This window comes from Polyodon spathula, chromosome 19 (assembly GCF_017654505.1).
Source record: "Polyodon spathula isolate WHYD16114869_AA chromosome 19, ASM1765450v1, whole genome shotgun sequence".
Lineage (NCBI taxonomy): Eukaryota > Metazoa > Chordata > Actinopteri > Acipenseriformes > Polyodontidae > Polyodon > Polyodon spathula.
Window position 1 is genome coordinate 6,161,778 of NC_054552.1, and position 71,344 is coordinate 6,233,121.

Sequence of the window (71,344 nt, forward strand, 5' to 3'; positions counted from 1 at the left end):
AAAGACGATTTTCAAACGATTCTGCAACAGATAAAATCACAAGAAGACAGCAGCATGTTTCAGACAGAGCCTGAAGCGATGGTAAGGTGGTAATCTACTGCATCCTCCTGGATGGTCAAAACCCTGCACCCTGGCTATTGTAACCAAGCTGCTGTCATTCCAAAAATTTTTATAATAGGTTGCTATTAGGAATTTTCAGTATGCCTTGTTTGCACTTTGCTACAGTATCTGATCTGGTCTTTCCTGCATCAGGAAACCACTGAGGAATACATTTCAATGCAGCACACAACTGTGTTGTTTCATGTTGTTGACTTTTCAGGCAAATCACATGAAGCACCAGATTGATGCCTTCATTACCTCATGTCAAGGACTGGATGTGCCAGATGACACGGCCCATCTTGTCATTATACAGAAAGAGGTGAGCCCCTGCATAGGGCAGTGATAAGACTCTCAACACTGGGAGCACAGAATCAAGGCCCTGCTTCAGACTGCATCTTTATACCCAATCCAGATCCCTAAAAGAATATTGATGGCTCTGTAAAATACTGCGTTTATGCCTTTCTACCATGTCAAGCTAGTTCTGGTGGGAATAACTGCAAATTCACTCTTTTGTACACTATTACTTCGCAAGCTCTGTGCTGTGACTGAAAGTCAGTTACCTGTCACAGTAACATCTGTGAGAATTATCATGCCTTTATTTAAAAAAAAAAAAATGGGTGCATAACCTGTTTCATTTATACCCCAAGGAGCTACAAAAGAAGCTGAGACAAATCATGTTGAACAATATACATCAGCTTGATGGTCTATTTACACTGAAAGAGGACTGGAATAAAGCTTTGGAAAAATTAGAAAGAGTCTACCTCCAGTGTCAACAGCAACATCTCAACACGAAACACCATCTAGCAAATGTGTATGTGAGTTTTACTTGAAGTAATTAAGAACCAACTCCATCCGTTTGTAACTGTAAATAACACACTACATACAGTAGTGACAGAGTAACATATAAATGTGTTCTTAATTAAAAAAATAATCTACATTAATTTATACATTAAAAAATGTCAGTACATGCACGTATTTCACAATTCATCAATTACAATGAAATGCTGACATCTTTAGCAACATTAAAATGAAAACTATATCCAAAGTGTCAGCCTTGGAGGGTTTGTAATGGTAGAATTGCATGTTTCCATGGTACCATAGTTTTAAATGCTTTGCCATATTTTTTACCATGCTATACCATAATTCACTGTGCTTTACTGGAGTTGTCTCTGCTTTATCATGCTTTCAATGTGCTTTACTGCACTTGGACATGCTTAAACTGTAATTTCCTTTCAGGATAAGAGAGCTGGAGCTCCAGAAAGTGCTGAGGGACAAGGCTGAAGAAAGAGTCTCAGAACAGGATCATAGGGCAGCAGAAGTTGAAAAAGGAGCTAAAGAGGCGAAGAAGACGGCAGCTGTCTCCTGGTGGAGAGCAGTGAAAGTGGAGGAGGAGAAGGTTAAAGCCAGAGAAGAGGCAGCTAGGCTGAAGAAGTTGCTCTTGGAAACCGAAGGAAGACTGTTGCAAGCCCAAAGAACAATCGAGGAGATGGAAAGCAAGATGACAGTGGAGGTTAAAGACAGAGAAGAGGCAGCTAGGATCAAGAAAAGGCTCTTGGAAACTGAAGGAAGACTGTTGCAAGCCCAAAGAACAATCAAGGAAATGGAAAGCAAGATGACAGTGGAGGAGGAGAAGGTTAAAGACAGAGAAGAGGCAGCTAGGCTGAAGAAGAGGCTCTTGGAAACCGAAGGAAGACTGTTGCAAGCCCAAAGAACAATCGAGGAGATGAAAAGCAAGTCAGCCCGTTTAGAAGAGATGGTATTGGAATCACAGAAGAGGACCCTAATAGCTGAAACAAGGACCAGAGTGGCAGAAGACAAAATGGCTGCCACCTTGAACATCACTGAGAACAAAGTTAAGGCTGTTGACCAAAGACTAGCTGAGTTACAAGAGGAGAGAATTAAAGGTATCCAAGCTGGGGAACAGAAAGTTATGCAAGCTTTAATGGAAGCAGACAGGTTCAAAATGGAAGTCAGCCAGTTAAATGAATCATCTTCAAACTTGCTGATGAAATCTGCTAAGGAAATGGAGGCAATGAAGAACAGTGTGTCTCGAGCAGCAGAATTGGTCAGCTTGACAGAAAAGAGACTGGCTATTGCTAAGGAGCGGATAGATACGGCAGAGAAAAGGATACAGGTTACTATAGAGAGAGCTGAGAGTGCAGCTATGCATCTCCATTCTGTGGAAAAAGGAACAGCAACAAATGAGGTATTTATTTGAAGGTATCAACCATAAAATGAGTTAAAAATGTTGTGCTTGTATATTAATCACACCATATACCTTGGCTTGTATTTAAAAAAAAAATACACTTACAATCAATTCATTTATTAACCTATACTAAGCTGTTAAATGTAGTGTTTATGGTTTTTATTGACACTGTCTTCCTAGTTAAACCCATATATTGTCCCCAGGCCACTATACAGCAGTTTTAAAGTTTAGTATCTTATTTTATTATATTTTTTTAAGTCACTATAAGGAAAGCAACTTTAATCTAACAGTTAACCCTAGTCTAGTTCCAAAGTAAAGATGGATCCTATACACACAACCCTCCAATTAGTATGTTCTTGCTCTCAGACAGAGATATATTGTACAATGTAATGTTTCTAGCTGTATATTCCGTGGAACCAGAGAATGCCAGCTAAACTGTGGAGAACTTTGTTTATTGCTTTTAAAAAAATGAATGTGTTTGTTTTACTAGTTAACCCTTCCAATACAATGCAGGGTTAAAGCACCAGGGTTAGTTAATCTGACAGAGCTTGTGATCCAACATGTCTAAAAATAGCAGAATATTGTTTATGTAGGATTTCTTAGCAAAAAAACAAACAAAACAAAAAAGGTTATTTTAGTGAGCATTTCTTTCCATTATTGAATGTTTACCTTCTGTGTAAAGGTTGTATGGTTTTCATTTAACTGAATCACAAGATTGAAATTTCCAACTCCATAAATAGGAGCTAACACAAATATTTCTGTAGTCTACAGATTTGGGATCATCTATGGCTTTATGTAACCGCAGTTCTACATGCTTTAAGACAAGTGATCCAGAGAAAGAAGAGAAGATGCCCACTGTTTGCCAAGCTCCTCCAGTTATCAGTGGTAAATTACAATGATGTGTAACAGTGCTATTAAGGTGCAAAATGGCCATCCCACTGTTTCCTGATGTTTCTAAATGTCATGTTTAGGCTGTGGCTTCCTGCCAATACCATTCTTTCAATACCAGTTCCAGTAAGAGCTGAGTTATAGATGCTGTATTTATATCAGGCAAATGTCTTTTTATAAACTTAAGAAATTACTTCAAATGAACTGACATGAAAACTAAACAAAGATCTTGTTATCTAAGGGAAAAGCATAGATCATTAACAGCTTCTTAAAACAGCAGCTTTTTTAAAGGCATTCATAAACAGTACATAGAATGCACAACTTCCTAGTTTATATAAGGAACTGCATTTTAAAAACCCAGAGTGATGCAACATTTGTTAGCCTATACTAGGCTTTTACATTTAGTGTTCATAGATGTCAAACTAAAGCACACTGCTTGAAAACTAAGAAAATGTTCTTTGGTTATTCCTGAGATTAACTGTTGATTTAGCCTTTTAGCATTTTTATTGTATTACATTTTTAATGTGAGGCTGTTTTGATTGAAAAGCATTAGATTACAGCTCCTCGCTAGAGCTTCGCCTTACTCAATAAGATAATTAGCAAGCTGCGCTAAAATCAAATAGTTTATATTGGAGTGTATTTATTATTCATTATGATGTCATTGAACATTGATTTCTGGCAGTTTTTTCTAACACCATGCCTAGATTAAGCTTGCTTCCTGCTACATTGTAAAAAGGAAGTTCATATAACACATTCATATTAATAATAATGAAGGTGACCTAAATATTGTATATATCCCTATTCAGATGTCAGCCCTATATTAAACAGGCCTGAATGTATTTTGGAGGATGTAGCAAGAGCGTTTACCAGTCTCTCTTAAATTGTATCTATGGCTTACCAAGAAACAGACTATTTTCATCACATTCTTGAAATGGGAAGAATGTTTAAATGTACGAGGTATGGGTCTGTTTGTTTCGCACCTAGTCAACCCGTCATTGTTACAGAAACATTCCTGCCTTCCCAAAAAGACAGGTAAATGACAATAAACAGGGGCTACAAGAACACCTCCCATCTGTATAACACACCTCTGCCACCTTAAAACTGTGTTATATGAGCGAGTGCCTCAAGCAGCCATCCTTTGATAGTTAACATTGAAATGTTTTTATTTGTATTAATGAGACCCAGACCATGTGTTGCTAGGCCTTCATGCAAATGGTTACCTGGTTTTTGTTGCCCTTAGTTGTGGAAAAGAGACAACCACAGATTATCATATCTTGCTTAAACCTGTGTGGAAGGTTTATTCTGCCTATAAGATTGCTCCTGTCTCTCTGTGTCATTCTGTCGAGGAGCCTGGTGCTTGTGTTTTTTGATAAGCAGTTTTAGTTTGCATGAACCCTGGAACATGCAAATGAGCTATTTTTGTATTTTTCGGTTTCAATATAAATAGGCAAACTCAGCTTACTAGGAGAAGAGAATTCAGAAGAGACTGGGAGAAGAACAAGTAAGGTAAGAGAAAAAGATAGCTTGTTTAAATGTTTGTTTATAATAAAAAGCTTCTGGTGAGTTCCAAGCCAGGTCTTGAACATAGCTTTCTTTACTGTGACCAGGTCGTTAATCACTGAGCTACAGTACTCATGCAGCCAGATTCATTGCAGTTCCTTTAATAAGTTAAACTTTTCAGATATGCAAAGTTAAAAAGGCAGAAGACAAAAAGATCCTTTTTCAGTTCACACTGACTTAGATGCTCTAATAATACGTAATATGGTAAAGCCATGGTAATAGCACATCAAAGTGTTGGAAAGCATTGTGAAAGCATAGTAAGGAATAAACAGACAAGCAAGGTAAAGCACTCAGAAATATTATAGACCAGGTAAACTCGCTGCATGGAAAAATTGTGTTAAACTACAAAATGACTGCAAAGCAAACTTTTAGAAAGGTCACTGTGATCGAGTTTTATGACGAGCATTCTGAGCAGTCACTGGAAGGATTGGGTGCTGCCTTGCTGATCAGTACAGTGTGACATAAATTGGAGTTACATAATTGATAATTGATATGACAGATGTGTTTATTAGTAGGTGAGTGTTGATTAAGCTTCACTTTTTTACTTGATTTGCTACAATACAGACTATTTTATTTTCATTATAAAGTCAACACCCTATGAAGATTCTGTAAGTCTAACAAACAGCTGCTATAGTATACAACAGTATTTTTATTTAGGTGAAGTTAGTGGCCTTTTGTTTGGATTTTTCTCTTCAGAATAAAAGAAAGGTAATGGCAACAGAATGGAAATTTTAAAATAAATCTGAATTCCTATCAGCATTAAACTGTAGAGAGTATTAAGTGGTTTCAGTTCACTTTTCAGGATGATGCATGATTACATACTTAAGCCTTCTACATTCTTCCTTGCAGGGTTTATTTTCATTAGTTGAGGGGATAATATTTATAATGACTATATCTGTCTCATTCATCAGTGACATTGAATAAATAGCAGATCTGTTGGAGAGCTCAAAAATAGCACAGTCACTTATAAGCTGTTTAACATACCAAGCAAGCCATTTACCTGCATTGTTGGTATTTATAATAAGGAGGGTGGAACTAAAAATAGATGCTTAAAAGGTTTGTCTTAAGTGAAAATATCATAACAATGTATACATTATATATATAAATATATATATATATACACACACACACACACACACACACAATTCCTTTTCACGCAACCTCTTTCTGATGCAGACTGCATGTTCAGCATGACTGTTGACTTAATGGCTAGCAGGTTTTAAGGGAAGGAGTTTCTGTTGCCGCAGTTAAAACTACTTTTGGGGGAATGTAATCATTACAAAGAAAGATTAACTATATAGGGAAGACTGTGCAGTAGAATACAGAATCATATTTTGTCATAAAACTAAACATGATGCTTGGAAACTGTAGCTTTAAATAGAAAGTCAAATCTTTAAATAAGCAACATATTAAGAGCGTTACCAGAACATTTCCCATGAGTTGCACTTAACCCAATCTTGCAAAGAACATGCACATTTGGATGAAAGTTTAACTCTGTGTCTCTTTTATTCTATGGTTATTAACTGACTGATTTAGCTGCACTACTGTACTTTACAAGGCTTACAAGAGACCTGTACAGATACATCATCGATGGTCTTTTTGAATGTATTTTATTAAGAATAGCATGAGCTTTCTTTTTAGGGTAGACTGATCACAAATGTAACTTTACCATTCAACTGAACAGTTTGATGAATATATGATTTATGATAACCACAAGGAAGGTTGTCTACAGTAGACTGCGCTGCCTACGGATATTCCCCTGAGCAAGCAGAGACGTTTTTGTGATTAGTGTTGTCACTCAGCTCCCTTCGACTGGAGCAAAAAGTTCCTTCTCTCCGCTGTTTCTAAGGCGAGCTAGTTCCCTTGCTCTAATCATTTGAAACAGAAGTGGAGAATTCTGAGGTGCTGGTCATTTTAGTGGAAACAGTCATGCTTGTGTTTAGAATTTTGAGCTGCTAGAGAAAGCCTCAGCACAGCCAATAGAGCCAGATGAAGCATTGACCTTAAATGGTAAAAGCTCCTGGGAGTGAAAGGGAGGCTGGCTTCAGAAAAAGACAAGGAATTGCTCAACTTTAGGTAAGAAATCTCAGAATCTGGGAATAGCTGTTTGTTGTAATCTGCTGTTAAGATTCAAGACAATCTGCAAAAGGTACGGTAAAACTCTGCTCTGTTGTGACTTACATAGGACTGGGAACTTGTTTCCTATTAATATAGTAATGTGTTTTCTCCTAGAACCATTGGTGAGATGTGTTTGTTGGATGAGAAACAGTTTTTTTTATCGTGTTCGGATGAAAATGGTGCTGGATTTTAATTTGTAATGGAAATGTGGAAATGATGCAGTGCTAGTTTCTGTACACTACCATGCTCCAGCAGTAATATGCCAAGACAATGTAAGCAAGGTGGTAATATATGGGATTTTAAAGCAGATCTGACGACTGAATGCAGAATGCAGCAATGTTTCTTTTGGACTTACCAGTATTAGGACGCAAAAATGAATAATAGACATCATATATACCTCTACCTATCAATCTGTCTATCTATCTATCTATCTATCTATCTATCTATCTATCTATCTATTATATATCTATTTATATATTTAGGTATTTAAAAAGGTAGAATAATTGATTACAAATCAATTATCAGGACATTTCGGACTCTTAAGTCCTTCATCGGCTGAATACATTGTCCAAAATGTCCTGATAATTGATTTGTAATCAATTATTCTACCTTTTTAAGTACCTAATATATCCTTTTCTTTTTTCTTTTTTCTTATTGATCATTTTGGTACACAGCAGTCTTTCTTTTTCTAAAACTTATATATATGTGTGTGTGTAAATATATATATACACACACACACATATATGCAGTAATAAAATCTTTGCAACTGGAATGTTGACATACCCAGGATTGTGTGGGAGATGTCTTTCTCTCATGCAATGTGATGCGACATTCAAGCAGAAGGATCAACATGTTGCCAGTTTCAAAGTAATTATTTCAAAGTAATTATACACAACAAAATGTTTAGCAGGGAGCTGTTTCTTTGTTTTGCATATAAAGTTTCTAAAAACTTTCACATGGTAAAGTTCTCTAGCACAATTAAATGTTTCAGGCCAAATAACATTTGACCGTAAGACCTCAAAGCGAGAAATCTGTCTTTTCCAAGTTTGTTTTCATTAGATAATGGAGTCAGGCATGCTATACAGCATACATGTACTGTACTTCTAAATACAGTAGACGAGGACACTAAAGTGTTCCTTGTGGACTGTATAATAAACTAAATGTTAGAACAGGTAGTCACATATAAATAGAAGAATTTATAGGCTTCCCTTTCCAAAATAAATCAGTAGTGGGTACATACAGTATGAAACTTTGTTGACTGTCCCTTATAAAAGTTTCCCTTAGTAAAAACTTACCAAAGTCTAATAAAGCATTGTGAAATCATGGTAAAGCGTAGGTAAACATTGTAAAGTCCAGCAAGGTATGGTAATGCATATAAAAAAAACAGCAAACCAGGGTAAATTATGGTAAATGCATTGTATAACTGTTTTACTGCAGGTAAAACTGCAAAATACCATGGTAAACTTTTATAAGGGTTTTTACACAAACTTATAAAAAGTGTTAAGTAAACTGTTAAAAGATTTGTATGTCGGGCACAGATACTGAGCTATATGCAAGGTTTATTAATAGGATTTGGCATAAAACAAAGCACTAATGCTGAATCAGGTAACACATTAGCATGGCTACCAGTGTGCTGTGTAACCCCTGTTGATACACAAGAACAAAATGATCTAAAGTTTCTCCCAGATTTCACATTTGAAAGACATAGAAGGATGCGTGTTTGTGAGCCAGCGTGTGGGCTCACTTACAAATGTGATGAGTCTCCTGGTGCTTGTCAGTGGGGTCGCTGTCAGTGTTCAAGAATTCAGGGGTTTTCATGGGAACTGTGAACCTTGACTGCTAAGCCCAGTCTCTAGATCCTTCCCTTCAAGCACAGCATGCATGACTGATGGCTAATGAGTGGGAGCGGGCAGGTTATTAAGATGTTTCTTGCTGTTTCCATTTGACAGGTATGAGATAGTGAACCTCTATATTTTATATGCAAGATTCACTAAGTTCTTGCTGTAGGCTAATATTCAGTCGTTTTTTAAATGTGATACTGTAGTTTCCAGCCAACTAACTGACGACGCCCTTAAAGTAATGTTGATATCTTCAGTTGTAAAAGTGTTCACAGGTTTCTAAAGCTCTTCCCAAGTTTATGCTTGCTATTTATTGTTCTTCACTGTGTTTTTTTGGTTTACCATTTATTATACCATGCTTTACTACACTTTGCTTTCACCATAGTATGCTAAAAAAAACAACTTGTATTGACACTGGAGTCAAAGTCCAGTCAGTTGTTGCAGTGACTTGCAGAAGGTTTTTCTTACCATATACAGTAAACCCTTATACAAATGTGGGGTAGTCTTAACATATAGAGAGAGCGATTGAGCCCCACAGCGGTTCCATTAAAATAAGTGATCGTAAATCTGGTGCATCTGTAGTTTTATAAGCCTCTCTGTCCAGCCATATCATTTAGGTATCCTGTCATCAAACTGACTCTCTGAATGTTTCTTTCCTAATAAGTTTCAGAGTAGCCCCGGAGCTGTGTTTAAAATAGCCCTCAATGACAAATGGAACATGAGAAATTACAAATGCTGTGTTTTCTTAAGATCCTGCACTGGGCTTTCCCAGCTTGTCAGGAAAAATATGAGTTGTCATGGAAACCCACTGATTGCCCAGCCAGTCTCAATGAAGCAAAGTTATACCAACAAATTAACTCCCTCCGCTACTACCCCTACCCCTCAAAAACAAATCTGCAGCCCTGGACTGGTGCCTTGCAAATGAGGATATTTTACTTGGTCAAACGTAGTAGACTGAAGACTTTTACATTATGTATATTTAATTCAGTACTTTCCTTTCACAATAATATATTGCTTCACATTCACTCGTAATTACCCTACCCTCCAAATAATATATAGACAGCATTATGACACACAGATGTGTGTGTGTGTGTGCGTGTGCGTGTGCGTGTGTGTGTGCGTGTGTGTGTGTCACCCATTTCATTTCCAATCAATTTAAATCAAGTCTACCAATATTTCTACTATTTCAGTCCCAAATTTCAGTTTCAGTTTTAATTTCAGTAAGTTTCAGTTCAGTTTAACTTTTCTTATGCATTGCCATAAATAATCAGTAAAGTTATGAAAAGCTCTCACAGTTGAGAAAGTTGATAAAGATCAAGTTTGATGCTGGTTGTGTATATGGGTTTGATCTGAGGACCTATTCTGTTGCAAGGCAAGGAAATCAATCCCACCATCCAAAAATAACTGAGAATACATAGAGTTTGTTTCTAGTTTTGTACTCTATAGCCACCAGATGCTTTCTCTCTCTCCATCGATATAGCAACTGCATCCACAATGGACAGCTTGCATCTCTAAGAACCTTGCCTTACAGTCTTGCAGCACAGTAGCATACTATAATAAGTAATGGATTGGAAATGACAGGGAGTTCTTGGTCAACTGAGGCTAGCTAAAGATAACCAGGTCTGGGACGTGGGAAGGGTCTGAAGGAGCTGGCAGCTGGGTGAGTCAAGTCAATACAGAGCACCTCTTTATCAGGCTCTCTGTAATCAGACTGCCACTTTATATTGTATGAGCTCTGTGGCTTAGCTCCTATTTTTTTGTTTGTTCGCAGCAAGTATTTAGGATATAATAGGAGCCTGGTGTTGAATCCCATTTTAACAGCTTACCCAATTAGTCATTTGCTAGGCATAAACATGGCAAGACCAGAAGCAGCATGTGGCAATTACTGTAATGGTATTTAAATATGTATATTCTGTCAAAAAGAATGACAGTCTTGCATTTAAGATGCGGAGATCAGCAGTTACCCAACATTGCTAAAGTCTGTTTTTTCATAACGAAGCATGGATATTTAAAGATACCAAATGAAAATCTGTGACCAGTCCAAAACCTCAAGACTGCACAACAGAAAAGTAGCTTTCAACAGTGTAACAATCCCTATTATGGTAGGATTAGAAAAAAGTGCTGATTCCCAAAGAAAACCGTTCATGTGTTGTCTTTTTTCAATAGATCAAGTCGGCTGTGAGGAATATTACACAGCTCAATCACTGGTCTATAAAAATAAGGTTGGATGCCTTGCTGTGCAGAAAATAATTTTGAACATCCTTTGTAAGAACCAGCTGTACAACTGTGGAAAGAAAATATTTATTTTTGTTTGACATTCAACAAAAAATATATTTTTGTATGTTATTTTTTGATGGCAACCATACCAGGTTCAATACTAAGTAAATACTGTATTTCAGTAGCTATTGTTGGCTTTTACATCCATGCCCATGTTTCACTAGACTTGCTTTCATAATTTGTTTGTTTGTAAGTTTAAAAATAAGCTTCTGCATTCCTTATAAGGAAGACGGCACTTGGCAAAGTCTTTTTTTAAAAACCTCAGTGAAATCGACCCGAAATGAATAGAAACCAAATACAGTGAATTGATTTCAGATATGAATGTCAGTTTATTTGCAAGCTACTGCACAGTGGATGGCATACATGTTGTATTTTATCAGCAGGCTTACCTTAAACCAGTTACATTGAGTCTGAACACAATGTCCCGGTTTTATACAGGAGGCTTAGGGAAGGACACTGTGCAGCTTTGTCACAGGGTTTTATATAAAGGTTATTGGATTGTTTGTGTATTGCAGATAAGCTTGAACATCCTATTGCAGCTGGATAAGTCAGGTCAATACAGTGCCTAAAACAGCTGTTCCCCATCATCTTCCCACCACAGCACGACAGCAGAACAGTTTTGAAGCATTCCCCTTTGGTCTGTCTACACTGTACCCCACAAATCCCATTTATGTTTTCTTTATTTAGGCACAAAGCAACATAACTAAGAAGAAAGGCTGCGTAGTCCAGATTCCGAGAGAAGAAAATCAAGGAAATATACAGATTCAGGTCAGTATTGAATGTCTGTGCCATTTGGTGGATGAAGACATTTGACCAGTTAATGGATTTACCAAGGAAAAGGAGAGCCTTGAAGCTTCATAGAGGCCCTGTCATGCAGTAGCATGTGCTCAATGGGACCTCCATTTGTTTTCACTATGGCTTACAACCTTGGGATGACATTACCCACAGGAGGACTCAGAATAGCTCACACTTCACAAGAAAAAAAGAATTTGACAGCTTTTCTTTGTTAGCTTTTTTGGAACACCTGGATAAATCCTGCTACTCAAGTGATGTTGTGACAAAGCTCACTGTGATCTAAGGTGTAACCCTCCTATCCTCTTGCCCTTACTGTTACAACAGCCAGGATTCATTGCTCGGCAGTTTTTTTTTTTCCTGGAGCATCAGTGCGCTGTTCAAGTTTGTCCATGTTTAGTTGGCAAATGTTGAAGCTGAAGTAAATATTAAATCTGAAATCTCTCTTTTAAACAGCGGAAAGAAGATTCCTGGGCTTCATTCCTTAATAAACCTTTACTGCTGCACAGTCCTTTCTTCAGTACTCTTTCTGGGCAGCACTGTGACGACCATTCCACTGCGAGACTACAGACCACTCTGCTAGGTAACGGAAGTGTGTGACAATGTCCTTGCATAGGTGCTTTTGATACTATGAAAGAAGTAATGGTAGCATTCTACATCTTCAAATTTTACATCACTAATAATGTGTGCAATCCAATTCAAAAGACAACTTTTTACTTAGTTTTTCAGATGGATGGAGCAATTTATAAGCCACAGTGACTGATATGTAGACTCAGCTATATATACATTCGGCATGTATACTGCACATTTACTGTGTGAAATGTACAAGAATAACCTTCATACATTTTAACAGGATCAGGTCATTTTCAACCCAAAGCACTGATCAGTTGGTTAGTGAGTAGAGTAAGTGGTCAATGTAAAGTAATAAACCTATCAAAATATATATTTTTTGTTTAATAAAAGTTATTGTTTTTTTTTTCTGCTAGGCCCTACTTACATAGACTCTCTCATCTTTGCGCAACCTCAACAGTCCCTTTTTTTTCAGTGTTCTGTAAGAGCGTGTGCAACTCTGTCTGTCCCTTCATTCCACCAGATGCCTTGACTTTGGAACTTCTGAGGACAAGACAGCAAAGCACAAGCTATTGTTTTAACCCGTTGCCACCATATCAGCACCGGGAAGCATGCCTGAAGTGTGCGAGTCAAAACAGATATGCTAGTGAAGTGAATGAAGAAAATGTAGAAAGGTAGGATTTATTTTTTTTTTTTAAGTGAAGTCTAGAAACTGGACTTCATCTCATGACAGCTATTTAAAAATATAACAAAATATGTGCTTGTGGATTATGAAGAGAGAAGAACTAAAGAAACTGGCAACAGAAGATCATGCACGCCTCTAATGATTTAGAATATTTTGTTTTATTGAAAATATAATATTTGTTTTAAACCTAGTTTAATGATTGAGACTCAGGTTGATGTTATGTACTTAAAACATGTTTTACATGTTTTTGGCTTGGCATGTTTTTATAATCCACATGTATCGTTTGATATTAATCCAGAAAAAACTATTTTGACATTTTGTTATTTATTTATATGTACAGTATTGAGGATTTTCTTCCTTAAGGACATTGAGTAATCTTGTGGTATTTGAAATGCTGTTTGTTATTTCACATGAATGAAGTCATGCATATCTATGTCTTTGATATTTTAAAGGCCAAAGATCATAACCAGTGATGAAAGCATCCAGACAGATCCAGAAGATGATGAAAAAAGTCAGGGCTCAGTGATACTGATACATTGTGCTGCTTCTAACACAGAGAGGGTAAGACTCAATCTACCATAATTACTGAACCATGAATTTAAGAACAACCCTATGTGGCGTTATTTTAATCAGCACCCTATTAGTTCTTAGTGAGTGCTAGCATTCTTTTTTTCTATTCATTAATTCATCAGAGCTCTCCTTGGTGTTTATGGTAATACACACTTACTGTAGTGTACTGAGTACTGTATTTAAGCATCCTTTGTAATGCTTATATGTATTACGCAGTATATCCACCATCACCACAGCACTTTCAACCGCTTTCAGAAACTATTAGACATTTCAAATTCCTTCATGAGCACAGTAGAGAACAGACGCCAGGTAAGTCCCACTGCTGTTCCAGTACTGTTTAGAAGGTAGTATATTAGTGCTGTATCTGAGAGAACCTTGTGAACATTATATTTTCTTAATAAAAGATACTTGCAGGGCTTTTTTTTGGCAAACCTAATGAACAAATAACTCTTCCCTGAGGACATTACATAGTCAGGAGATTGATGTGTTCTCTGATTTTAGTTTGATTTCATTTTTATTTTCTTATTAAACTTAAACCTGGAAAAAGTTGACTTAAATCCAGTCAAACCCATTTATATTGCTAATAATGGTTGCTAATTTGTTTGTAATAACTACCATTTAGTTTTAAACTAATACAAATTAAGGTTTTGTTTAATGAACATTTATTAAAGATGTTTTGATTTTACTGTTTCTCGCTTCTCCTGAGCATTGATTCCAGCTATTTTCTATTATAGAAAAGCAGACACTGATTAGATTATGCATTATATAGTTTTTGTAGTTTTCAGTTGTTCAAAACCAGTTGTCCAAGTTTCCTTTTTCCCTTTTCTAGTAACTTTACTTCACAGTATCATTCATGTCACACTTATTCATATTAAACTTTTAACCTAAGCTTTAGTGCCTCCCATAAAGTTTTATAATGTGCTAAAATTAATTTCTTTGGTATCTGTTTACTGTATTCTTTCACAGGTTTGCCTTTTGTGCACTCAATGTTAATTGTAGACAGCATTCCAAATATTTGGTTTGGTTTGGAAAACTGCTAAATCATTTAACAAACCAAGCATGCATACTCTTGCTACAACTTACAGCAGTAGGCGGTAATAAATGACATAAATGTATTTTATAGCACTGAAAGCTAAACAGACAATGCTTGTGCAGTGTAAGCTATTCAATTGGCCAGTACTTTTAACAAGCTACAGCTGATAAATGGTTTATCCTATTAATTTCTTTGCAGGACTTTCAAGATGATTATAGATTGTTTTCCAGCAGGGGATTAGGACAAGTTTTCTACTTTTTATTCTAAAACTGCAATCTCTGCACAATATTATTAAAAAAATGTACTTACTGAGTGCATTGGCACTGGATATAATGTATATTATTCGTTTAGTGTATGGATAGGGACAGATTGTGTAAGTAACTCTAAACCATAAGCATTTGTTGAAGTATGCATTTTTCAGTAAATGTAATTTAAAAAATCATTCTGCAACAGAATAAGCAGTAACACGTTTTCAAGATAAGATCACCAGTTTTTCGATAGTCCATGGCGTTTGATCCAAAAGAAAAGTGATTGCATTCTGTTTACTGGAGAGGTTGTGAGCTCCACATATGGTCGCCATTAAGTTTTAATTGTTTTTTTTTTTTTGTGGAATGAAGATTCTATTTTAGAAACAGGGTGGTTAAATGTACTTTTTTCACTTTGTGATGTAACTGTAGAAGTGTCTGTGGGAAGCTAATATTATTCAAGCATCAGGAGCAGAGCATAGTTTATTAAAAAGTTAGGGCTTATTATTCAGTAATTTTCAAATGTTTGAAGAGACAAGGAATAATAATGATAATATTTACTAGAAACATAGCAACTCTCAAGAAGTAGCCTTTCTGTTCAGAACCAGTGCAGAAGCACTAGGGGCGCAATACCAGATTCTGAAAGGAAGATAAGACTGGCATGCTTGTGCTTTCATTTCAGTCATCAGAAGATAAGGAGTTCCAGTACCTGCCCCAGGAACTGAGCAAGAGTCTCAGCAAGCTCCCATCTCCAGACCTCGCCAGTCCAGCTCCAGAGCTCGCCAGTCCAGCTCCAGAGCTCGCTAGTCCAGCTCCAGACCTCGCCAATCCAGCTCCAGGCCTCGCCAATCCAGCTCCAGAGCTCGCCAGTCCAGCTCCAGAGCTCAGACCTCGCCAGTCCAGCTCCAGAGCTCGCCAATCCAGTCCAGCTCCAGAGCTCAGAGCTCACCAGTCCAGCTCCAGAGCTCGCCAGTCCAGCTCCAGAGCTCGCCAGTCCAGCTCCAGGCCTCGCCAATCCAGCTCCAGAGCTCGCCAGTCCAGCTCCAGAGCTCACCAGTCCAGCTCCAGAGCTCGCCAATCCAGCTCCAGAGCTCGCCAGTCCAGCTCCAGAGCTCGCCAGTCCAGCTCCAGAGCTCCAGTCCAGCTCCAGCTCCAGTCCAGCTCCAGTCCAGCTCCAGAGCTCGCCTCCAGCTTCAGAGCAGTCCAGCTCCAGAGCTCGCCAGTCCAGCTCCAGAGCTCGCCAGTCCAGCTCCAGAGCTCGCCAATCCAGCTCCAGAACTCACCAGTCCAGCTCCAGAGCTCGCCAATCCAGCTCCAGAGCTCGCCAGTCCAGCTCCAGAGCTCGCCAGTCCAGCTCCAGAGCTCGCCAGTCCATCCAGCTCCAGAGCTCGCCAATCCAGCTCCAGAGCTCGCCAGTCCAGCTCCAGAGCTCGCCAGTCCAGCTTCAGAGCTCGCCAATCCAGCTCCAGAGCTCGCCAGTCCAGCTCCAGAGCTCGCCAGTCCAGCTCCAGAGCTCGCCAATCCAGCTCCAGAGCTCGCCAATCCAGCTCCAGAACTCACCAGTCCAGCTTCAGAGCTCGCCAATCCAGCTCCAGAGCTCGCCAGTCCAGCTCCAGAGCTCACCAGTCCAGCTCCAGACCTCGCCCGTCCAGCCTCTAGGGCCCCTGGACCCAGGTACCCTCCTCCGTTCCAGACCATGCCCACCCTCCCAGAAGAAGATGAGGAAGAAGCAGCAGAGGAGCAGGACAGTTCGCCCCCCTCCCCAGTCAGTGTAACCCTTCACTTACTTTTACTGCGTGTGTAAGAAAAGAATATTTCTTCATTGTGTGAACCAACTTGCTAAAACTCTAAACACCATCATAACCACTCACAAGTCTTCTCTGGGATACCCTAAGCAGTTGCAGTGTAAAATTCCCCACATTGCCTCACCAGATGTGCTTCAGTCTTGCCCTCTCTTGGGGTTGAGGGCCCAGCCTCCATGTCCATTCAATCCTTGTTGTGCTCAATTTAGTTTTTTGGTGTAGACCACGAAGGGTCTGCTGAAGTTGAAACTACCAGATTCATATCACATAAATAGGTAGGTCTTTAGCTTGAGTTTGGGCCTGCTCAGGCCTGAGGTAAAATTCAAGTTCAACGTTTAATAGTCTGTCCTTGTTGCTGCTGTTTTAGGAACATTTGCTAGTCTTGGGAGATCGTTCTAACGGTTCTCTAAATAACAACTCTCAATGCCATCTGCAATCAGGTTTTACGTTGTTTTCCCTTTCAGGTTTGTTCCAAGTTGGTTTCTGATGTATCAAGTTTTACGTATGGGCTGACTCAAATGATTGTGTAATGAGAGTCTATTAAGTGTTTTATGTCCCTTTATAAAGTGGCAATTTTTTAAATAACTATGTTGTGGTTCAAAGCTTTGAAGTGTGCTCTTTGTGTCCATAAATCTCTAATTTAATCAAAAAAAAAAAAATGTAAAGATTTTAACAGTGTGTTTTTATTAGCTCTGGATGGTATCCTTGTATGTGTTTTTTGTCTGTGAGAAAGAATCATTTCACAATTATTGTTTGCCTATGACTACAGCCATGGCAGTTGTAGAGGAACAAAAACAACATTCATTAAAAGCATTTAAGGAATAACAAAGAGAGTAATTATTAAATACAGCACCTTTGTTACTTATTTCCCAGTTCTGTGGCTCATGAAAGGTGAGGGACAAGGCACAGTGCAGAGTACAATGAGAGCTTCCATTCATAGCTTTCCTATTGAGCGCACCTCCGTCCTGACCTGATCACCCACCTTTTTTGGTTAAGCCAGATCATTTTTTTAACATGCTGTACATTTTAATATGCGTCCACTTAATCTACTATAAAAAAAGAAAATACCAGTTTTTACCAAAAAGGAGCCTTGATTTATAACAAGCAGACAACATTAATGAAGGGTTGAGGCTCTGTCAGGTTGAACTGTAAAATCGGAACACCTATTTATGAAGATTTCCAATTCAAATATTTTTGTTTAAGTCTTGTAATGTGAGTTGCCTTGCCTGTACATATCTCAGAAACACTGTTAATGACATTTTTATAACCACTTTAGTAAGCCTTTCTTTGTGTATAATTTCTCTTCTAAGAAAAGCTTTCCCTAGTCATGAGTTCAGCTGTTTTTTTGGAAAGGAGAAGGCTGTGGGATTGACATCAAAAGGCTACAGTCTCTGCCCATGGGAGAAATTATTTCTATAGCAGAATATTCAGCGGATAACATGATGTTGTACCAAGTCAGTGAAGTAAATTGACCTATTCATTTAATCATCCAGCAGAACTGGTAAGAGCATAATTTGTAAGCGCTCCAAAACGTTCATCCCTGATACAATAGTAAGATCCCAGTTCTTTAATAGTACTGCTGTGTATCTTCCGATCGAGTGTTTCAAGATGTAGAAGGTTCTCTGGGGCAAAGAAAGTGCATTAAATACAGAGGGGAGTTAGACTGCATCACAGCAGACGATTACAGAGCAATTCAGTTGAAGCGCAGCTACAGATAATTGTAGAGATTTTGTTTCATTTGCAATACATAGTGCATCGGAACTGCATTTTTAATCTGCAAATGAATCTGCAGTCTACAGTTCATTATTTGGTTTGTTTCCTGCAATGTAGTCCACTTTCACAGCAGCTTTATATGTTCAGTTCATTGTGGTCTCTTTTCCCTACTCAGGCTAAAGGGAATAAATGCTACAGCTCATTCACCTTTGAGAAGTGGTTTATGTGCTGGTTGAAGAGGAAGCGAGTAGAATGAGAACTGTCAAGATTTGGTATTTTCACTAGAGAGCTGTTGTATTCCACCAGGGAATTTGTACCCCAGAGTGAGATTTATATATAGGCATTTAAAGAGTTTCACTTACCCACTGATGTTAGTGCATGTTTATGTCATCCTTTGGAATTTCACTTTGTGTTCCTTTCCCTGAGACAAACCATATGTCGAGGTAAGGCTTGTTAAAAAAAAAAAAAAAAGCCTTGAGTGAGTAAGCTGCAAAAATAAGGGTATGAACTAACAAACTAAAACCTTAATTCAACTTTTATGCAGATTGGATATATGATACGACCTCCAATGATTTAATATGTCATCACAGTTGGAGTACCAATTTATGTTTTGTGCTTTTGCCAGCAGGTTGTAGCTGTTGAAGCCAGAATGGTCAGTGCACCTTCTATTGTCCTTCCTGGGGAAGCTTTCACTGCAGATCAAGAGCCTAATGCACTTTCACAGAGCAGGTATGCAAGTTCACCTGCATTGCTGTCAAAGGGGACTGAAGTCTCATAGGTACTTTTCGTTAACATCTCAGTAAACTCAGATACTGTAAAGCACTCTGTGGTAACATATGTACAGTAATAATACAAAAAGAAACTAGTCAGATGATTCAATAAATTCCTTCTCACTGAAGTTTTTGATAAAGAGTTCCAACCAAAACATTTGTCAAAAAACTGTAATAGGTTCTTTTAGTATTTGTACATATGAGATACTGCATTATTCCTTAGGTTAAACTGTGTTCAGAGAGTACTGCCAGTATATGAGTAGAACACGTATTAGTGGTCTAACCCTGCAGGCTGGAATTACCTTAAAATGGGGGGATATGAATCAGTATTGCATTAAGATGCATTGCTAATGATAGCAGTGTACTTAACTAAATTTCATAAAGTGTTTCCAAAGAATAACAGCTTGGTCAAGCCATGTGCCTTTCTTTTGTTGACGAAGGTTTACGGTCAAGTTAATCTTTTCCAAATATGTGCAATGTTTTAAATTCTATTCACACCTGTCATAAATACATGAATTTTGTATAGTACAGCTGAAAGCTGTGCTAATTGCTGCTTATTTTAGTATTTGTGTATATTCTGTAAAATTCCAGAGCCATGATGTTTGACCTTGTTAGGAATTTTGTATAACAAAATCTTTGGTATTAAAAAGGTGCATTAAACTCCGATAAGGCAGAGAGCGCAGGTATTAACTTGATGGTGGTAATTAGAGACAGAATCTATAGTTCCACTTTCTCTTAAACTGTTGCAAATATCAGATATTTTTGTCACAGCTTCTCTAAGCCAGTTCAAATGCCGTTCACATTTAGAGGTTCTGTAAAAAATATTAAAAAATCAAAGTGTCCCTGTAAAAGGAGCAGAAGTAATGGTACCTTGACCCTAAGGTTGGCTATCATATTGTGATCATGTTACTTAATTTGGTTCATGTGCTTTCCGATGATAAAAGACAAAACAGTATGGCACCCCGGATGCTATGTTGGTGTTTGTGTAGTTGCTACTGCTTGTGCAATCCCTGCTGTGAGGACAACAAATGTAAAGTGTAAAAATAAAACCGTGTCACAGGTAGGGTGTGCACAATGTCATGTGATTGGACCTGTGTATAGATAGATCTTTGGTTTTATTTAAACAGACCCCACAGCCCAAGACATCGGCATCGGAGTTCTTTTTCTTCAGCGAGCTCCCTCACCACAGTTGGTATGAATGCAAACTTTTATTTAAAGTTGACCACACAACCCATAAAATATAAGCAACATTTTGAACAATTCCCTTGTTACTGCAGTACATAAAGTTAACTGGCTCTTGAAAACCTCGGCTTCACTTTTGTATTTGCAGAACTCACATACAGTACAGTTCTGTACATTGTTTGCCTTATTATACCAATGAGTGTTGTACATGTACTGCTTGAAATTTCATGAAGATTACTTTGAGTTAGTTTTGCTATTTAAGAAAGAATAAACTTTAATTCAAGTCTTGATATATGAATAAGGTTTTAAAACCAAAGTAAGAGATTGGTTATCGTGATTAATTAAAATGCTCAACGAGACCCCAGATTATTTGTGTTCTTTTCTACAGTACGTTGTTTAAACTAATTGTGTGGTTATGCTCTTTAGCCTTGGGATGGGAGCAACTGCTTAGATAAATACAATCTTCTATGTATATCCCCATAGACAGCACAGGTCATGTGATTGACCTGGTAAAAGACCAGCTGCCAGATGTTAAGCTCTCAGACAATGACACAAAGAAGAATCTGGAGCTGCTTGAGGAAGCAAAGAAGGTCAGTGAGCGATTCTTCATGCGGAGGGGTCGAAGGTCAACCTGCAGCCTATCAGATTCTCCAACAGGTACAAATCCAAACCTTAAACAACTTTCCAAAACCCTTCTTTCATAAACCCCGATCAGCGCTGATGTTGGCATGTCTAATTTTACCTTGAGATAATCCAAGGTCAGTGCTGATCAAGGTCTGTGGAAACAGGAAACAGTACATCTGGGGATCTTAATGAGTAAACATTCATTTTTTTAAATGTCTCTGATGGTTTTTGGTCTATTCCTATATTGCAACCTTGTCAGCGAGGTAAGTTACTGGTAATCACCTTTTTTCTGGGAACTGTTCTTTCCCCTTCAGTTACTTTACAGATCACTGAGACACATTCCAGCCCCTAATTTATTTTAATTCTTGTTAGTTTTATTTCTGTTGACTTCCTGAGTTATCTTTCATGAAAATCTGGTACATGGAGTGTCTTTGGCTCCAGTTCATTTTGGCTTAAAGCCAACTTTTCTGTTCCTTTGTTGAGTTGGGTGAACTTGGGTGAACGAAAAGTTTCTTTCTTTATGCATGTCATCATCATATTTCAGAGATTTCATATTTTTCAGCATAGAGATATGGCCCCTGAACACTTCATATATCCAATAACCTCAAAATACAAGCTCTGTATGTGACCATTTCATGGAAAGAGAACTGAATTTGTGGTATTTGGGAACCAAGTGGCCCCAAACAAAATGAGTCAAATAAAGTTTGTTATTGGTCAGACTTTTGTTCAAGATGCTATCCTTTTCTAAACTGGAAGTGAATGTCTTATGGAAAGAAATTACTTGCTTTAAAAGCATGAACTGTATTTTATGCCTTTATCATTTTTAGTATAATATATTGATTATCCTTTCGTTTCCATTGCAGGTGTCTCTCCCAGCCTCACTCCAAGGTCCTCTCCAGTGCCTTCACGAAGCAGCTCCCTCACTCAGCCCCCCCAGATTGGTAGGCTCATTCCCTGATAGTGCATCTTGTTTCGAGTAGAGGTCCTGCTTGTAGCATGACTGCATACCAAACTCAACCTCTGTTTTCAGGGTTTTTGACCAGAAAAGTCACAAACGTGTTTCAGGGAAGTCAGGGACGCTTTGTTGAATGGACTTTTAAATGCATCCAAAAATAACTATTTTATTATTATAATTAGGGCTGTATTTTATTTACAGCACATCATGGTCTAATAATAGATATTTCACAATTAAACATAATATTTAAACCAAAAAAATAACATTGCCCTATTCAATACTGATCATTTTTCTCTGCAGTTATAATACAACAAATCTGGCAGGAATACAGCACAGCCTTAATTATAATCGTTTCGTGAATTAAATTAGGTTATACCTCATTCTCTGTATCTTTCATATACGTTTATATTAAAGTGTCATGCTTGTTTTTGCATCTTTAACGTTTGGCGAGCTCACCAGCTCCAAGAGTCAGCAAGTTTGTTTAGTCAACGTTGAGCCAGCACTGTAGGTTAGGAACAATTTTTAGTGGCATTGCTGTGTTAAACGTTGAGTTTAGGTTTGTACCCTTTACGAACTTGGATGAACTTGTCTCATCCCAGAAGCTAGACTGGGCCCTGGTCAGTACTTGGATGGGAGACCAGACAAAGGAAACCAGCTGCACCATGTCGGTATCACACCATACACGCCCCTGTGTGTTCACATAGAAAGCTAGCGTGACAATTTTACAACACTGTCCTTTTGGTTAATGTTGATAATCCACTCTGTATGAAATCCATCTTCATTAAAATGTACCGGTGAGTAAGGAGGATTCTCTAGTGAGAAAAATTGAATTTTAAAGTAAATAATATATTTCAGATTATTAATCATATTAATGTAGGCTAAATCTTACAGGTAATAATTAGTGTATTCAGACATGCTTGTATGTTTTTTTTTCTTTTAACTTTATTTTAAAACGCAGTATATATTTTGTTTTTACTTTCCAGCCTCAGATGGAACTGCAGTTAATTCTGCAGGGTCCTCACCCACGCCTCAGGTACTGACACTCATTTTATGCAAAGCACAGTTGCATTGTGTACAAATAAAAACAGATGGCTCTGAGTCACACTGCCCAGCTGAAGATAAGGGAATTGTTAGGGAATTGGTTAGGGAATTGTTCAGTAAACCAATCAACGTTGTAGGGGATCAGTTTAGTTGACCAGGCTGTTCTTAAATGTTTGGTGTGTAATTTAATATAACAAAATGGTGTCTGCAAAGAGGGAGATATACGTTTAAATGCATTTAATAAGGTCAAAATAAATGTTGTTTTCATTATTTACCATGCATTATTTGATTCTGTGCTATATTTGCATTAAAAAATATGGTTTGCGGAAATGCTTATGTATGTAGTCACTAGAAAGTAGTAAATGGCATTGGAAACTTCTTGATGCCTGAGTACTATAAATCCCACAGTTAATAGGTAGACAGTTCCTATGTGCATTCTGTTTATAGAAAGTTAATATAAGAAATTACATTACGTTTTTTTTTAGTGTACAATAGGGTTAAAATAACATGAAAATACATTGAATTAAACGTCATCTTATAGCCTTCCTCAAATGTATTGTGCTGTATTGCACTGGCGTGCACAGTAATGCTTATGTATTAAAATGGTACCTTTTCTATTTATTTCATTGTAGCATCTGGGTGTTCCCAGTGCTAGAGGACAGACAGACAGTATAGAACTGGATACTGAGGTTAGAGTTTTCTCAATTACATTGGATGTTATAACTGCCCTGCGTGGCTGTGTAGAAACTGTACACCAAAAATGCAGCATGTGTCAAGACTTCTGTTTATCTTCTCCCAAATTATTCCCACAGAGCAGTAATAGAGCAGGGAAACTGAAGGTAAACTACACCTTGGCATTGATTAAATCAAAATATGGCACAACCATATCCATTAAAAATATCTCTTGCTGCACTTTAAATTACATTTTTGAAGCTTTTTTTTTTCCATATACTTGCTATTAAGTTGATTTATTTATTTATTTTTTTCCCAGAGCTCCAGAAAGGGACTGGTGGATCGACAAGTCAACGAGGAACAGAAGATTTCTCAAGGATTGCTTTCACCTCGGCCCGGCTCCCACGGAAACTCCAAAGAAGCGTTGTCAGAACAAAAAAAGAACTGCGATCCCCGACTCAACCCTCCAAACACTGAGAGCAGGAAGCTTTGCTTCGGACTTGTTACAAACACTGGAGAGGAGTCTGCCAGGGTACAGAGATCTGTGGAATACAGTGACTGTCCCTTGGGGAAAGCACAGCCGCAGAAATCTGTTGCCGGCCCTCTAAACCCCGGACAGAAGGCCCCGACTAAAGCCCACAAGGACCCCAAGGGCCCCTGTACAGCAGAACTCAAATCCTTTAGCTCAGGCCTGCCTGTCATGAGAGCTGTGTCTTGGGATGGCATGGAGCAGGCAAGCTTGAGAAACGGAGCCCAGGATTTGCCCACCATGACTGACGAGAGTTTGTATGACAAACCTGGTAGTCCACTGCTAAAATCTACAGGATACAAAGACTTCCCTGTGCAGCCAGTCAAAACGCAGAAACTAGTCAAGCTAAGAGAGGTAAGCATCTAGGGGGCAGTGTTGACACAGAGAATAATTTTTTTCCCTCTCTAGTTTAAACATCGGTGCCACACAGCACAAACCATATAACTGCTTTGACATTGAAATGTCAGGATGCCATTAAGCATGGAAGATCCTACCTACAAAAAAAAAAAAAAAAAAAAAACAATGAATGTTTATCTCCATAGTTCAGATCATTGATATAAGTGGGTTAACATTAAGGGATAAGTAATTGTGGTGTATTTTGAAAAGGTAATTTTTACCAAGGTTTTATATTGAATATTGCAAAAGATTAGTTTTGCTAGCTTTTTGGAAATCTTTCATTTCCATATTATTATAATTATTTGTTAGTGTCTCGCATGTGGACATTAGATCACTAGTTAAAACTAGTCAATGTTAAAGTGAATTTGATTCTCAAAACTTGGAACCAGTTCCTAGTTCTTTCACGGCTTTAAAAAGCATGTGTGTCTTTTCTGCAGCACACTGGAACTGTGCTGTAATACAAATCTTCCTGCAAGTGTAGTAAACATGCTGCTACACCCTCATGATTCTTAAAGCTGATCCCTAGTCAGTTTTTGATGGAACAGTTTGCATGTTCTGAATAGCACAGAGACAATTCTGATGTTTATTTGTAGCTGCAAATCATTTTATGTCATAAAATTGTCAAAATGGACTGACTTCAGTGTTTTAAGCCCAGAGTTTATATTCTGGTAACTTCTAATGTCATCAAACAGTAGGCAGGCACTTTGCGCAGCTGGTAAATATGTTGTATTGTTTGTTTAGGAAAATAAGTTATTGCGAAACCAAACCATGGCTGGACTAAAGTTGCCGGATCTCAGTGAAACAGCTGAACAAGAAAGAGGTAAAACAGTTCATTTGGCATTCGCATTAAACAATACAGAGACAGCATAAAAACATGTTTCTTTCTGTTTTGATAAAGGCATTACCTGAAACATTTGTACTGTAATTATAAAGCATGTGTGAGGAATTAACCAATCGCCACTAAGGATCTGTCACAATTCCAACACATTGTGTTCTGTGTACTGTATTGATGTCATCCCATGCATAGAACACACACACAACACTGTTTTATGTTTAGCAGCAGTTTCTGAGAACAGTCTTTGTTTTTGTGATTTCTAAGAAGTTCACACGTTGTATGTGTGGCGTCTCCTATTGTAAAATAAATAATTTTACAGTTTGAGCAACCCAAACAGCAGGATATGACATCTCTAATAACAGTGAGAGCCACATTATACATAACATATTAACTTATGTTATTCTAAGGACTGGTGTTTTGAGTGTTGTAAGCAAGCAGTTATGTTAAACAGTGATTCATCTGATTATGCACATGCCAGGGTTAGGGTCAATTCCTGTTTTTCAATCCCAATTCCTTTTTAAAATAAGTTCCAGATTCCAATTCCTTCGAAGGAATTGGATGCGATATTTTTAGCAACATAATAATTGTTGTGATTTTTCAACTGCTTTCATTCAAAGCCAATTTAACTGACTAACAATGACTTCTGTTGAAGTTGTGGCCACTGTGAAAAGCTCATTTTAACAGAATACAGTTCATTGCCAGTTTGATTAGTGGTGTGTTGGAATTGATGGGGAATGGGAATTGGAAACCAGGAACTGACCCTAACCCTGGTCCTTCCATGCAGGCACCTCTCCTCTACCTTCCCTTCCTCCGCCTATAGAAGAGGAAGCCAAAGAAAAACCTGATGTCATGCCGAACATTTCTGATGTCATGCTTCGCAAACTCAAAGTCCTCAGATCCCTACCTGGCTGGTATGCAACATTGTAACCATGGGGGGGGCATTCAGATTATTTTTAAAACAAATTGCACTATTACTCCAACGGAAGACGTAGATTGTTTACTGTTCAGAATGTCTTTAAACATATTTTTGTAGATAGTTAAAAAACAAGAACGCATATGATTCAATTCTGAAGGAACAACTTGTCTCCAGTTTTTAATCTTTAACTGAAGAGGCTGTCTACAGACATGTTAGATCTGTGATTGCTTTGTTAAAGAACTCGGTAAAGTATGGGTTTATATCGTTTTAGTTTTTTTAGTTTTTTTATTAAGGGAGGCACTTGAACCTTGGTTTGTAGAAAATTGTGAAAAGAGCAGGTCTCTACAGGATTGTCGATGTACAGTGGCATGCGAAAGTATTGACCGCCCTTGGCATTTTTCCTATTTTGTTGCCTTACAACCTGGAATTAAAATTGATTTTTATTTGGATTTCATGTAATGGACATACACAAAATAGTCCAAATTGGTGAAGTGAAATGAAAAAAATAACTTGTTTAAAAAAAATTCTAAAAAATAAATAACGGAAAAGTGGTGCGTGCATATGTATTCACCCCCTTTGCTATTAAGCCTCTAAATAAGATCTGGTGCAACCAATTACCTTCAGAAGTCACATAATTAGTTAAATAAAGTCCACCTGTGTGCAATCTAAGTGTCACATGATCTGTCACATGATCTCAGTATATATATATACCTGTTCTGAAAGGCCCCAGAGTCTGTAACACCACTAAGCAAGGGGCACCACCAAACAAGCGGCACCACCAAGCAAGCGGCACCATGAAGACCAAGGAGCTCTCCAAACAGGTCAGGGACAAAGTTGTGGAGAAGTACAGATCAGCGTTGGGTTATAAAAAAATATCCGAAACTTTGAACATCCCACGGAGCACCATTAAAGCCATTATTAAAAAATGGAAAGAATATGGCACCACAACAAACCTGGCAAGAGAGGCCCGCCCACCAAAACTCATGGACCAGGCAAGGAGGGCATTAATCAGAGAGGCAACAAAAAGACCAAAGATAACCCTGAAGGAGCTGCAAAGCTCCACAGCGGAGATTGGAGTATCTGTCCATAGGACCACTTTAAGCTGTACACTCCACAGAGCTGGGCTTTACGGAAGAGTGGCCAGAAAAAAGCCATTGCTTAAAGAAAAAAATAAGCAAACACGTTTGGTGTTCGCCAAAAGGCATGTGGGAGACTCCCCAAACATATGGAAGAAGGTACTCTGGTCAGATGAGACTAAAATTGAGCTTTTTGGCCATCAAGGAAAACGCTATGTCTGGCGCAAACCCAACACCTCTCATCACCCCGAGAACACCACCCCCACAGTGAAGCATGGTGGTGGCAGCATCATGCTGTGGGGATGTTTTTCATCGGCAGGGACTGGGAAACTGGTCAGAATTGAAGGCATGATGGATGGCGCTAAATACAGGGAAATTCTTGAGGGAAACCTGTTTCAGTCTTTCAGAGATTTGAGACTGGGACGGAGGTTCACCTTCCAGCAGGACAATGACCCTAAGCATACTGCTAAAGCAACACTTGAGTGGTTTAAGGGGAAACATTTAAATATCTTGGAATGGCCTAGTCAAAGCCCAGACCTCAATCCAATTGAGAATCTGTGGTATGACTTAAAGATTGCTGTACACCAGCGGAACCCATCCAACTTGAAGGAGCTGGAGCAGTTTTGCCTTGAAGAATGGGCAAAAATCCTAGTGGCTAGATGTGCCAAGCTTATAGATACATACCCCAAGAGACTTGCAGCTGTAATTGCTGCAAAAGGTGGCTTTACAAAGTATTGACTTTGGGGGGGTGAATACTTATGCACGCTCAAGTTTTTTGTTTTTTTGTCTTATTTCTTGTTTGTTTCACAATAAAAAATATTTTGCATCTTCAAAGTGGTAGGCATGTTGTGTAAATCAAATGATACAAACCCCCAAAAAATCAATTTTAATTCCAGGTTGTAAGGCAACAAAATAGGAAAAATGCCAAGGGGGGGTCAATACTTTCGCAAGCCACTGTAGGTCTCTTAGCAAAACATAATTGTATCTACAAACACCTTTACAAGATGAATAGTAATAGGAAGGGCATTAATATTATTGTTTCCATTGCAGTGCACCTCCCCTCACTGAAAAAGAAGTTGAGGTTGGTATCAGTATTCCATTTGTCTATCATGTCACTAATGTTTGCTTTATTTTTTTTTAATTGTACCTTGGGACAATGTAGCTGAGAATGAAGTCACATGAGGAAGTCTATAATTCAGGGACTGTGCTTCCTGTAAATGATGTGAAAATGTAAACTGTGTGGATCTGAGTTTAAGAGACACCGTGCAATCCATATCCTCCTTTTCCCTGGAGGAGGTTTATGAACTGACTCTGCTTGTTCAAAGGTCAGCATTTGGCTTTAAATCCTTAGCAGTGTGGCTGGGTTAAACTCTCAGTCTCAAGACAAGTTATCAGAATTCCTTGGAAAAGCTAAATACTAACAACAGAGTGCATTGGATTGGATTCTGTTGATATTGTTTATTTGTTTTAAAGTTAGAAAAGAATGGCATTCAGTCAAACTGACCCAGAAGACAAACGGATACACAGATAGGCAGAGGGAAGCTGACCTGTTGCTCTGTGTTTATAGTACATTTGCGAGGAAAGTTGCTTTGCCAGCTTTCTATTGCATGTTTAAAGCTTTCTGTAGCTGGTTCACATTTCAGAAATGAATGGAAAGGGACAGGAATTCAGAACTTGATCACATTTCTTTTGTTTGTGTGGGATTTTTTTATATACATGTAATCTAAAATACCAATATAGAAGGCAATTCAAGAGCATGGAAACACTAAACTTTCCTTTTCACATTCTACAACCCAGTTCACCCATTCATGCAAGTGTATTAATTATCAAAGATCGCACGTCAGGTCACCTGTTCTGTGGATTATGATAATCTCTCGGTTAAACAGCACTTATTTTCCAACAGAATGCTTTTGTCCAGCTCTCCCTGGCCTTTCGAAACGACAGCTACACTCTAGAAACAAGACTGCGCCAAGCAGAGAGAGAGAGAGCCCAGACTGAGGACAACACTGACAAGGAGCTGGAAGATTTCAAAGGAGTCATTAAGGTGCACTTGAAACCTAGGGTATTCAAATCCACATCATTAATAACCAGAGTGTGAAGTCCACCCTACCAGCCTTGCCATGCCAGCACAGTGAGACCTACCTCCTTCCATGTGCAATGAAAGACTGATAAGTGCTCCATGTTGCATACAGGATAACAAAGGAAATATACTGTGCCGTATATTCCTGTTGATAAAAGGAATCTACTGTAGTTTCTAATTCATTGAAAGTTTTCAAATCATAAATCAGGCATGCTGAATTAACTAACCACCTTTGAGTGCACGGTTGTAGTAGATGTCAGGATTTCTTTTGACATTTTTAATGGAAAAAAAACAGATGAAGTTCTTCATCCCTCATTGTGACTAACATGACAGCAATACTATAATGTCAACAGACATTTAAATGATAAAGACCATGATCTGACACCACCCTGTACTGTAATTGCAGTATTGGAAGACGCACACACTGATCAAAGCTATTTGAACGACTGTTGGAAACAGTATTTTTGTGTTGTTATTTTGAGCACGCTGAGCTCAGACCTGTTCATACCGTTTGCAGGGATCAATCCTGCAATGGCAGAACTGTGAGCAACGGGAATCATATCAGAGGCTGTTGGAGACGATAGCAGTGTTCCATCGTCTAGCATCCCGGCTGTCCAGTCGAGCGGAAATGGTTGGAGCTGTACGGCAGGTAAGCATTCGGAAACTCACCTGTTTATTGCATCACCAGTCAAAGTCTATGTACAGTGCATGTGAGACTTGGTAAATCACATTTTGTTTATGTTTTTTTTTATTTATTTTTTTATCTTCATTTTTTGCATTTCAGGAAAAACGGATGTCAAAAGCTACTGAAGTGATGATGCAGTATGTGGAAAATTTAAAGAGAACATATGAAAAGGATCACGCAGAACTTATTGAGTACAAAAAGCTGGCAAACCAGAATTCAAGTCGTTACGGAGCAAATGACAGTGGAGGTAATATTCTGAAACTACTAAAGGTTTAGGAGTTAATTCATTAAAACATGAGTAAGCCTGCTTAACTTATGTCTAGTTCTTGTACATTAATCAACACAAAAGTAAAATAGTGGTTGTTTATAGTATTTGTGTACTATCTGTGCTTGTTCAAGTTTACATATTAATATGACCGCATGAACCCCCTACTAATGAAAATGTGTTTTTTCACTGATTCTGAGTGAAGCACTAAATAGGTGAGGCATGGGGCTGGAGGGAGTGAAGGGGGTGGCAGGGGTATATATTTAGCTGAATACAGTATAAGTCATTCCCTTGCAAAAAAACCTTTTCCATTTTTGTTTTTAAATTACAGAAGATGGTGTGCCCCGTTCGTCCAGATCTATGTCTTTGACCCTAGGAAAGGTATGGCGTCTCTCAGAACATTCCTGTAAAGCAATACTGTTCTGTTTATTATTTTAGAAATGATTGATATCCTGCCTGTGGTGCAATACATTGTGCTTCTACACAGTTTAGACATGTTTAGACTGTAATAGAGAGAAATCAAGTGACTTGTCAGTGGATGAGCTGGATTATAGTCCATATTGTTTACTGCTTATGTTAATAGCGCTAGTACCATTTGAAAGATTGGGTCTTATTCACAGGACTTTAAATAAGATCAGTTTGATATAACTATAGTCTAGAATAGTTTATGAACATTTGACAGCAAAGGAAAAACAGTTAATTAATATGAAATGAAATGGAACTGTTCATTAATTAAATTCTTCATAGGAAGAGTGAGAATTATTAAGCGCCATCTTCTTTTCCCAGGCCTTGCCACGCAGAAGGGTCAGCGTTGCTGTGGTCCCGAAATTCAACTTGCTGAATATCCCTAACCAGTCCCCCGGGGCCCCGACCAACGCATCATTACCTCCATTGGTGTGTAAGGGAGAGCAGAGAGTTTCTTTAATGTATGGTTTACGCCACTGATTCTGCGGTTCAGGTTAATTCATATTGCTCAGTTCACCTCTTTATGCTGTATTGGAGATGGCCGTGGATATGGAGAATGCTGGAGCCGCTGTGGAGTGCCTTGGGCTACTTACTGACAATAAAATAACAAGGACCTTAAAACCATTAAATATAGAAAATAGCTGGAAAAAATTAGTTTCTTAATAAATATATTTTTCATTGAGAATATTTTGCAATTTTTTTCCTTTGCTTTATATGGAGAAAACATTGCATCCTCATAGGAGGTCCTCGTGCATTTGTGTCTTCCATCTGTCCCCATATAAAGACTAGAAGAGAGTTTCTTAACTGTCCACATGTGAGGTCGCCAGGCATGAAGGGAGTTATGCTGTCAGTATTACATAGTTGCATAGAGGTCATTAGAAATAGTGATATGAGAACTCAGGTTACCTAATTGTGTTTTATGATATAATAAGAAACACCAGATCTCTCAAGTCACCCAAGATTGTGGAATTAAGTCACAGAACTTGCTACTTGTAACCATGGTGATGGATTGTATGTGACAGGTCAATGGGTAAGACTATCCAAAGCTATTTTTAATTTGAAGTTTGGTGTTATAGTTTTAGAAAATGTACTCAAAACGTTGCTTTTGTGTTTTCCAGTGTGAGGTGAACAGTGGGAGAAACAGTGCACCTATAACTGAGAAGTAAGTAGTGTTTAAAAGGATGTGTTATACTGCTTGAAAATGTATATTGTTATATAAATGCATAGGTATAGAAATATGAATAAAACGGGAGTTAAATGTGAGTGAGCACCAATTATTCCCCAGATTATATAATATGGGCAACAGTATTCATTCATAACTGGCAAGGATTTAATACAGTCTTGTCAATGGTAAGCAGATATGCATGTTACTACTGTATGCGTCCAAATTTAGCCACATTTACAAATTGCTTTAGGGGATTAAAATATCAGTATTTTCCAGTCTCCTATATTTGCTTGAGCACTACACTTTCCATTCTAACCAGTCATGCTAAGACTTCATAGAAACACAGTATAGTTTTCTCAAAATGGCTGGGTCAGATCACCCTGAGCAATGGTTTATAGCCAAACAAAATATTGATAAGTTCAGATTTTCTTTCAAGACAAATATTCCGCTGCGACAGGATGTTTGAGTTTGGTAACATGACCTGGAGGAAATTGCTTGAAATATTGTTCATCATTGTATTGTTTTATCTTTGTAAGGATGCCACTGATTTAAGAATTGTATTTCTGTTATGTATAGAACACTACTGTATGCACTGTGGAGATGTGCACTTAACACATTAACTGTAATCATATGAACCTATGATATATAACTCAAAGGGGGAGTTTTTTTTTTTTTTCTAGGGGATGGTTGTACATTTGTACAGGGTATATTTCCGCTTTCATTTGAAGTGCTTTGAACGCACTATTTCAAGAGTATGTATTGTTCTTCCAAATGTTTTCAACAGAACATGACAAGAGCCGGTGGTGGAAAAAATTATTGTACTCTTGCTTGGCATAGCTGCCTAAACATGTGAATGGAACACTAACCCTAATTAAGAGATGTAACTTTCTTTTCCTGTTTTAAACAATATAGTGGAAAAGAAAGTCGGGATCAGGAAAATGTTCCTGCCCCTGCCCTGCCTCCAAGCAACCAGGATGAAATCAGGTCGGAGATAAAAGCCAAGATTGAGGAAGATGCCTACAATAAAGGGTGAGGAGGTTTCTTAATGAACTCTGAACCAAGGCACAGCCAAACACAAATAATGCAACCGTTATATTTTATATCAGCTGTTCTCTGTTTTTTGGCATGTAAATGTGCCTTCATAGTTTTACAATAATACATGGCAAATGCTGAGTCAAATACCTTGCACAGGAAATGAATTGTCAACAGATCCAAAACCAGCATTTCTTAAAAGTACTGAGAAGCTTATGAGTTTTTCTTAGGAGTTTCATAAAATTAGCTTATATACGTTCACACCATCTCTCTTTATGATAATCTATATGAAATTGTTTTTTGTTTTTGATAGGTTTACTTAGTTGCGATACTTCTTGTCCACTGGTTGTAAGCTAGACTCAAAAGACCATAGCTGAACGTGTGTTAAAATCAGTGCTGATGGATAGCTAAATTTTATTAGCTGTTCTGGGAGCCGCTTGTCTAATTTTGATTAAACTGTTCAATGTGTATTGTGGGGTTGATTGGTGTTTTGCAAGGAAGAGATTAATTCCCTGCCCAGGACTACAAAGTCACTATGTGAGAATGTGGCCAGTCAGTTAGTTAATTGATCACTTGCTGCTCTGTCACAGTTACTTGCATACCTTGTTTAGAAATAGACATACATGTTTTATTTAAATGGAGCTTTACAGATTCTTGTCAGGGCTGTATAATTGTAAAATGCTGCAAGTGTATTTTGATTTAAACTCAGGTATCAAGAAGGGTTAAAGAGAAGTAAAGAACTACAGGAAGTGAAGGAAGAGGAGGAGAAATTAGATAAAAGTAAAAAAGAAGCTGAAGAAAAAGAAAAGGAAAAGGAAAAAGAATTGGAAATGGAAACACAAATGGAAAAGGAAATAGAAGATAAAAAGAGCAGGTATGACCTTGAAGTGAATATAGAGTCTTCCCATTCAAAGACATGTTTGGACGATTCTTCAGAAATTTATGAAAAGTACAATAAAATGCACTGATACACTTACAGTATCCCTCTCAGTAAAAAATAATACACACTGGCAACCTTCTTGTATATTCCTTCAACACCCAACTGGTTTTAGCAAACATGTATTTTCATTTTAAAACATGATATCTGCTACTACACTATGCTGAAAAAATCTGTTTTCAAGCCATGTTTCCTGGGTCATTTTACCTGGATGGTGAGATTGTCTCCAACCTATTCACTGGCTTCTTTCCTGTCATTTGTAACCTCAGGTGCTGTTCGGATGACAGGGGCCAGAGCTTCTCCCTAGTTTCATTAGCAATCTACCAATTAAACCTCCCTATTTAAGCCCTGAGACGGACAAATTCTTTATCTTGCATTTTCATTTTCCTCCATGCTCCCCTCCTCCTCCCCTCCTCCTCTGCAACGATCTCCCTCTGTGGGCAAGTGATGTTTACTTCCCCACCATAGGCCCAGCCGAGCTGGCCTCGTACTCAGACAGGAAGGTTCTCAGAGACCCAGAGGGGACCCCTGGCCAAATCTTTCTTAAAAATTTCTCTATTATTCCAAGTTCCCCCTGGGGGTACCATACATGCTCCCAGCCTTGGAGGCCAGTCAGTTCGGTCTCACCTCCATGAGGGCGGCTCTCCACTAGCCAAAGGGAAAGCATGTCATTTTCCTGAAGTCACAAGCACATAATTCCTATTTCAAATACCAGGGCTTACTTCACGCAGCCCTTGCTCGTGTTCCATGAATAACCAGAATACACTGCTGGGGTGAAATGACCGAGGAAGGCAAGGCAAACAAACTGATAACTTTTCTTTAACCTAGTGCAATACCATATCACATGCTTTACAATAAAAATACAGTTTTCTATCAAAAATACACATTTGAGACATGTATAGTGAAAGTGCACAGCCTGGAAAATGTATGCAATTTGTGTATTAGCAGCAGTCATGTTATAGTGCCCCGTGCTATAGAACATGTGCTAACAGTAAACTGTATTCTCCCTGTTTATTTTACAGCAAATTTGAAGAAGCTCTGGATTATATTGACAGACTGTGTCCGAAGGTTTTCAGACAGCATCGCTTGGTCTGGATTATTGCAGCTGTTGTGATGATCCTGGCTTTCGTCGTTAGCATTTTCACATCCTATAATAACTCCTGCACTGAAGTGGCCGACACGTCTCCAGGAAAGAGCACATGCTCCGGCAAAAAGCAGTACTTTGGGTGGAATGCAGGACTGCAACACAAGAACCCCACACCAGAATAACACACAAGTGTCATTCATAAGCTTTGCAGACGCACTGTAACTAACATCAAGAAGATGGGTACTGTAGTATAATACCAATCACAGTAATGATAAAAATAAGAAAATATGAAGAAGCTGCTTATTCTGTACCCTGATCAATTACAAAGGTTTAATGTATCTTGTCCAACACCCAGAGCTTTTGATAGATATTTTGAAGACTCCCACAATGTTTAAAGACTTTTTTAAACCACTGCTTGTTATCAGGTGTCTAAAGCTGTTGCCTTGTTTTGGTTAAAGAAGTAGGGCTGTCTAGAAATATTGTTGGACAGAGAAAACCCAAATTCATGATCAGCTGTCTCAGGTTAGATAAGGACCGAGTTTCAATGCAATGATGTATTGAAATATTGTTATTATTTTTTTAACTTTCAGAGAGGTAAAATGTTACTTTGTTAGATTAAATATTCTATATTGTGTATTTAAGCAGAGTAATAGTTCAAAGATAAGCACATTTACAGCAGGATATTTCAATTACAGAAGTAGTTTTTAAAGTGCAATATTTTCGTAGTAGAAATACAGAACTGTTTGGATTTATTCACAGTGCTGGTTTTTATCAGTAGAAGGGGTTGATTATAAAGGAGCACTATTTTTGATTAGCATGATAATATTTAATTTTTTTTGTTATATCATTGTAAAACTTTGCACATGTGTGCTACCATCGTACTGTATATTGCCACGTACTTGAGTATTGAAATAAAGATGCCTTAGCTATGTCTAACCAGGTCCGACATTGCAATTTTCCCTTTCCGGTCCGACATCAAGCACAGGTCTCTAGTCATTTCTTCTCTGGAAAAAGCAGAGAAAACCTTTCAATGGCCAAGTGAGACCCATAAGAGCCGAGAGAAGAAAAAAAAAATATATAAATAAAGGCAGATCTGAGCGATACACACAGCACATGCACGACAGAGATAACACAGACATAAACAAACGAGATGGCTGCTTTTGCATACAGAGCTCAAAGAATATTACTGACATTAGAAGAGATTTTTGAGATGTTATAGTAATAAAATAATGACTTGGATCGCATTATTGAAGAGTTTGGTGATAAAACGAGTCTTTTCTTAAGTAATTCCTTGAACATCTTACTGCAATTATTTTGTATGAAAATTTAAAGAACAAATTACACGTGAAGAATATAAAAAACTGTCTGGTAAGCTAGAATGAACTGTAAAACCTGAACTCCTACCAACATGCATTCTTATACTGCACAATAGTCAGATTTCAGAAAAAAACAGCCTTGTTTGTACTTAAAAGAGAATATCAGGGGCTTTGTTTCATCTCTGGCTTGCAACCTGTTGAATATATTTATTCATTTATGAATTGGCTTATCTGTCTGTCTGTCGCTCTGTCTCTGTATTCCTCTATTTTTTATGATTTTTCTTTATTTTCAAGATTTGATATAACTTTTTTCAATCATCTTTCTTATAGATTGTTTACTTGTAGTTTCTACAGCTGGGGGGTGGGATTGGGAGGATAGGGTGTTGTGTAAGTGCTTCCCTTAGCTTTTGTTATGTATTGGTTTATATGTAGCGCAATAAAAACTCGAAACGATTACAGCATACTGAATACAGAACTAAGTAATGACAACTCCTTGATTAAGATCAGATCTACCTCAATGTGTGGAATGTGGCAGTAATTGCTCATTTCAACAACTTTTCTATCTTTTTCTTAGCAGTGAGTTTTCTTTCATCAGATCCAGCGTTTTTAATTTGAACAGGAAATCACTAATGAAATCTAAAGTACTGTTTCATTTTTAAGTAACCAAGCCCTTGAAGTGGTCTGTTGACAGATATCTCCAGTGTAAACTGACCTAGTGGATTGCAGAAGAACATGATGCCTTTTTGTTCCAGTTCCATTGGGGTCTATCTTAGTTTAGAGGCCTTTGAGCTTTTGGGTTTTAAACCTCGTTCCTAGAGGAACTTCTAGCCCCACCACAAACCCCTCATCACATACTTGGTTATCCTTTCTCAAAAAGATCAACACAATTATAGCAATTCTTCTGTAGATTACATACCAAATTGTATTTGAACATCGTTTTCAAGAGTTGCAAACCAATTTGTGTATATAAACCAATAATAATAAATATTAACAATTGAAATACTAGTGTGACATCTTGTTTGGTTCTGAACTTTATATGTTGAAAGACATAAAAAGGAAGGTAAGGTAATACCAAATGCATTACTTGATTGATGGCTTTTTGAGAGGAGTCCTGTATTGAATATATATTTTCTGTCCCACAGATTTATTCAGATATATTGACAGTCCAGTGAAGTTGGACTCAAGTTCAGACTTATCTCTACATGTAGCGTTTGGAATCTGCACATCCATCATTTTCACCAACCAACAGGAACTTTGTGCTTCCTATTTCCTTTTTCTAAAACAATGCCTTGAATAAGGCAATAGGCAACCCTGTGCAACATTTTCATTCTATGAATGGTTTTGGCCATGAATCTGCAGTGATCTTTCATTATTTCTCCATGCTGTTTTTTTTTTTTTTTTTTTTTTTGGGAAATAAGAAGATTATATCAGTCACCAGCTATGGCAAAAGTTTGGCTGATTGTTTTTCTCTTTTTTGCGTTGGTTATTTCAGTCCTGCTGCAGAACCCAAACAATATAAAAGGTATGACCACTTTTCACAATTATCTTGGCAAGAATCTTAGCAAACATGTATTTGTAGTTTCAAAATAGATTTAAAATAAGTCTGGTTTCCTTTTTGCATTTTCTTCCAAAAATGTTTTTTTTATCTTTATAAGTGCTTTTTAATATTCTTTATTGTAGTTCATTGTAGTTTCAACATCACATTTTTACTCTTAGCGAGACAATGTAGAATCATCTGGTGCAAGCTTTGCTTGTAAGAATGAAGTGGTACTATAACACAGTAGACCAAAATTGTATCTCTGACATTCATTTTTCACTTCATAATGTCCAAGTCAGAGTCAACAGATTTGGGCAACACTGTATTTCAATTGATGTGTAGAATAATAATTGAAAATGAAACTGAGTACAAAATGACAGGGGTAGGGAATAGTTTTCATTTCTTATTCTTTTAATTATTCTTGCATTCAATTGTATTATCATCCACAGCACTGTGGTAATGAGGGATCTTCTTGAAAGCTTTATTTTAAAAGCTTAATATCCTACTAAAAATGTACAATGATTTATATTATAAAATGTTATATTATAAAATTAACAGGAATTTGTTAAAATATAAGTCTATTTTAGATTAACAGGTGATACATTTAGATGTAATAATGAAAACGTCTTAACGTCGTTGATGGTTTTCCACTAGATATTGTAATTGTACCTACAGTATTACACTTCACAATGCAATAGCTGAGTATTCCAGCAATACGTTACTGTATATTTTAATTCATATAATTTACACTAATTCAAGTTTTCAATTTTACATTGACAGTTTAAGTTCACCCTTAACATGTTTTTTTGTTTTCTTTCTAGATCTAGTTGTCTCTACTAACTGCAGAATTTCAGGTGTGTTCTTGGTATCATTAGGAAAAGATTACAGACTCAATGCAACCTATGCTAAATTTACATGTCAGTCCTTAGGAGTTACTTTGGCAACAAAAGGTCATGTCAAAAAGGCTTCCGAACATGGCTTAGAAACATGCCGGTAAGTAAAAAAAAAAAAGATTATTATTATTATTATTATTATTATTATTATTATTATTATTATTATTATTATTATTTATTTATTTGGCAGATGTCTTTATCTAAGGTGACTTATGGGTGTTACAGAGCAGTAAAGGGTTACAATGCAAGCTTAATATTAAATACAGCATAGTTTACAAATAATACTAACAAAATATAATGCAACAAGACAAGATTACAACACGTTATATCTACAAGTACAATAGTGCATTATCTGAGGATCCAGTAATGCAGTGCTAAGGTCAGGCAAGTCCAGGGCATAATAGGAGCAGTAGAGCAAGAGATCTACATGAGCAGCAATCAAAGTTTTAAATAAAAAGAACTTGAACAAGACACCATGAAAAGGGTTGTGTGTTCTTTACCAAAATCAACACTTTCAAAGTGGCATATACAATGTTGGTTATTAATAAAATTAATAATAAAAAAAATAATTGAAAGAGCAGCAAGAAATTGGTTTCCCAACCCAGTAAGAATGGCAAATACCTGCTGGCAGTGAGAAATACATTCATGCCATGGTACTGGTCTGGATGGATTCCAGCTTTATCTCAGAAAGGCTGAAATAACTTGTCAGATGGATGATTAAATATTTCCTTTTTTTAATGAAACAAGGACACTACTTCACCTTCTGTTGACTCAGCCTGCTTATATAAGGGGGCGGAGCCAACGGATTTGAAAGGTCACTATATTCCATGATTACCTAAGAACCTGGAAGCAAACAGACATGACAAAACAACACAGAAAGATGTCAGTCAGTTAAACAGAACAATGGAGACAAATGAATACACAGCTCAAAAGAGCCAACTGCCCTATGTTTTGGTATGTTTAACATACCTTTGTCAAGGGAAAGTGTGTTTGAAAACAGTGGAGGCACTTTGATGCTTTTGATGCCATGGTAACTGCAATCACTTATTTCTATTTCATTACTGGAACCAAGATAAAGGTATATTGTATGTTCTGTAAAGTCTTGTTTCACTTTACAATAAATGTGTAAATTTTGATTTGCTGCAGGTTTGGCTGGATTGTTGAAAATGTGGCTGTGGTCCCTCGAATAAAACCTCTTCCCAACTGTGGTCAAAATAGGAGTGGAGTATTAGAATGGCGTGCGCCATTAGAAAAACTATTTGATGCCTACTGCTTCAATTCAACAGGTATTTACTGCAGATGGAGTTACAGTTATTAATGAGCATCCTAGTGTCAGACACAATAAGTCAATGTACATAAAACACACATTCTACCTGCAAGAGCAAAAACAAGGCAGGGAGCAGGACAGTATTTCAATTATCCAAACTTGGATGTGACACTAATACTGCCGCAATAAAGACTTGTATATTATAATTTAAAATATGTTTGCTATTTGTGACAATGGTAATAATGGTTCGATAAATCACACTGGGGGGCACCCTAAAAATGAATAGAGATTTAAAGAGGTTCTATTTAGATCCACTGTTGTTTAGAGATTTATCCATGACTATTAACACTCTACAGTGCTACATTTAAAAATACTAAAAGAAACTGAATAAATTCAATGACAAATGTTTCAGCTGGAAGTCTTTCCCACAAAGTGTGCCTTCAAATAGTTGACTCATTTGTCATTTATATAAAATGCATCCAATTGTCAATTGATGGTAATATGAGTTCTATTAAAACACAGTACAGTAACACCAGCCTGTACAGAAAGAATACGAATATACATAAACCAAAAGCATAATACATGTGTATATAGATATACTCTGGAAAAACATTTCAAAAGAGTATGCCGTTTTTTATGTAGTCAGTATGTAAAGTGTACAGTTTTTAACAGAATGTTATATTTCAAACAGATACAATGACAAACTCTTGTGCACCCATAACGCACACCACAGCATCTTCCACTCCGATAACAACAGAATTAAGAGAAGAGAAAACATCACCAACTTGGAAGTCTCCATTGACTACCTCTACAAAACTGAAGATGGACACAAGTGCTATTCCTGTAACACAGTCTCCGCGATCACAAACCACTAAAGCAGGGCCTTCATCATCACAGCCCACTAATGCCCAGCCTTCGTCAACACAAGCCACTAATGCACAGTATTCATCATTACAGCCTACTAATGCACAGCCTTCATCACCACAAGCCACTAATGCACAGTATTCATCATCACAGACCACTAATGCACAGTCTCAGTCATCACTGACCACTAGTACATCTGACCACATTGAACCAATGGACCCCAATGGAAATGCAGACACATCTGTACATAGTAAAGGAACTCAGTTTGGAGGTATGGCTTTGTTTATCTTGTATGTGCTCCTTCATTATGGAGGAGAGTATATCCATAATACTTATGTTTTTTTCTTTTCTTTTCATTTTTTTTTTATAATACTCAAGTTTATGGATGGACTACTGAACTTATCCAAAGCAGTTGCTCAAACATGTTGCCCTTTTAAAGATACACACACACATGCTAAGATAAGTTTTCCTCTTATCATATGCTACTTGGATGAACACTGCCCTTTTGTGATTGGCTGATTTTATTGTTTTAATTGTGGACAATCTTTTTTTTTTTTATTATTATTATTTCTTTATTGAAATACAATGTAAATGCAATTATTGAAAATATCCAGATTAATAAGTAACTGAAGTGCATTAAATAGTCTGTTATGTTTTCTCATTTTCAGCATTACAATCTGGATTACTTGTTCTGGCTATCATATTCTTCTTAACAGCTTTGACCACAGGGGTCTGCTATTTCAAACAGTAGGTGCTCAGTTTATTTGTGTGCTAGAGCTAACGTATAGTATTTACTGACATAATATGATGAAAGAGCAATACTGTATCAAATACGGTATAAATAGTTTGCTGTGTTGCACTGTTCTGCCAGTTATTTCTAAAAGGAATATAAACTAACAATGTTTCAAAACTTGGAATAAACTACATGTACTCTGTTGAAGAGTTTAGGGTGGTACTTATCACCATATATTAAAGGCATTTTTTTTATATATTTGAACAGTATGATTTTAGGTCTCAACCCACAGCAGTAACCATTGTCAGTTTATTGAAACCTCGATCTGTTTTATAGACGGACAGTTCTGACAGTACTGTACCTAAATCAATTTATACCAATGTTTTCATTTAAAGGTACAAGAAAACACTTCCAGTAGTGGATGGTAATCAGCTAAAGGAGTGCATTGAAACCGAACTCTGGAAAGACAACCAAGTTGACGAGAACGAACAAGAACAAGAACAGACAGAATACCAGGAGCAGGCTGAAAATCTCAAAGACAGCAATGGTGCCAAAGACATAAGCGTGACAGTTCCTCATGAAACAAACACACAGGATTGAAAGAGATGTTACGCATTGTCAAATATATTTTTTTTACTTCATTTCTAAGTTTGCATTTTAAATGTTTATATTTTGTCAATATTACAAGATGTGTGTAACTCTCAATTATTACTTTCATGATAATCTCACAGCTGTTTATTCAATAAATTTAACATCTCAGCTTTACAGTTTTAGTAGATCAAATTGAAAAGTCACAGAACTACACACATTTGAGGAAATGTATCAAGTTCTTGACAAATGCTATTTTTGCAGAACACACAATTATTTACCTTTTTAATTGTTTTTAGTATAATTTGTTTCACTAATTTCAGAATGCAATTATATTACGTGTGCATTCATAAAAATGTATCCCTTTGTGTGTGTGTGTGTGTGTGTGTGTGTGTATATGTATATATATATATATCAACTATGAAATACAATACATATAAAATATGTAAACTGCAGGAAACTATAGCAGAGGTCATATGCTTGTATTGCAGTTGGCAACATTTTCAAAGAGTGATAAAACTTTTGTTTAAAGCTCTTCCAAACAGAGAAAAAATACATAATAACAGAAACCTTTCACACTCAGGAATTGTTTCATAAACGACCATTTTCTTCAAAAGGGTCATTTTACATATCAGAGCTTTTTTTTTTCTACCCTCTCTTTTCCCAGTTTTTAATCATAACACTGTATACAGTATAATAATGTATAAAAGGATTATAGTATATTGTATAGCCTACAGTACACATTACATCTTGTAGGTTTGTGCTGTCATGTTCTTGTTTTAAAATTACTCAATAAAGCAGTTCATTATTATTGGTGTGTTTTCTAATTATTTTTAACAAAATATAATTATTTAGTGTATGCAAAAATAAAACAAACTAAAACGTGTGTGGGGAGGGCATTTTTGTCCTTTTATTTAATACCACATTTGCACTAAGCGTAAGAAATGCCACCCTTTCTAGCATTCACTAGGAGCAGTGTTTCATGACAGGCTGTGTCAAAATTATTTATCGTCATCAGGAGAGTAGCCTATATAGAAAAGTACTATACTGAATGTATACTTTAGCCAACATTTTTATACTTTTAGTAAACTATTAGTATACTATTTTGGCCCAAGTATACTTTCAGTATTCTATTTTTTCACTAGTCAGGCAGGGATGGTTGAGAGACATAAATCATATCGGACCTGTTATGTTATGGACATTTATAGAGCGGTCACTGTTTTCCATAGATACCAGATACCATGAAAGGGATACACATCCCCATATCAAGTGTGGTTAAAGTAATCCAACACTGGTATTATTAGTGAGTCTGATTCCAATAACGCCCTAGATTGCAAACAGCAAGATGAATACTAGTGTGAAGACGAACTGCCCACAATCATAGAAACTGCATGAGCCGCCTTGCGCTGCACACAACTGAGATGGGAAACTAAATTCTAATAATTCCGGGAGACTTTTTTATTTTAAATACAACACACTTAAGTCTGCTAAGTAAAAAGATGAATAAAAAAAACATACGTTGGTCAGTTTTTTTTTTTTTTTTCCCCAACCCATTTTGCCATCTTGTTTTTTTTGTACAACTATGAAACCTACGTGGGTGACGTCATCAAGAAGCGACAAGACACTGAATTTCTTGAACAGTACTACGGTGGTGGTTTGGACTTTGCTTAGCAACAAAATATCCCTACTTATTATTAGAGCTGCGAGGGAACGACTGCTCTGGACACATTAAACGATGAAACGAGTAGGTAAGAGTAGGACATGGGGGTCATACGAGTTCGTGTTTACGTCGGCAGAGGCCTCTTTTAGTTATGTAAACAACTGTATAAATCGTTTTCTAACTGTATTTGTTTTTGGCGATAACGTGCAGTCCAAACAATAATTGTGTACTCTAGTCTGTCCTGAGTGTGTTTTTTGTTTTATCGTTTTTAAATAACATCAGGTGAATAAAATACATTTAAATTTTTCGACTGTTCGCTATCCTTAGTTGTTGTTACTGATATGTAAATATTATCTGTGCTGCCAATAATGTAGCGGTATATTGCAATAATGTAGCGGTATATTGTTATTTCTGTATAATTACATTATCATAATTCACGATCTGTAATGGTCGATGTCTTCTCCTTTGTCATTATCTCTCCACAATTAGCCTTAAATTTAAATTTTATTAACGCCTGTTTGTATTACCCTGGCTGTAGCTTGGACCCTCTAAAGAAAGGTTTTAGGTTTTACTACTGTCATGTCTCTGCTTTTGCAAGGAATCGAACCAGAGATGTCACCCGAGGTCCGAGGCTGAGGTGTTTAATTATATAAGCTAGCATTGCTTTAATTTCCAATCACAGAATAAACGTTATGCACAAATTGAACCTTATGTGCAGCTAACTGGGCATTCTTAATTTCGAGCCGCCTTGTTTCAACAGGGATGAATGGAAGATAACTTTCACACCAGTGGTTCCCTTGATCAAGTACAAAAAAAAAAAACGATGGGTCAGCAGATTTCAAACCAAACTCACACTGTCCTCAACAAGCTGCCAGACAAGGTGGTGAAACACGCGTCCTTGGTACGGGAGAGTGGCGCTCTCTCCTACGAAGAATTCTTGGGGAGAGTAGCAGAACTTAATGATGTGTAAGGTTTGATTGTAGTTGTACATTGTTGTTTTTAATGAAGTCTGTACACGTTTATATGTTGTTACTGTGCCATACGTTTTGTCTATCTTTTATAGCACCGCAAAACTGGGTGCTGGCCAAGAGAAGCATTTGCTGTTTGAGGTTCAGACTGGATCTGACTCCTCTGCTCTTTGGAAGGTTGCTGTCAGGATAGTTTGCACTAAGGTGAGATCTCAATAACTGTGTTGACCTCATTTGCACTGAAATAAATCTGCATGTTATTATCAGTACTGATGGCAGCATACAGTAAAAGTTTCTACTTGCAGACACCCTAAGGTTCAATAAATACACTTTCGGACATTATTTAACTTATAATAATGAGCTAGTACCTATATTGGCCCTGGGAATCACATTTCTTCAAAAAGGTGCATAGTAAGTGAAAGCCTCCACTTTGAGTTTGCAGCTGAACAGTATAAACAGCCTTTGCAGACTGCCATGGTTGATGTGGAGTGTACTGTAAATTGATATTTGTTCTTGCCCATAACACATTTTTAAGTAGCAGGTGAAGATTAACTGAGACTGGGGTGGTTTACTAGCAGCAAATTTGAACAGCTGCAACCTGGAAAGACTGATCTCTGAGAGCCTTACAAATAAGAGCATTTCAGGCCTTTACTGACACACCCACAGAATGATTGAAGCAAAAGTAATACATGCTTCTGCAATGAAAGTTTAAGAATCTTTGATTCAGAGCATGCATTCTTCATAATGTCCTGCATTCTGTAGAGTTTACACAGCCCACGTCTTTCTGTGATACATCCTTTGTTCTAGACAAGTAAAATAAAGTGCAGAAACATAATGCTACTGTAAAAAAACCTAAATATTTTCCTTTTATTTTCAAATTACATTTAAATGTTAATTTCTAAAGCATTGCCATATAAAAAAGTACTAATGATTGAAAAACATAATGATTCTGCATCAGGACATACCTATATAGTATTATCATATTCAAATATCATAACCATTTTAATTTTAAGGGATTGCTTTTATTTGTAATAATTAATACTTTTTTTTATCATAGATTAACAAGGCTACTGGGACTATTGAATCATCTAGAATAATGAACTTGTATCAGTTCATCCAGCTTTACAAAGACATCACCAGTCAGGCAGCTGGGGTTCTGGAATTAGGAGCTACATCTGAGGGAACTTCTGAGGATCTTTCTTCAGTGTCATCTTGTCAAGCCAGTATCTGGATGGGCAGGTATACTAGAGATTAATGCATTTTCATTTTTTAACTCTTTTTTTTTTTTTTTAATTGTTAATATCAAATTGTGACACAGGTATACATTGTAAAGTTTTTACAGTATTTATATAAAGAAATGGCACCTCCTCTTTAACTTGTAACTGCTGTAGGGTGAAGCAGCTGACAGATGAAGAGGAGTGTTGCATCTGTATGGATGGTAGAGCAGACCTGATCTTGCCTTGTGCTCACATCTTCTGTCAAAAATGCATTGATAAATGGTAAGTGCCGTCTGGCTGATCAAAAGCTTATATTTGGTATTCTCCAATACCAAACTGCAACAGCCATTTGCAGTCACTATAATAGGGAAAACTATACGTGAAGTTCATTTAGACATCATGCATATATTTTTTATTTATTTCAACAGGAGTGACCGCAATCGAAACTGCCCTGTTTGCCGCTTGCAGGTTACTGCAGCCAGTGAATCTTGGATAATGTCTGATGCACCAACAGAGCACGATATAGCAAGCTATATTCTGAACCTGGCGGATGAGGCAGGGCAACCACATAGACCCTGAACACAACAGCCTTCCTCTGTTACTGATAAAGTGGTCCTTTTAAGGTTTGTAAGTAGGGAATTAAAATGAAAAGTATCTGTTCCACTGCTGTGTGTTTGCCAATGCACCCAAAATATCTTAGATTAAAGTTTAGTATGTTAATGTTATGTTATTGACAGACCATGTTAGTTGACAGAAAATGGAAGCCCTGCAGTGATTTATAAACTATTGATTACATATTTGTGCGTATTTATTTGCTTTCAGATGTCTTTTACTAACCTTTATTCTTTAATTGAATTTATGTTGGTGGTGTTTCTGTTTTATAATATAGCACTAAAATTATGATTTTTTTTATCATTATATAAAGTGTGAAAAAATGCTCCTTGATACTCAGTCTTTACGTTAAAGTTCATATGTTTGCACCTTTTAAAAAATAATAATTAAAACATAAGCTGTGTATTTCTTTGTCAGTGTTGCAGAAGAATAATCTATTTGGAAGTGTACTGTGAAACAAGAAATGTCTGTGACTAAACTTTGCGGTTGGGAAAGTTTACATTTTTATTACTGCAATATAAATACTGTGTGAATTGAAAAAAAAAATCTTGTTTTCCAGCAACATTTTTAGAGGGCACATCAAAATATTTTTGAGAAGTTAATTCATGTGGAATTATATAGAGGTTTTAAATGTAAATATTACATTATTTTATAAGGATCATAGTTTTACTTAATAAAATTAATCACTAGATTAATTATATATAAACCTATTTTTATAGTGTTTGACTTAACCCCAAATTGGTATACTACAGGTAATAGGTAACTTACGTTTCTCTCCTAAATTGCAGTACCTTCTGAATTCCTGTACAGTAAAAAATAGTCCAATCCAGTATGCACAGTTAGTACCAAAAATACAAATGTTTGTGCTGGAAGTCTTTATGCGTTTCTAAATCTTGTGCCTTTTGCTGAGTGCATTTACTCCATTGGTATTAAGGAGAGGTTCAAGTGAACCAGGTTGAAACCCCACAAGTTAGCTCAGTTACATATACTGATGGCTTATCTTTACCTAGTTAAATTGTAGTGATGAATTATTATCCTGAAAGGGTTTGATAAGGAGTAAAGTACACGCACTGATTGATCAGGTGTGAAAGTGTACGTACTGATTGTGGTGAACTGATTAACTTATGTACTTGTATAATATTTTATCTGTTTTTATTTGTCGGTTTCTTATTTTCAATTATTGTAAAATGCGTCTTAAAGGATAGTGTTGCCCTACTCCTTTTTCATTATTTAATGGTCGCTACAGTACATTTATTTTGGTTTTCAAACTTTCATTTTATTGGAATGTGAAGTTCCTGCTTCAGATCCCAGTATATTACATGTATGCATGTATTGATTTGCACTTTATCGTATAAAATAATGTACTCACAATATTACTGAATTGAATGTGTTTGTTGATATTACAAAATGGGCACACTGGAATGTAAAGTAAAAAATAGTAATCTGATAGACCACTGATCTGATGTAAGGGTTTTATTGTATTTTGTTTTGTTTTTGTCAAGCGTGACCAGAAAATGATATGACATACTAAATCATGTCTATTTCAAATATCTATTGATTTTGATGACGAAATCAATATATTTAGTAGTAAAGCATGTTTGGCAGGATTTACTGTAAACCCTGACAGGTGCCCCATATTTGAAATGCTTGAACCCACTAGATGGCGCTCTGATACCACAAGCATCTAGTACCCTGGACACTATGTTAAAATGCTGCAGAGGAAACTCTTACAACTGGAGTAATTGAATGAATACTTCAATCACAGAGCCTGTTCAGGTTCGATACATTTCTTAGGCCTGAAAAAAATAAAAGGAAACAATATTAAACTTTATTGACCATAGTCTTCTGCCATTTGGTAATTCTTCACAGGACAAATAACATATTTCTGTATGTTTGTATATTTCTGTTGACCTACCGGTATGTGTGCACTTCCCTTACGCATTAAATCACAATAAAACTTTTACTCACAATGTTTTCAGTTGTACTGTATGTCATTTTAGATTTTTTATTATTATTATTTTTTTAATATAAATACTAGCAAAGTAAATTGCATTTGCCTATAAGGAAATGGGTGAATAAAGATGTAATAATATTAAAATAACACTGGATGTCATCCAACCGCATTTTTTTAACCTGATAATTAAACCATCAGATTTAAGTAAAATAATGGATTTTCACAAATGGGCTAGCTTTGTCCTTTCTCTCCTAGAATCAACATTGATTTTAAAAAGATCAATTATCAAAGTCCCACTAATTCAGTTAAGAACAAATTGGTGCTGAATTGAACATGGGTTGATTCATGAATGCATGTGAAATTGCTCTAATAGGGTAATCCGGCGTAGCACAGTAACTGAGTAGTGAAGCTGGGATTTAAAATAGTTATTTAGCATTAAATACTGAATGCAAAAAAAATTCATACTGTGGGACAATAAAAAGTTTGGTTTCATGTTTTGTGTTGATCCATTTAAACAAACAGCCATTGCAGATACACTTAAGAAAAGCATTGTTTATTTAAGTTAACAAAAATACTGTACAGCAAGAATACAGGCAGTCATGAGCATGGCAATGTGTTGTTATTAGACCTGTATTTCTAGTATCATGTTGCATTAAGAAATTCATGTTGTCAGTAAACATCCTGTTAGTAGTAATTTATTGTAATCATTCCTCTATGCATAATATCTATCTATCTCTGAAAAATAAACCATTTCAAACTAAACCATAGCTTTAACCTGTAACAGTTTTATCAAAAAAATACATTGTGCATTTTTTTTTTTTTTTTTTTAACCAGGGCTTATTAAGCAGTATAACAAAAACATGTAAAATATTATATAAATGAGAAGTATTTAATAGTGAATGCCCATTCGTAATCAGAAGCAAATTTTGCATGTGTGCCCTCACTTTGTCCCCTCATTTTACTAAGTTTTTTAGATCCAGAGGCTCTGCCTTTGTTCTCTATCAAAGGTGACGTTCAGATTTGTGACCCTCAAAATCTGATTGGATTTTAAAGCAGAGTGTCTCTGTAGTCATGCATTTTCTTTAAGCTTTTGTTAAGTTGCCTTAGGTGACATGTTTTATTTATTTGTTTGTTTGTTTTTTGTAGCATATTGGGCATTTTCTAGAATAAGCAAATTAGTTTATTCCCTTTTAAATCCATGCAGTAAATTGACCCATAGACCAGTAAGTAAATAAAAGAATCTGCACAAATGCGAATAATAATTGAAACCCATTTGATATTCTATCAAATGTATTTTCAAATTTAACTTGATCCCCTTAGCCAATTATAGTTTTGCATAAATCAACAATATTATTTTTAAAGCTCCTGTCATTTGTGTTGTGCTGTTACTCTTCAGCAATTACATTTGATTTTGTAGCATCCACCAAGAAACTCAACTCATTGCACAAGGTTTCATATCGGTATGCCATACGGATCTGGGCAACATTTGTCCTTCGAATGTCATTCCCTTCAGGGCCATCCTTCAAGTAGTTAGGTCCTAAGAAATGTTGCTTTTCCTGGAAAAGTGAAAGATAAGATTTTTCTTAAGGATTCCATACTATTGTTCTCAGAGAGTTATCTACCACTCTACAAATATTGCATACAGTGTTAAGTCAAAATAAAAGTGACCTGTTTATTAGGTTTAAATCACGTTAGATGTTGGGGTTTTTTTTTTGTTTTTACCTGGTGAGACAATCCACTCTGCAGAACACTGTTTCTTGCAATTTCACAAACATCACAGGTACTGAGCTTCCACAGTTGAGCTGCGATAGCGTATTCTTCCATCAGTGCTTCCTACATTGCAGAAACAGGTTGTTAGCTGTACAGTGTATTACAGTACATGGCTGTGGCTCAGGGTCTTACTGTAGGTTTTTACCCATGTTTACACTTCGTATGGTCACAGCCTAATAGTGAGACAGACACTGCACCCCCACCCAGTAATGCAGTAGGTGATTCATTCTTACCTTGGTGTAATGGAACTGCATGGGGTCGTCGGTGGAAAGGGAAACACACAGTCCTTTGTGGAAGAATTCACGCAGCGGGTTCTTGGAATACTCCAGAAAGAGGCTGTTGTTGCTCAGCGGTGACATGGCGATGGGAATTTGAGCAAGATAGTACAGGTATTGAAGGACTGGACTCTGAATGAATAAAATGCAATTAAACAGTACTCAAGCAGTCTTTAGGAGAAGATGATATTAATTTGTAACCTGGGGTGCTATCCCAAAATAACCTGTTGACACAAGTACAGTACATCGTCAAGTAATCGCGGGGGGGGGGGGGGGGGGGGGCATGAGTGGTCTGTTTACTGATTTAAAAAAAAACATTTGGACAACTGTTCAACATGCAAAAAAAAACATGCATATTTTATTGGGTCAAGGTAGTTAGTTGATGTCTGGTTAATGGACTACCAGATGCTCAGGTTGTTTATGTATGTATGTAAATTATTTGTATATAGACATTAAGTTCTAACGTTCATTAGTCTTTTACAGAATAAGCAGGCAGGGTACCTTCTTGAGGTTGAGTCCATGGGAGATGTTGTCCGCTGTAAGGAAGGCTGAGACAAGGTGAGTGATGGAGCCAGCTTCCCCGCAGTGAGGCCGGAACAGGAAGGTGCTCAGTCCTCGCTCCCTTTAAAAAAGTGTGCCAGTCAGTCAGTGGAAGTGACCCAATAAAGCAACACATCACAGACTTGTACTGTTGGATCGTGAGCAATTTAAGTGCGGTCAGGCCAGGAGTATTCTATTGAACAACCTGTTTGTAAAATACTGTATTTGTAATGGAATAAATTGTAACAGAACTGATTTTGAAATATGATTAGAAGTGGTAGGCCTGAAATGTCATTTACATCATTTAATAATCCACTAAACTGTTAGTGATGGGACAGTCAGTATTGCAAGATGCATTATAGCTGAAGAGCAAATGCTACTGGAAGAATGCGTATAAAATGTAAGACTTTGTATTCTATAGATTTACAAATCCTATAGCTTTTTATATACTGTATATCTGTGGTTTACTATATTCTAGCAGACTAGTGTCTGCATCTGCTAGCAACAGTATAGGTATATTTACAATGCTGTTCAAAAGAGGAAGTCTGGATTGACATCCCAACCTTCTCATTTATCTTCTTCAATGCAAATGAAATGGCTCTGTGGCTTAAATCAATGCCTACAAGTTGTGCCGCGTTCAAATTCAGTGGTGCCAGATGCACAGCTGCAGGACTAATGACTTACTTGCGCAGGTTGTTGAGCACCATGATATTTGCGTACATATAAAACAGGTAGTAGCTGTAGGGTGGGTTCTGGTCTGTGACCCACTCTTCTGGTTTGGGGCTCTTGTAGGAGAATATGTGGTCACTGTGTTTGGACTCATCATCCACACTGTCAAAACCGGTCACCTGTACACAAACAACACAGAGGCAGGGTTTGAATTGTAAAGTATGCAACAAGAAATTATTTTAACCCTTATCTTAGCGCCGTATGTTAACATATGAAATTAGAAATCACGTTGGAACCTCCTGGTCCCATTCTGAGGTAGTCTATAAATATATACATATATTAAAAAAAAAAAAAAAAAAAGTTGTCCTGTTCAAGTATACTCAATAAAGTATACATGAGTTCCTTCTTCAGCTCAACAAAAATAAATTAGGACTAAAAGGGACAGTCATTTGAAGGTGGAATAAAGTAAAACACATGCAGTGTAGAGAACGTTTTCAAAAGTACTAAAGCAACAAGAGGGTGTGTAATCATTACTCACATATTTCAAGAACAGATGTAGCTCCTTGTTATTCTGTGGATTAACTGTAACCTCAAACAGAGGAAGGAACACATTTTCCAGAATTTTAGCAAAGTTTGGCACAATTTTCTTTGATTTAAAAATGTCGCTGAAAAGAAATAGCAAAGTTTTTCATAAATTACATGCCAGTCCAAGTAAAACTGTGTAGACATCATCTAGTGGTCAGTGGCCTTAGACTAACTGGGGGGAAAAAAACAATAAACAGTTTAACTTTGGGCAGCACTTCTGCATTTGGAATATACATCCATCCAAATGCAACTTGCAAATGTAAAACACCCACAACTAGGGAAAAAACACATATATGATGAATACTGCTCACAAATGTAATGTTAACCATTTATATAATAAACACAAATCTGATTTGCATGAGACTCTTGACATACCACAGAATAATGAAGGATTATACAAGAAAGTTGATCTAAATAGTGCCATAACAAGCTCTTTAAAATTAACAATACAAGTATGCATTTGACCACAGAAACCATGTCATTATTGTTTTATTCCTAATATATACCAAGTATCAAAAGAAACTTATCACTATTATAACACTTTCTTTTTTTTTTTTTTTTTTTTAAAAAGGAATATAAATGGTGGACATTGATGAAAAAATACAAAATGCCACGACTGTCAAGACAGCAGTGCCTTCAAGGCATGGTGGAGGCTGGACTTGGGCAGGGTACTGTGGCTCGCCGTCTTGCGTGCTCACAGCCAGCAATTTCAATCCCGGTGAGAAGGTATAACCAGACGCACTCTGTCAATGACAGGCCATGAACTGGGAGACCAAGAGGTACAACACCTGCCCAAGATCGACAGATAGTTTTGCAGCGTCTTCGTGATGTCATTGTTCAAAAGTCACTACACCTGCTCTAAAACAGAGTTTGTCATTTTTAGATCACATCTAGTGCTTTTTATCCAAATATAAGTGATACGTTTCTTTTGATGCTCAAATATAAGTCATTAAATTAACAAGAAAGTCATAGGCCTTGGTGTGACCATAGCATGACTCGTATACTGTATGTCTCTAGAAAATCCAAATAATTCAATAATGAATGAATCCTTGAGTGTGTTTACAGTTCGTTGAACTTACTAGATCCGGGGGACTTGGATGATCCAGCGCACGTTTGGTGAGTATACTTTGTGCTTGCTGAACCATTTGGCCAGATTGTTCCATTCACTAGGGGATCTCCCATAGATGGATAGACGAGGCTCTGCATACTGGTACTTGCTCTCCTCCAAACCTTTAGACACTTCCTAATACAAGTAACATTCCCGCTCAGTTACAACTTGATGTCATTGATACAGTTCTCTGATTTTAAATACAATCTGTAGAGACAAAGCTACACAGCTTATGTAGGTCTGAGACCATTTTGCAGCAATGGATGGATAAACCATCAATCAGTGGTTAACCAGGGATTACCCCTTGAAGTGCTAAATGGGTTATACTGACAGGGTGTGGTGGATCAAATTAACCCCTGAAATAGTCTACTAGTGTGACAGTATTTAGTGGATTTTGGATTTATGCAAACTGAGAAACAAGTATGCTAATTAATCCCTCATGTTTGCATCATTTCTTTGGAGGGGAAGTTATTTTTGCTGTCTCTCCAGTTTATCCCCAGACAGCAGGAGGGTGTATATACAGAAATCTTTAAAAAAAATAAAAATAATAATTTTCATACCTTGACAAGACGTGCAAAATATTCCCCATCCATGTAGTTATCAGTTTTCAAGTACAGGTCCCTGAGTTCACTAGCACCCACTGGGTTGTATTTGGAATTGAATTTATCAAATCGATGAAATGTTTGTCTCCCCTGCAAAAGAAGACGGCCACGTTAAACAGAAGTGTATCTGTACCGTCATTGAAGTACAGTCATTAAAGTAAATTGGTTTTAATTCAGATTTGGTTGTAACAGATGTTTCCCACAAACATGATACATTTATCATTGATGGCTGGTTACAGCATTCTCCCATACTGCAGTTCAGCAAATCTGATTTACAGTTTCCTACATTCTGTAGGTATATAGTTTTAGCTGTGCCATATAAAAGGACTCTTACTGCATGGACATCCAGCGAATCCACTGTCAAATTGTAGGGGTCCATGTGAAGGCTGTCAAACACCTGCTTCAAGGTCATCTTCTTTCCTGCCTTCTCTTGGACAATCCTGTCTGCTTCCTCCTTGAGGGTGGTCTGAATAAAGTTCAGCAAGTGCTTCTGATTCATGCATGCAGCAGCATGGATGTGGGTATCCACCTGAAGGTTAAAAGAGGGTGGCTGTTATACAAAGCAGAGGGATGTGCTGACGAAGCCAGCTGAGCTTTTATTTACACACTGATTTTTGCACCACTAGCAGTGCTCAAAGATGCTAAATAAAGCGCTAGGCTGTCTTCCGTCATGGAATTGCGTACCTTCCGAACATTGTAGAAGTCCCTATGGGGAACACCCTTCAGTTCTTTCAGCTCCGCCATTTCGTTCAGCATGTCATGCAAATAGAACTTTGATTCCAGAAAGTTGAGTCGACGATGGCAGTATGTCTTCCTGGTAAGAAAAGATAAACAAAAATGAACTGGGACTGGAAATAAAATGGAGATCTGTTACTATTATTTGGGGTGTCCTAAAAATGAAGATGTACCTTCCGCCTTGGAGGTGTTTGACATTCATTGGCACTGTGATTAGAAAGCAAATCTAAGCAACTGCAGTTACAGCATTTTACACAAGAATTGTGTTATCTATTAGTGTGCTTTTAGGGTTTGGTTCTCTGTAAAGCTAATGGAGCCAACACAGCACCAGATAGAATAAATAAATACACATATATTAAAGTGTTCCATATATGCACCATTTACATAATGTACCAATAATTTCCCAGAGGGGAAAAAAAGTCACAGTAATAAAACAATTTAATCGGCTTATTGTTTTCAGTGGTGGACACTTACGTAGGCCCATCAGCAAGCAATGCAAGAATGTGACTGAGGTCTATGGCAAAGGTTTCCAGGTCTGGGTAAGGGAGGCTCCTGGGCTCATTGCTCTTCATCATTTTTTCATTGTCATACACATAGATGATGCCATCGCTCATCTTCAGCTGGTAATTCAGGTTTTCCGGTGCGTCCATGTTGTAAGGATCCACCCCATCTCTTGGGCAGGGATGAAACTCTGGGGAATGTGCCAAATATCAGTTAGCCCATGTTTGTTATGCAGTTGAAAACCACTGTTAACGACGCTGTGCCAAATTCCATTCAGAAATTATTATTTTTTTTTTAATAGGGTATTACCTGGGAGCACCTCATCTTCGACACTCCACTTCTTGTTTTCAGCACCACACAGAAACTGGGCTGTAGTTCTAGGGAAGCGATGGTATGCCAGTTTTGCATACTTTTCCCGAAGGAATAAAGCTTTCAGAAGTGTTTTGGCAGCTACCTCATAGTCCTCCACTGTGATCTATACAAAAAGAGGAGGTACTACTCAACTTCATGTACATTGCATGCTTTTTTTCTTTTAGAATACAATATGAACAATACCTAAGACAGCCGTCCAGTTGTATTACCACCGTTTTTTTGCTCAATTTAGTACATCCATTTATGTTCCCGTCACTGCAGCAAATCCCCACACCAGCTCAGTGTCCTGATCACAACGGCAAACCAACTGCCTCTTTTACACCCAGGAGTTTAACAACAGAGGTTTGGGATCTAATATCCCCTAGGGGACAAGGGCCAGCCTTGCAGGTGTCTGCTTCAGCTCACTAGGCAGCATGCAAGCAGGGGCCATAGTAACGCAATGAGGTGAAACAATCCTTGGGCATTTTTATTCGCTAACCCAGGCAACTCGGTACAGCCTAACTGCACGACTCCCTCTAGACACCATGCAGTTGTGTCTTTAGCAGGTGAGCCTCTCTGAGATACCTACTGTAGAATTTTTTATTAATATGCCGCATGCTTGTTGAGGAAACCAGTGCAATTAGTATAAACAGGCATGGAACTACAGTTTAGATGTAAGTAGTTGTGGCATCTAGTATATGGGGTGACTTTCTGTCTATGCAATCATGTCAGATGTGTAAATTTTGGGTCAAACTGACACACAGAATTATCCTTCGGTAATCCCACACATCAGTCAGCTTTTGCACATCAATACTGTTTTACTGCTCATACTCTGTGGTATCCCAGTCCAAGACTTCCACATCCAATCCCTGATGTTCTATAGCCAATTTTCCAATCTATAATCAAGTTACAATATTAGCAAAAGAGAACTGATGCAACTGTTTATCTCTTGTATAATTGATGTTAACAGATTTGTAACTGTAAAACTATTTAATAAAGATGAACCGTTTCTTCTTCTGAATATATCATTGTCTGTAACGCTCCTTATATGATCTCAATTTGCCTGAATGAGCCCTAAATTCCAGGCATCACAAAACTGTGCAAATAGTGCCATCTAATGGAGAAGATTAAACTATCAATTGTGGTTTCGGACTTCATGAGAAAGGAATTTGTGTCATGGAAAAACAAAAACAGTACGATATCACTGAGGAAAAAACTTCACAGTGTATCAACTACGCAATTAAAAATACAACTTATAATATCATTAGCTAAACATACGGGCAGGCATCAAAATGTGCTAACTGAGTCACAAATTAGCACTTCTAATAACACGTCTAATCAAAACATTCTGCAAGCTCTGACATGTTAGAGCAAAGACCACCAGAGAGACACCAAGATCTGCTGATATATTACTACCAGTATTTTGAGATATTTACAAAGATTATGAGTGCTGCTCCACCAGTTCTTTTGAATATGTGTCTGCTGGTGGAAGTGGCCAAATGTGTTACAAAATGTAACAAAACAAAGCTAGATTCTGTTACCCCAGCGCAGTAATCTCCACTGATGGTGACCCTCTGAAACTCGGGAACGCTGTCCGTCATGGAGGTCACGGAGGAAGCAGAGGGAGCCAGAAGGGGCGAGATGATTGACAGAGCCCAGTCTGGGTTAACTGGGATCTGGAGGGAGATGGAATGGGAGCGAATCATCTTGAAGCTCTTCTTCCTAAAAAAAATCAAAACATAATGTCAATCCTAATCAGCGTGTTCAAAAACAGCCAAAACAAAAACACAACATTCTCTGCAACGTTCTATTTTACTTGAAGGGAAAAAAAAGGAAATTCAATAGACACTCTTGAAAATATATTGAAAAACGCTTACAGTATGCCAAAAGGTTTACATTTGAAATTTAAACAGGGCAAACCTTGAATCAAGAAACTAGTATGTATTCAAGATGCCTAGAATGAATACCTTGCTGATTATTTTTTTATGTTCGATTATGGCAGTGTACCTAATAGGTGATCTTGGCACAATGTCATTTAGGACTTGTTTGTCAGATGGTCCTCATTCTTGTCATGATGCCTTCTCTAATTTCCACCTCAATATTTGCTCCGGGGTCTTACATGCTGTCTCTTTAATTTAACCCGAGGTTAGTGAGACACACAGAATCACGCTCACCTCTTGGCTGTCTCCTCTGAGTGCTGCTCAGCCAGCTCCTTCTGCAGCTGCCTCTCCTTGGCCTCTATCTGCCTGATGGGACAGTCTTCAGCCACATTGAATATGGCCAGGTTATCCACGATCTCCTTCTCTCGCAGGGCTGAGGAGTACATCCTTTCAGCTATCAGACGCACCTTCTCGTCCACCTCGCTGAGCGAGACCTTTGGAAACTGTCTGGACATCTCTGCAATGGAACAACATGGAAACAGCACCTTTCATCAAAATTCTGGGCATCTCTGCAATGGAATAACATGGATACAGCACCTTTCATCAAAATTCATGTAATTTCATGAAAATACTGTCAAGTACAACAGGTGGTGCAGTTTTACTGGCCTGTGGCTTGTACAGAAGGCAGATGTTGATTTATCACAGTTAAATTTCACAGTGTATCTTTGAGGACATGTAAGAACATGCAATACCCAGAAAATCGTAGAAACACCATGTCCTTGAACAGGAACCTCCTGTTGTGTAATTTATGTTTGTCCTTACAACTGCCTCTACTATATCCACTGTGGCAGGCTGAGAGGAACCTAGAATACATCTGGGCAATGATAAGTTCTGGCTTCACATATGTTAACACCCTGTAGATGTTAAATTGCACAATGTTCGATTGGATTCAGAACTGGAAACCAAGAACCCTACAGTTTCCACCTCATTTATTCAAAATCAGCAATCAATGAAATTATTGAGGTTGCCAGTCCTTTTGGGCACCACTGTACATTGAATTGTATCCATGTATATACTGCATATATCTTTGAAAAAAAAAATCGTAACAGTTCGGCAATCACAGTTAAGAATGATTGAACTTTATAATAATGCAATATTTATGGCCACACCTGTATCCAGGAAGCCAGTCAGAAAGCAATAGGTGAAAGCAAACGCGCATACCTGAATACTTCCACAAGCTTTATCTATTTCTCTATGAACATTTTGAATCCCATGTTTAACTAGCCAAGCAACATAAAATGTTATACTTACTCTTATGTTTTTATTGTAAGGAATGATCCTGTTTTATAAGAGTGGAACAGTTCAGTTTTCTTTCTTCTTTAAAGGACATAAAACAAGTTCACAAAAGTGCCTGGTTCCTTGTTTCAAAACATGTTTCATCTAGCAAAAGACAGCTCCCCAAATATGCCTGACTGCATAAGCAGCAAGTCATTTAATCAAGGTAACAGGAAGGCCACTGCTGATGAACATGTTTCAGCCAATCTGACTAGAAGGCATCATAGAATCTTTAAAGGAAGTTCACTAAATTCAAGTCTGTATCTGTAATAATCTGAGATCCTCTAAAATACCTCAGAAGCAGTTAGTGCGAGTGACAACATGCTATGCTATTAACAACACAGAAAAATGAAATGTTAAGTACAGGAAATCTGAAATCCCACGGTTTATACTGAAATGAATCCACTTTCCACCAAAACAGAAGTAAACCCATGAGAAAACAGACAAATACCCGTGCCAAGTCCAGCCATTTTGATCCCATACACCAACACACATACAATATGTTTTGCTGCATTGACATATATAGCATTTTTTGAATGCAACGCCCTCATGCTTGCGCTGTATGTTGCCACCCATATGCTCAGACTGACACACTTAATGTGGTCGCATGCTGCCTAAACTGGTTTGACAGTCATGTTCACATAAACATATTGTCAGAGTCATACACTGATATCTGATACTATGCGCTTCAACTTTAGCTAAATATGAAAATTGGTACAATTAAATGTTCATTGAAGATCCTCTGGAACATCTTGCCTTAACTAATTTAGTAACAGATAATTACCCTTGTCATTGTGGAATGTTTTGCCACAAAACTAACATTCACCCTAGCTGCATATATGCCATTAATAAAGTAGGGTGCTGTATGTACTCTACTTCTACAATTAAGAGTAATTTGAGTCTACCTCAGCCCGCACCCTGTATACTGGATTTAAATAGCCATTAAGCCATTTAGAAGTTCATGCTCAAATCATATAACTGGTTTCTAGTAACATACATTAGATAGCCCCTGTCTTGTGACAGTCTAAGTCCAGAGCTACATTGTCACTTGTAAACAATATGGGCAGACAAGATGCATAGATGGCAGCAACCATCTTAGGAAGTCACTTCAATCTATCTATTTTCCTAATTAAACACCATTCCATGTAGCTAATATCGCACATTGACTATTTTAGTAAGGGAGCATGGTATATCCTGTGGGAATTTTGTGATGAAAGCAAGCCACCTATTTGGATGACTTAAGGGGACCCAAAATAGCAATTAAAAAAAAAAAAACTTGTTGGCAGTCTGGGAATCTGTTCCGGTGCTGGCTGTAAATTATTGAGAAGTAAATCCAAAATATCGGTCTGAAGCCATTTTGGTCAAAGAGATAAACACAGTTGTAAGTGTATAAAGTGGACCATTTATACCTTAAATATGTCAATATATATGCAAAATGAAGATACAGCAATCAGAGTGCCCACAGACATTGGCTATGCCTTCATAACATGATTTTATGAAAATCAAAATTGTCACTTTCATGTAAAACAATGGTCGAGTTCTTATGATATGTTAACAGTCTGACAAGAAATTATTCTAACTACTGCTATCACACATCATATAAACACTTTGTGTATTGATTACTTTAAATGCTGACATTTATAGACCAGTCTGCATCTAAATCTTTGTTGATAGGTGTTACAGTGTTATAGGGAAATGTACTTTTACTGCAGGCTTAATATTTAAGAGTGTACTGCCACCACACAAGCAATGTCCACATTTGGAAATACACCAGATAGTTCACAGGAACATGTCATGATCTTCTCCCTCCTCCTCCTCCTCCTCCTCCTGCACTGGGTTTGCTTATTCCATGTTGCCCCCAGCTTCCCCCATGTCAGAACAGCCACAGATGTCAGTGCAGCTGAACCTTGCTTTCCGACAGGTGTACCTTGCTGTCTGGCATCTTGTCCTGGTGCAGCCACAGAGTACAGACTTTGGTGCTGGAAGTTGCAAGGTCATAGAACTGGAACCCACTCTTCCCCCTTCTAAATTTCCAGCCACATTCTTGTGGTTATGGGATCTCAGGGTTTGCAGTGGTGTCATTGTTCCAGTTGCTGACCTGGTAGTGAGCCTGTAGAATTGCTTGATGTAGTGCATCTTGTGTAAGTGGTAGCCTTTCCGATTGTGCCTGCTTCTGTGTGATCAGCCAACACCTCAGTTTCTCCACCTTTGAGATCTAAGTTTGAGGTAGGTACACCTTACAGATAAATGCCTGGGGTTGTGCCCAGGCTTGCAAGTCCAGTTATGCTGTCATCTCTGGCATCTTGGAAACCCTTCCAGAAAGCAAGTTTTCCCTTTCCAGCAAAACTGTCTGTATTGTCGGCACCACTGATGGCATGGAATCCTGGGTCTCAGTGGGATGACGAGGCACCTCTGACCAGTTCCGGTTACAAAGTTGGTGTCATTGCATAATTCTGGATACCGTCGAATGGAGAGCACAAAGACGTCGGTACCTGGTGAGTGAATGCTGACGCTGGAAGCCCCACAGGTGTTGCATCAGCAGCATGCAGCAGCAGCAGCTTTGTATCGGCTTCTTCTTAATCAATTTCATTTGCTTCTCATTTGCATGTGCCTTCTCCAGCATCTTCTCAGCCATGTAGCAGGTGAGTTCCATCTTCGTCTTCACATCTGACAGGAGTTGTTTTATAGGTACCTTTGCTATGTTTGTTGTATCCGTTATGTGATAGAATATTACTGGCTGGCTTCCTGTCACAGGTGGCTGTCTTCAATGACATAGGCATATCGTAACATTAAATATGAGGCGCACTTCATCCACATTGCTGTATCTCTCTAGTATATGGTTGGTGAAGTGATCAGCCAGTTGGCTGCAGTTATTTATGCAGTCTGACTTTTCCAATGACTGGACTGCTGCCATTGCATCCACAAGTGCCACCTTCACTTCAGCAGGCTTGCCACCACCAAGTCTGCCATGTCTTTTGTGCGTCATTGCTGCTTCTGCCTTGTCCTTCTGCATACTCATTTGTATCAGGCACTGTGTCTTCCCCTTTGGGCAGCTTCTCAAGGATGGCCATCAGACTACTCTTCACTTGGCAGTGTAGCATTGCTCCATCAGCTTCAAACATCGACCTTGGCACAAGTGGGAGCTCGTGGACACCACAAGAGACTTTGACACAAACAGCATGCGAGCAAAAAAGGTTTCTGTCTTCTTTCAACTCAACCATCTTGTCTCTGGTGTTCACTCCCATTTGCTTCCCTGTGGTTTTCCAGGTCTGTAGTTGACTTATTTTTTCATTGGAGCCCACAGGTTGGTCTTCCCTGACTCGATGCGGTTCAAGACAAATTCGTCAAGAAGCTTACTGCCAATTGTCCTTTGTCCACACATATCTTTCTTGACCTTCTCAGGCATGACTGCCTTTATCACCAAGTTGAAGAGCTCACCATATTCCTCGGTGAATGGATTGGTAAAGCTCCTCAGAGTGGCAGTGAGGGCTTCAGTGTTCTTCTCTTGCCGTGTGAGCACTGAAGTTGAGAGTGCATGGTTATGTAATAGTGTATCCGACGATATGCCAGCCATCTTTTGAGCTTCACCTGCAAGCCTCGCTAGTTCTGGCAAGATGAGGAAGAAGTTGGTGCAAGCATTTGCATTCAGGGCGATACCTACTAGTCCACCAGCTAATTTCATTGAGCGGTTACTGTGCTCCAAGGCATCATTTATATTGTTCTTTGGCTCTACTGCACATTCCTGCATGGACTGTGTTTTGACAGCACTTTATGTGCCATGTGGCTGATCTCGATTCAAGATCCTGGCAAGTTACACCACCAAGCAATCTGCTTATCTCAGGATAGTTTTTATCGCCATAGTGAGCATGCTCTCTGAGGAAGTTCAGTACTTTCATGGGCACCTCCATGGGTTTCTCCACAAGTGCCTCACCTGTCTCTGTTTGGCAGATGATGCAAAGCGAGTAACTGGTGTCATACCTTGCCACTTTTGCAGCTGGCACTTGAACTTGAGCTACTGTAGCCATAATGGTAGAAGATAAATGCAGTTGTGGCAGAATGTTCATGCAAACAGAACGTTAGTTTTAGCAAGAGAAAACTCAACCCCACACAAGCATCAAGTATATGGGGATGAAGGATCTAGACTATACTGTTCAAGTTCATTTCTGTACTGCTTCCGCGGTTTATGCTGGATGATGTGTGTGCTCCCACCACACATGTAGAGTTTGTATATTCATGTTGGTATCCCTTGAACAGAGCAGAGTTGACACTGGATGAAAACTGAAACGCATTTAGAGCAAACTGATTAATTTATTAGTTAAAATACTAGGCAACTGCTAACAAGTTTTTTTATTATTATTATTCTTTGGGGTACTCTTAAGATATCAAGACTAGTAACTTTATTTATTTTTCAGGACTTTATTTCACGGAACATGCTCCCTGACTATTTTGCTCACATCCTGGCTAAATATGAAAATTGGTACAATTAAATGTTGCCTTAACCAATTTAATAACAGATAATTATTGTACACATGCATGCACTACCCTTATCGTTGTAGAATCTTTTGTCACAAAGCTAACATTCGCAAGGCCAATCGCACTCTAGCTCTACTTTTGTTCTCTACTTCTACAATTAAGTGTAATTTGAATCTAAATCTACCTCAGCCATTACTGGGTGCTACCTCCGGGATCAGTTTCCCAAATATCCCAACATTGATCCCAAGTGATGAAAATAGAGGTGCAGCACCATAAAAACAGATCGTAGATCAAATTTCCATTCTTTGTTCTTTATTATTTAAAAAGAACAAAGCAACGTTTTAGCCAGACGGCCTGTTGAAGGCCATTATTATTATGGTGCTGCACCTCTATTTTGATCAATTGCAATCAAAAACCATTGCCATGTTACCATAGCTATGTTGTTAGTGCGTTACAAACATTGTTGCTCATGTGATTTAGAGTCTGCTCCCACTGTTAATATTGAGCAAGCTGACAGGTTGTTATGGTTTTGAGTACACTGTGCTCTGCTCTGTTTATAGGAGTGTCAGGCCAGTTAACAGTGTCAACAATATGGTTCAGCAGTTAATCTTGATCTATTTCAATGCATCACAAGATAAACTTGGAGTGCTATTAATACTTAAACAAGTGACAAATTTGACTGAAAAGTCAAAAGGTAGTGTGTAAATCGTTTTTGTCTGTGCTTGTTGTAACCTGAAAAAGGGTTTTGTGACTGGTAAACAGCTTAGCTGCCCAATGTGATAGTTTAGGTTAGGAGAATTCACCCAAAGCTTAGTTTAGCACTTCACACGGAATTAAGTGTTTGTTTTATTTTTCATTTCTTTTATTTCTGGAAATAAGATGCCATAAATTGTTTGAACCTTAAATAGTTTTAAGGCAGTTCTTGTGTTCACCCAGTATAGTGTGATAGACATGGATACGACCAGTGTAGAAAGATTTATTTTTATGTAAATGCTGAATCACATTGTATTCCCATAAACAAGTTATTTGTGTGCTCTAGTTGCCATATAGAAATGACCTGCTCCTTATCTTTTTATTTATTTTTTATATTGCCAGCTTGACTTTTGCTTTTTCTTTTTTTGATTACCAGTCCAGAAAATATTCATCCCAGTATTTGCGGACTATATACAATGTTAGTGTATGTTCATATTGAAGTTCTGTTCTCTTATTTGTAAGTTACACCAATTAAACATAACTGGCAGCATTACCTTACCTTCTGCAATCAGCAGTGCCTTCTGAGTTTGAACTTCACTCCTGATAATATACTGCTGCTTTGTCAATCAGCACCAGCAGCATATGTTGGCCATCAGATCCTAGAGTTCTCTTTCTTGAGCCTCTGTTTTTAGAAACATGCAGCATCATTATTGAGACAGAGGACCTATCTGTATTGAATGTCACCACCACTTGTAAACAAACAGCAGCCAGCTTCAACCCACAAACTTTCAGGGAACTTTTAACAGTTGTAAAATCACAAAACGCAACCAAAGAACAGTTTTCTTGTTTTTGTTTTTTTTTGTTAGTTTTTTTAAATTTAGCAGTTTTTTTTTCTCCCCAATTTGGTGTGCTCAATTATCTGTATCCTCGGCTCACTGCTCGCAACCCCCCGACCCCTGACTGGGGAACGGAGGCTGGAGAATGCGTCCTCCGAAACGTGCTCCTTCTAATCTGTCAATTTTCGCACTGCGGATCCTCAGCGAGGCCACTAGACCTATAGCGCCGGAGGACAACACAGATCTAGAGGCTTCACTGCAGAGCCACTGGCGCCCTATCGGCCACAGGGGTCACCGATGCACGGTGAGCTGTGGATTCTCCTTTCGATTTAGGCCCTCCCTACCCAGGCAGCGCTCGGCCAATTGTGCGCCACCCCCTAGGTCATGGTCACGGTCGGCTGTGACATTTGTTGTTGTTATTATTATTTTTTATTGGTATTTAAACTATTATTTGCCTCCAACCTGTAAATGAGAAACCAGCTTGGTAACTTGAAATCCTACGCTTGCTGGTAGGTTAGACGGTGTTTTCCCCAGTTCCACAACCACACACATTATTATAGGTTATGCAATTCAGCCCTTGCACGAAATGTTGTCCCAGCGTTTTGCAGCTGCTACGATATAAAGCAAGCACAATGTGTCCAGACCAGAAAGACTGGTTACCTGATTATCGGTCCCCTTTGGAACAAGTTGAAATAGTTAAATCCTATCTTCAGTCTTCTTGTTTGAAATGAAAGGCAGCACTGCTGCTGGTGTACCTCAGCCCTGTTCTGCCTGTGGCTATGCTGGGACAATGTATAAAGGTTCCTGTTTCTGGCTTCTGCTTTAGGACACACCCAGTATCCAAGGTAATATTTCAATCAGCAGGGGAACTTTGTTTCTCTATAAACAGCAGCCTCTAACTTTGAGTAGCCAGACAATGCTAATAATTAAGAGGGCACTTAGAATGGGAATACCTAGTGCTGAAGAGAATCCCTAAAAATGCTCAAATAGTAACTGTTGCCATCTACTGTGCAGTGCCTAGAAAACAAATTACACCTGATACTTTCAAAGTAACCTTGAGCCAGCAGCTTTTAAACCTTACAGTATTCAACATAGAGCTCAGAGTATCCGTCTTAACCCATAGGGGTCCTAACTCGTGTGTGTCTTCCTTCCTTCTGCCATGGTACACCTCTGTGTGTATTTTCAGTGTACCGCAAGACTTCTAGAACACCACTCAAGTGTACCATAACTTGTTTTGTACTGCTGTTAAAATATGCCTCGGATCGCCACACTGCAGAATGAAATGAAATCACACAATGATGCAACTGCTGCTTGTGTAAACTGTTGCATTTATGAAGAGTTCAGAATTTATATTCAAAGTAGCTTGGTCAGGAGAGAATTATACTGTGGCACACCAATGGAAAATGCATGGTAAATATAGTTGTGGTAAGGTGTAATAAAGCACTGTGGATTTTACAGTGTCCACATACAAGAGAAAGTACAGAATACACTGCCAACAACACCTGGCTCTCATCTTGAACACTACACTAGCCCTGCCTTGCTTGTGTTTCAGACTCAGCATTTCTCTAAAAACAACTCAAGATTGCATTCTATCAGCTTTAAAGAGAATATCTGCTTCTTGAGTTTGTATATCTTACTAACCCCCTACAGCAATACCAAGTGATCAGTCCTTCATTCTTCAGAAATTTCAAGATCTTTTTTCAAAGCGTCACATTGTTAGAATCATCGAAGAGGAACATGACATAACAGTAAATAGCAGAATCCAGTTTTATTCCATGAAAAAGAGAGAAGCGTGGTGAGGCAAATACAACCAAGTGTAAAAGTAAATCTGTGTACTGATTAATATTTTACCATACAAGGCATTCCTAGTTTGAGAGCTTAGCACCATCTCGCTGTCACTTCTTTCTATAGAAAGTGCTGACAGTTCTGGTCACAGAGAACTGAAACGTGACAGAAAAAAGAAACCACAAAACAAATATCTTCATTCTGTGCACTAGTTACCATGACATGAGCATGCTTTCTTTCTGTTAAATACAAATGATCCCCCAAAAATATAGCAACGAGTTTTCAATACTTCATTTAAAAACAAGTGGAAAGAAATACTCTTTTTTCAGTTACCTAAATATCACTGGATATTCAGACCATCTGTAGCTTTAGCAGCACAAAACATACTGTTAATTTATGAGCAACAAGACCATATAGCTGAGTGTGGTTTAGTTTTTTAAATGAGAAAACAGATATGAAAATGGTAAGATAACTGATGGATGCTTCTATTTCAAACTGGTTTTAATATGAAAGTTGCAATGCATAAGTAGCAGTACTCTATTAACTTCAACACTCTTGACTAATGTAAGTCAGGTTTTGGTGCACTGAAGTATTTTGCTGCCAGCTGCATCAACAACAATTAATTGGTTAAGCATAACAATGGCTCCTTGTCCTGTTAAAACAAAATTAAAAATTAGTTATTATTTTTCCCAAAATTAAATAAGGAAGTAGGGCTGTTACAGGATGCATCAAGCAAATTGAAAAATAAATTGCTGTGCAAATATGATTGTAATAGTTGCTATCAGTCATCTGTCTAATAGGATTGCTATTTGTACTGTAGTGTAACATTAATAATTATAATGCACTTGCGTGCTAGCCGTCACTCTACACTATACTTCCTCTTGCCACAGCGTAACAGGAAATGTTGTCTGGGGAGGCAGTGACTGAAAACATCTTGCATTTTATGTTCAAGTTGTGGACAAGACTGATAAACGCTATCAGTATGCGCAAGAAAGGAGCATTAAAGTGCTGCAATCTATTATTATTATTTTATTTTTTTTTTATTACTTCCACCCCCTCTCCTTGATTTGATAGTTACCTATGCTTTACCATGCTTTCGCTATGCTTTATTACACTGCCATTCTTTTATCTTGGTAAACGTTCAATTCCAAGGTGAATTGATTTTTACTCACAGCACACTCCTTCTCCAACCTACACCAAACATTCATTCCTTTGTTCTTTTATAGGGTGTGACCATCACCCACACACACACATGCACCCAGGAACATAACAGTTTAAACAAAAACACTCCTAAACACACACAGCACTAGCACAGCCATCCAGGTGTTCAACACTTCCTCACTTTTTACTCAAAGCACATTCCTCTCCTTTCCTACACAACCCACACCAATTCATTCCTTTGTTATTTCATAGGGCATGACCAGGGGTACTTGACAGCCACTCTTTCCATTCCCACCTGGCCATATTCCACACTGTTCCAAGCACACCAGGCACGTGATAACCATTGCTTCCTTGTTCAGAATAGAGCTTCTACAAGAGGCCTGTTTTGCATGGAATACTGCTGCCCCCTTATGGTTATTTGTGTGCTAGACCGTTTCTCATCTGAGCTGTGAAAGCACTGAAGCATCTCATTGTAGAAAATCTCAAATGCCACGATGTTACTTGATCATGGCTTTTCACTTTTCATGTGTTCCATTAGTTCAGTTTTTATTGTATTAATAGTTTGCAATTGGTCTTATGAGATGAACAATAAAGCCTTAAAATAATTATAAAAGATGTTACCAAAATAAATCACTATACATAGTATAAATTGTTTTAATATAACTACCAACATGCAGAATAATTTTTAACATTTAATGTCTTTATAGTAAATCTAGGAGGGTGAACATGTAAAACCTTTTTGTCAAATGAATTTGAAGCTGCAGTTTTTGTATTCGTCAATTTCAGTTCAGTTTTAGATCAGTGCTGACAGATTGCAGCATTCTTTCACTCAACCATTTTGTTTACATTCCCCAAGGGAGGTTTTAGTTGTCAGGATGCCAGCTTCCAATCATCTTGAACCACACTAGCCACTGCACTGCACATGCTGCTGCAGAGAGGTATAAATTATACCTGCAAGCTCTATTGACGCTCAGGAATGTGGTTTTCTTGATAGCATTGGAATAATAAGGTAATAACCTTCTTGAATATCTAAAAACGAATATGCTGTACACTTTGGGGCTGATGTAAGGATACATGCAAAGTGATTTGCGGCTGCAAAACACCCATTTGCGGCAAAAATTGGCATGGGACTTTGGCGGCCACTAAAAATGCGGCGTAAGCACTTTGCCATCATTAATCAATTTAAATTATATTGAAATTTATTCAAATGAAAATAGCATGGAATTGGGCAGGGATCTGGAATACTAAGGTGGTGCACACATTATTATGAGATGTATATTAGACCAGCACAAACTCCCCCTCTAAAGCCATCATCTCCTCCTTGAGGTCACAATGGGGTCTGCTGGGGAAGGTGAAAGAGATGCTCTTTGTTGGAGCTGCCTCAGATTATTCTGGTTGAACACCATCAGAAAGGAACAAATATAATCCAGTAGGGGATGATTGTTAATTATTACTTGTAGAATTCCATCCCTGCAATGTAAATGGACAGACATTATCTTGCTTGAGTGCTATCCAGAACGGATGGTAGAATACAGTACGATGTCGCACCCAAACTTATGTCACTTTGATTGAAAATGATCAAGCATTCCGTCTACAGCTAAGACTAGAACCCCAATACTTTGTACAAGTATTGTAATTATAAACCTTTAGGGATTAACCCTGCTCTAATGCTGGCAATACAACAGAAAGCATCAATAGACATGATGCAAATAACAAGTGAACATGCTTGTGTTTAATGATGTAGGTCACAGTGCATTAGGAACATCACAAAATCAAAATGACTCAAGGAATTACAGCCGTGACATGATTTCAAAAAATGCTGACTTAGCTGTAGTCAGGGCATTAACTTAGAATAACATTGAATGCAAGGATTTGAGATTCTGCAGACTTGAAGAATTATGTTATTTTTAACTGCTTGAGCCCTATTTAGTTACATATACAAGGGCAAATGCAAGTTTTCTGAAGGTAATACAATCAATGTATGGTATAAAACCAACGTAAAACAACTTAGTTGCAGCAGTAAGTGAGGGTTGAGTGATGAATCTTACCATCATCACTCTACTATTGATCTTATGGGGACTTCATTGCACAGATTTCAGTTGTATTGGGTAATGATGAGACAGCACCATCAGGATTAAGAGAGTAAAAGATTCACCACAGTATAGATCAGGGGTGGCCAAAGTTGGTTCAATGGCAGTCCCTTGATTTAATTAACCTATACCCTACTGGGATACACCACAGCTGGCATTTCGCAGCACTTTGAAACCCCCTTGATTGCATAACCAAACTGTGTGTGGTTATCCCAGGATCACCTTAATCTTCACAGGGATTCCGTGGGTATAGGTCGATCAAATAAACACTTCAGCTTCTTGTAGTTTAATCTTGGAGGTACAGTCAGTGGAAGAGGGTTATGCTGCAGATCTGTGAGCAGCAAATTGCATTCATTATTTACAAATTAACAGTAAAACTACAGGTGAAATACAGCGAGCTTTCATTTTCCATATGGTAAATGTTTCGATGTGTGTGTGCAGTACTGTATAAGAAGATGGCTGAGTTCAGTTTTAGATAACATTTCTCTTTGAAGCCTTGTTTGTATTCATTGAGAGATTATATTATTTGACTTGGCAGCCTTATGATTCTGTCTGGGGATTACAGATAATTTAATATCTTTCTGTAACTGCCTGTCCGGATTTTCCTTTTGATTTTTTTTTTATTCCTTAGAGGCTAACATCAGCCACACCAACTCTAATACTGACAGACAAGGTGTGCACCAAACAATAGGGAATGCATGTATCCCAGCAAGACAGCGTGACATCACTTCTGAGTTCCATTAGTGCTGTATCTGTGATTACATTGTTATTATACTTATTCACTAAGATGAATGTTATGTGGATATAAATCTAAATCTAAAAACTGTCTGATTCTTAAAAATAAGACACTAAAAAGTCATCAAATCAGATTATAATAATGGAAACAAAAAACAATAATATTCCAATATTTTGATAATTGACAAGAATTGTATTATGCATGTATGACCTTATTTTTATTTGAATACAGGCCACGGGTATTCAAGTTACAACAGTCTAGTAACCTTCTGTAATCATGCGTGCATTGTGTAGCACACATAACAAAACAATGCATACAACTCCATAAATAAAATATGTTGACAATGAATCTTCTTCGATGTCTGTTTCTTGAGTTTAATTCAGCAATAATACCCGAAGAGGGAATAATCAGAGACTGTTGACTAATTATTGTAATTATTGACTGGTCCATATTGTCTGGCAGTTATCAACGTGGGGGGTAGGGGTGTGCTATTATTCTTTAC

At 37.7% G+C, this 71,344-nt stretch overlaps 4 protein-coding genes across 6 annotated transcripts; 3 read left to right on the forward strand and 1 right to left on the reverse strand.

The window, feature by feature from the left end:
- The first annotated feature begins 4,645 nt into the window (after positions 1–4,645).
- LOC121295000 (inositol 1,4,5-triphosphate receptor associated 1-like) lies at positions 4,646–36,069 on the forward strand. The gene is made up of 24 exons (XM_041219264.1): positions 4,646–4,699; positions 11,674–11,754; positions 12,235–12,361; positions 12,872–13,022; positions 13,486–13,594; positions 19,025–19,125; positions 20,294–20,358; positions 20,832–21,005; positions 21,836–21,913; positions 22,911–22,960; positions 23,601–23,657; positions 23,960–24,523; positions 25,307–25,385; positions 26,185–26,311; positions 28,443–28,473; positions 29,296–29,436; positions 29,990–30,121; positions 30,257–30,404; positions 30,754–30,803; positions 31,209–31,316; positions 32,006–32,049; positions 32,965–33,081; positions 33,794–33,958; positions 35,044–36,069. The coding sequence occupies exons 6-24, from the start codon at positions 19,046–19,048 to the stop codon at positions 35,288–35,290; spliced, it is 2,457 nt and encodes an 818-aa protein (XP_041075198.1). The 5' UTR covers positions 4,646–4,699; positions 11,674–11,754; positions 12,235–12,361; positions 12,872–13,022; positions 13,486–13,594; positions 19,025–19,045; the 3' UTR covers positions 35,291–36,069.
- Positions 36,070–37,772: 1,703 nt separating this feature from the next.
- Positions 37,773–43,099, forward strand: LOC121294419 (lymphatic vessel endothelial hyaluronic acid receptor 1-like). The gene is made up of 6 exons (XM_041218091.1): positions 37,773–37,946; positions 38,783–38,954; positions 40,001–40,140; positions 40,813–41,256; positions 41,654–41,732; positions 42,114–43,099. The coding sequence occupies exons 1-6, from the start codon at positions 37,865–37,867 to the stop codon at positions 42,316–42,318; spliced, it is 1,122 nt and encodes a 373-aa protein (XP_041074025.1). The 5' UTR covers positions 37,773–37,864; the 3' UTR covers positions 42,319–43,099.
- Positions 43,100–43,884: 785 nt separating this feature from the next.
- On the forward strand, positions 43,885–48,737 carry rnf141 (ring finger protein 141). 2 transcript variants are annotated; one of them, XM_041219344.1, is made up of 6 exons: positions 43,885–44,050; positions 44,727–44,932; positions 45,030–45,138; positions 45,992–46,173; positions 46,326–46,433; positions 46,580–48,737. In XM_041219344.1, the coding sequence occupies exons 2-6, from the start codon at positions 44,733–44,735 to the stop codon at positions 46,728–46,730; spliced, it is 750 nt and encodes a 249-aa protein (XP_041075278.1). In that variant the 5' UTR covers positions 43,885–44,050; positions 44,727–44,732; the 3' UTR covers positions 46,731–48,737. The 2 variants fall into 2 exon arrangements, with proteins under 2 accessions (XP_041075278.1, XP_041075277.1); XM_041219343.1 differs by having other exon boundaries at positions 43,886–44,054.
- Positions 48,738–49,254: 517 nt separating this feature from the next.
- ampd3b (adenosine monophosphate deaminase 3b) lies at positions 49,255–65,845 on the reverse strand. Of its 2 annotated transcripts, XM_041218872.1 has the most exons (16): positions 65,731–65,845; positions 64,794–64,916; positions 58,028–58,250; positions 57,395–57,575; positions 55,812–55,977; positions 55,476–55,692; positions 54,951–55,080; positions 54,601–54,795; positions 54,225–54,356; positions 53,636–53,799; positions 52,510–52,636; positions 51,987–52,150; positions 51,264–51,384; positions 50,721–50,894; positions 50,440–50,550; positions 49,255–50,273 (listed from the first exon to the last, which is right to left on the reverse strand). In XM_041218872.1, the coding sequence occupies exons 3-16, from the start codon at positions 58,246–58,248 to the stop codon at positions 50,103–50,105; spliced, it is 2,274 nt and encodes a 757-aa protein (XP_041074806.1). In that variant the 5' UTR covers positions 58,249–58,250; positions 64,794–64,916; positions 65,731–65,845; the 3' UTR covers positions 49,255–50,102. The 2 variants fall into 2 exon arrangements, with proteins under 2 accessions (XP_041074806.1, XP_041074805.1); XM_041218871.1 differs by lacking the exons at positions 64,794–64,916; positions 65,731–65,845 and adding an exon at positions 59,045–59,542.
- Positions 65,846–71,344: the final 5,499 nt, after the last annotated feature.

Excerpts from the sequence above, each read along its gene's own strand:
- rnf141 (XM_041219344.1), top strand. The coding sequence starts at position 44,733 with ATGGAAGATAACTTTCACACCAGTGGTTCCCTTGATCAAGTACAAAAA. Across the intron at positions 44,933-45,029 it reads GTAGCAGAACTTAATGATGT|CACCGCAAAACTGGGTGCTG; the intron begins GTAAGGTTTGAT and ends TATCTTTTATAG. Across the intron at positions 46,174-46,325 it reads GCCAGTATCTGGATGGGCAG|GGTGAAGCAGCTGACAGATG; the intron begins GTATACTAGAGA and ends TAACTGCTGTAG.
- ampd3b (XM_041218872.1), bottom strand. The coding sequence starts at position 58,248 with ATGTCCAGACAGTTTCCAAAGGTCTCGCTCAGCGAGGTGGACGAGAAG. Across the intron at positions 50,551-50,720 it reads TGCAGTTCCATTACACCAAG|GAAGCACTGATGGAAGAATA; the intron begins GTAAGAATGAAT and ends TCTGCAATGTAG. Across the intron at positions 50,274-50,439 it reads AGAGTGGATTGTCTCACCAG|GAAAAGCAACATTTCTTAGG; the intron begins GTAAAAACAAAA and ends TCACTTTTCCAG.
- LOC121294419 (XM_041218091.1), top strand. The coding sequence starts at position 37,865 with ATGGCAAAAGTTTGGCTGATTGTTTTTCTCTTTTTTGCGTTGGTTATT. Across the intron at positions 41,257-41,653 it reads TAAAGGAACTCAGTTTGGAG|CATTACAATCTGGATTACTT; the intron begins GTATGGCTTTGT and ends TCTCATTTTCAG. Across the intron at positions 41,733-42,113 it reads GGGGTCTGCTATTTCAAACA|GTACAAGAAAACACTTCCAG; the intron begins GTAGGTGCTCAG and ends TTTCATTTAAAG.
- LOC121295000 (XM_041219264.1), top strand. The coding sequence starts at position 19,046 with ATGGTCAGTGCACCTTCTATTGTCCTTCCTGGGGAAGCTTTCACTGCA. Across the intron at positions 21,006-21,835 it reads CCTATCAGATTCTCCAACAG|GTGTCTCTCCCAGCCTCACT; the intron begins GTACAAATCCAA and ends TTTCCATTGCAG. Across the intron at positions 28,474-29,295 it reads TCACTGAAAAAGAAGTTGAG|AATGCTTTTGTCCAGCTCTC; the intron begins GTTGGTATCAGT and ends ATTTTCCAACAG.